Here is a 72,089-nt window from a genome sequence, read left to right as displayed (position 1 = left end):
CCAAATTCCAAAGGTCTCCACAATCTTCTTCCAACTTACTTTTTCAACCTTATTTCATATGATGATCTTTCACAAACTTATAGTCCTGTTAAATTTTACTATTTGCTATTGTCTATATTTTTCAGATTTTTAGGGAATTGGCACATCTTTTCCCATAAGTTTGATAATTTAGGTTATATTTTCTCCCTTAAAAATAGATTATGGTCTTTTATTAGTGCTTCATTATGGAGTGCACATTAATCTTGTAGTTATGTTTATATCTTCCACAGATTCCATGTGTTAGATTTTCATCTTTTTGTATAAAATTGGTATTATCAAATATATCAATTTGATTTTTGATAATTCTTTCCAATTATATTTATTAAAAGATTTCTCCTCTTCATAGTTGGGAAAACATATCTTTATTTTTTTCTAAATTTTTAAAAAGGCAAATTTAGACCATTTATATCTAGTTTTACAATCGTAAAGTTTGATTTTTTACCAATAATTTTATTGGAAGCCAATACTTTCTCATTCTTATTATATTATTAACTGATACAATAAAGTTTCATTTGATTCTAACATTTATGACTAACTTTAATAGTGATGATGATGATGATGATGATGATGATGATGAAAATTAAGAATTTTTGTGAGGGTGAATTTTACTTTCTTTCAGTTGGTGAGCTTTTCCCACCCCCTCTTCTGACAAACAGTAAGAAGACTAGCTATGTCCCTAGAATACCTCTAGCAGCTTTCTTTTTGTTACAGATTAAAGGCATATTTTACATTCATTTTATGTTTTGGGGTACATATTCTGTCAGCTCTTGTGGGTAATTTAAATATAATGTGGCTTTAGGTCATTCTTAATAATAATTTGACATTTACATATATTTACATCTATTCTTTTAATGTAATTGTATTTGTAAGTAATTATTTTTAAAGAAGTCACTACAATTGAAATAGAGGATCCACCTCTTTCCATAGTTTTCTTTTAATATTTAAACATTTTATTTTAAAAAGTACACATTAATGAAGAAATCTAACAAAATAGAATAGCCTAAATTAATAGAATAGCCTATGTAAGAAATGAATAGAATAGCTTATATAAGGAATTAATAGAAACGAATAACTAAAAACTAAGTTTAAAAGAAGTAGACTTCCCACTTTATCAGAGATTAGAACTTAATTTTATTAGTTTGCATTTTTTATTCTCTCCCCATCTTTCTTTGCTTTCTGTTTTTCTCTGACACAGCCTTCTGAAACATTTAATAATTTAGCCAATATAATATTCTGAAGGTTAATACATTGTTAGCAACTAGTTTATCTTGATTTAAAAAGTGCCATTGTTAAGTACTTATTTTTTCCTTTGGGGAGATTGACTATTGTGCTAATTCCCTAACGTGCTTTTATTGTCCCCTGGTAGATTTTAAGCTCCCTATAGCACTTTCCTCATAACAACTCTATGAAATAAATACGGATTATTATCCTTACCTTAAAGATGAGGAGACTGAGTCTTTGTGATATGATTTGATTTGTCCAAGGTCACAAGGCTGTCAAGTGTCAGAGCCTGAATCATAGATTATTATGAGAACCAGACAACTGGGCAGAGGGAGATATTGTTTTAGTCTGGTCCTGGCAAATAGTAAGGGCTTAATAAGTACTTGTGGATTGATTGATAGATGTAGAACTGTTAGAGAAACTAGAAGTCATCTAGTCTCCTCTCTTTAGAGATATGAGGATGAAGAAAGTGAGGTGTAAGAGAATTAGTTAAGTATTTGTCCAAGGACACATAGGTTGCAAGTAGCAGAGTTGGGATCTGTGTCTATGACTCCTAATTTAGTGCTCTTTTCACTATGGTGAAAAGATCTACCCTGCTTGGCATCTTCTTATCCCAGGGTCCCAGTGTTCTTTCTGTGGTGCCCAGTTGCCTCTTCAGATACAAGAAATTCATTGAAACAGTGATGCTAATGAAGGAAGCCTCATTTCCACTGGCACTCTCCACGGCAATGGCTGACTTGGGTTGGGGATTTTTAAGGCAGATATTGGACTCCCTACTTGTTCTCACATCTTTGTGTGTAAGGGTGTTTTGTTATAAGCCCCCTTCTCTGATGCCAGCTCCACTGTTCCGTCTAAATTTGTCAAATAGAGAAGGAATAAGTATCACGTGTTCGCGTTGACTAGGAAAAATGAATCATTAAGTAGAAAGTATAATATTTCATTTGCATTAAAACAGGTTTCCTTCAGTGACAAGTTTAGTGGGATCTGAGGCAATGTAAATGAGTGATGTCAAACTATAATAGAAATCGATGCCTACGAGAGGTATACTGACCTAGAAATCACAAATGAACGTTATCTGTGTTGTGCTGTATTTTTATTTCTTCTGTTAACCCTTTCCCAATTATATTTTAATCCATTTCAGCTGTACTGGGGAGTTTTTGTGGGCTGGAATGGGCCTCGAGTTTGATGCCTCTGATGTAGACTACTGTTTATGGTCTTAAATGCTTAGCCAAAGAAAAAAATTGTAGGAAGAATGATTTAAAGAAATAGGCCAGGGACCCAGATCCAAATCTGATAGATTTAAAGCAAATGTTTGGAAGAGCTTTTTCATGTAAATGGCTTCAAAATGAATTTAGGGAGGATGAGGGGGAATCCACTTAGCACATATATGTACCAGAATCTCTAAGTTAACACTGTTATCTCCTATTTCATATCTCCCAAAGAAGTATCCTGAAACTCCTGGCTCCAGACATTTTCACAAAGGGTGCTTTGTTTAGGTCAAATGATCACCCTTCCTACTGTAGCTTTATTACAGGTGTTAGGAAACCATTTTTATTCTACTTTCCTGTGAGTGGCTATTGAGAAAGTCCTGGAGCCATATCTAATTCCATTTTCTCTGCTGATGTTTTAATATGTGCTGACTTACATATCTAGGCCACCTGTCAAAAACATTGTGGGAAAGATTTCTAAAAGGAAGCTAAATTGCAAGTAATTGAAAAGCTAATTTAGATGGTGTTGTAGAACAGATAATGAAACATTCTTCAACTCAGCAGATAGGTAAGGGATTATTGGGACATAAAATAATATGAATATGCATCATTAGATTTGGTCACTATTTTGTGTAATTATGCTTATTTTGTTTTTCCCTCATTATAAGTGAAGATTTAATTTTTTAAAAAAACTTTATTTTTAACATTCATGTAAATATTTTTGAATTTAAATTCTTTCTCTCCATTCAGTGCCTTCCATACCCACTGAAAAGGCAAGCAACATGATGTCAATTATGTATATGAAGCCATGCAAAATATATTTCCATATTAGAATATTGTTAAAAAAAAAAACAAAAAAAAAAGCAAGAAAAAATAAAAGAAGTGAAAAAATATGTTTCAGCCTGTACTCAGAGCTCATCAGTTCTGTCTCTGGAGGTGGGAATAATTGTCATGGGTCTTTTGAAATTGTCTTGTATCATTTTATTGATCAGAGTAGTTAAGTCTTTCACAATTGGTCATTGTTACAATATTGCTGTTACTGTGTGCAATGTTCTAGTTTTGCTCACTTCACTTTGTATCAGTTCATATAGGTCTTCCCAATTTTTTCTGAAATAATCTGACTTGTCATTTTTTATAGCACAGTAGTATTTCATCACAATCATATACTATACTTTGTTCAGCCATTCTCCAATTGATGGACATTCCCTCACTTTCAAATTCTTGGCAACAACAAAAGAGCTGCTATAAATATTTTTATACAAATAGATCTATTTCCCTTAAAAAAAAACTCTTTGGGATACAGACTAAGTAATGCTATTTCTGGGTCAAGGGGTATGTATCATTTTATAGCCCTTTAGGCATAGTTCCAAATTACTCTCCAGAGTGATTGAGCCAGTTCACAACCCCACCAGTAGTGCATCAGTGTCCCTAATTTTCCACATCTCCTCCAGAATTTATCTAAAAGTTTTCCTTTTCTGTCATGTTAGTCAATCTGATAGGTGTGAGATGGTACCTCAGAGTTGTTTTAATTTGCATTTCTCTAATCAATAGTAATTTAGAGCATTTTTTCATGTGACTATTGATAGTTTTGATGTCTTCTTTGATCAATTGGGAATGGCTCTTAATTTAATAAATGGCTCAATTCCCTATATATTTAAGAAATGAGGCCTTTATAGCAAGAAACTTGCTATAAAATGTTTTCCCCTAGTTTCCTGCCTTCCTTTTAACTTTGGCTGAATTGGTTTTGTTTGTGCAAAACCTTTTTTATTTTATGTGATCAGAATTATCCTTTTTACTTCCCGTAATCCTTTCTATCTCTTGTTTGGTCATAAACTTTTGAAGGTTCAGTTTCAATGGATGGAAGGATGGGAGGAGAGATATTTCCAGAGATGATATAAAAACAAAAGACATCAATAAAACTTTTTCTTACAATAACAACAAACCAAATATCGTATCGGGCATTCTATTATGAAAAATTAAGGCTTTAACTAGGACTGTGAATCCAGTTCATTAAGTTAAAAAAAATTTTTTTTACTTGTCCAATGTCTCTCTTTTTTCATTATCAAGATAGAAATCATTAAAACACCCCCTAAAAAAATTCTGGTCCTGTGACATTGTCAGCATAGGAAGTTCTTATTGAGGAAATTCCCTCTATTCCTTACTCCATTTTGCCTCTCTTATCATGAACATCAACATCTTTAATAATAGTAATGATTTACATTTCTACAACGTTTTTAAGTCTTAAAAGACACTTTCCTCATGCCAATGTTGGACATAGATAGCACAAATATGATTATCCCCATTTTATAGATGAGGAAATTGAGACTTGGAGAAGCTGAGACTTGCCTATAGTCACATAGTTATCAGGGATAAATCTGGTATGGTAATTCTGTCACTTCTTTCTGAGTACCTAAAATGACTCTTTTTGGGGAATTTGCAGTGGAAAATATTTTCTAGACATTTGATATTTTATGTCAATTTATACACAGGAAAAAAAAGCATGTACTATCCTGTCCATTAAGCAACCTACCCCAACTTTTTTCTTTCATTTTGGTGTGGAAATACATGTTTGCTATTCAGAAGGCCAACACTTAACATTTTCTATTCATCACCTGCTTTCCAACTTGTAATCACAGACTTAGGTAGTAGGATCAGAAAAAATGGACCTTGGGGGAAACTTCAAACTCTCTCTCTCCTGCACTTATTTTATTTTATTATTTTTTTAAACCACAAAATGACAGTAGGGTAGTTCTTTCTGTCAGACTATAAATGCTTTTTCATTCAAATGCTTCCTATGTGGTGGTCCCTAGTCTCTTTGGCTGACATGACCTGCCTCTTGTTTGATATGCCCACTAGGTATGCAGAAAGTTGAGAGGAATTAACGCCAAGCTTAATGTAGCTTGGAAGGGAAGTCCTGGGCTTCTTAGACAGCATGGCCCATCTTCCCACTGTGTTAATTCCAAACGCCATAACAAAAGAAAGAGTCACAGTCTCTTCTCCTTTCTGAATTCTTATAGAAGGGTTTGTGGATAGTGGATTACTGTCTAAATCTCTTAGCTAATTAATGTGAAGCACAATCACCCTTATATAATAAGGTTTGACAATAAAAAGTAAAGCCAAAGCAAATGTCATAAGTGAGTTTCCCTCTCCCTCTCCTGTCCTCCCCCTCTCCTCCTCCCCCCACCCCATTAGAAATCTTTGACAAGGCCTGGGAAGGTTTGTTGTATTTGATGGTGCAGAGCCTGTTAACTTCTGCTTTGCGAGTTGCTATTTGTATTTTTCAAAACAAATTAATCTCACATCAAAATCTGATGGTGGTTTTATATATTCATCTGCTCCCCAGAGATCTGATGACTTAGCTTGAAGTGGAAAATAAAGACTGAACAGCTGGATGACATTCCTCAATGAGTTTTTAGGGGACTTCAGTGATTGGAAAAAATCTGATCTGATTAGTAAAGAGACAGGTAATGGCTAAGCTGAAAATGCAGATGAAAACCAAACCACTTGGTGGCACAGTGGGTAGAGTTCCAGACTTGGAGTCTGGAAAACCCAAGTTTAAATCTGGTCTCTAATACTTACTAGCTGGGTGACTCTGGGCAATTCAATTAATTTCTGTTTGTCTCAGTTTCCTCAAACTGTAAAATGGGGATGATAATAATAGCATCTATTTTGCAGTGTTGTGAGGATCAAATGAGATACTAACTAACATTTATATAGTGCTTCCTATGTGCCTAGGTACTTAATAAATGTTTATTTCCTTCCTATTTTTCTAGAAGACCTGGTTGGAGGTCCCATCTCGGACACATGCTATGATTCTTAGTTTCTCAGAGTTCTGGGCAGGTCTCTAAGACAAGCTGTACAGAGGTGCTAACCCACCTTGGTAGAAGGAGTTGCCTCACCTAGCAGTTCCAGTGACATTACAGGGCTAGTTCCTATTCTGTCTCCTCTTTTTTGTATATATTTTGTATTTTCTTATCTATGTGCATGCTATTTATAGTTTATTTTTTAAAAATCCAATTGTCTAAGTAGAATGAAGTCTATACTCAAAAAGCTTCTTTCAATAATGTGTCTTTTATACATATGTTAGATTCATTTAAGATTCGTAGAGAAACCTTGGTCAATACCCATATCAAGCAGATACAATACATAGACTATATGCCCACTAGAAATATTCTTCAGTATCATAGAAGGTTTCCTGTGCAAAGTCCAAGCAGAAGATGGATTCCCAAGAGAAGAATGAGTTACCCAGAAGCTCCCATTTTTAGATGACATCACAGGACATGATTGCCTTAATTTTCCTGATTCCTATAGGGACTTAGAAAAATTAAATTAATTTTTTAAATTAAAAAAATCCACCTTCTCCCCGTGCTCCCAATGAAAAGTGAAAAAAACACACCAAAATTCTTGGGACAAAAATGTAGTAAACAAAATAAATTCCTGCATTGGCCATGCCCCCAATATACGTCTCATTCTGTACTTTGGGTCCATTATCTCATTGTCAGGAGGTGGGTAAGATGTTTCAGTATGAGTCTTCTAGGATTGTGGTTGATTATTGCATTGATCAGCATTTTAAGTCTTTCAAAGTTCTTTATTTTTTGATTTTGCTATTATTTTGTATATTTTTCTCCTTTTTCTGCTTAATTCACTCTGCATCACTTCATACAAGCCTACTTAGGTTTTGTGGAAACCATCCATTATGGTTATTCCTTAATGAGGCATATGGGACTCCAAAGAGATTGGAAAAACAATTCACACAACAAAAAAGATGGATAAAAATTTCCCAATTTATGACATAATGTTAGATGAATAGATTATTCAATAAGCATATCAGTAGGTACAGGCATTGTGGGTGGTCCTAGAAATAAATAGAAGGGAAACAGGCTGGATTCAATTTGTAAAATTGTGCTTTTGGTGAGCCTAAGATATTTCCTAATATGAAAGCTTAATTTGTAAACACAGAATTTTCCCAGCGAAGCTACATACTGATGAATCATGGAATGCTATGCTCTGGGAATAATCAATATTAATTATGATTGAAGATGATCCAGAGGGTGATAGAGAGATTCATGGTAAGTATCAGTAGGTTGTAGCAAAACATAAATGACTACTTGTGAACTAGTAGTGATATAAAACATATTAATAATATGTAATATGGGCATAGGAAGTGGATTGGTCAGATAGTCATAAATGAGGGGTAATAAATGAACAAACTGAGTGTTGCACTGATCTCTGAGAAGTCTTGGGAGATGTTTTATGAAGATAATGAACAAGAATTGCATTAGATAAGATGTGGATAAGTTACCAACAGCAAGACTTGAGAAGAGAAAATACTGTTTTTTTTTTTGTTTTTTTTTTTTAGGGGAAGAAAGTCTGCAAGCTTGTTGGGCTTGTTTTTGGTTCTTGGGAAAATTCTAGAATGGATCAATAAAAAAGATATTGGTGAACCAGTATGGATTCATCAAGAAAAGGTCAGGTTAACCTCATTGCATTCCTTACCAAGCTAGTGGATGAGGAGAATGTCACGCACAGACCTTACCTAGATTTTAACAACACTTTTGATAAAGCATCTTCTAATACTCTTGAGAAGAAGATGCAGAGAAATAGATTGGATACAATACAATCGGATGGATTCAGAACGAGTTGGATAGCTATTTTGTATTTGTATAAATATATTTGTATTTACTCAAAGACTAATTGACCAATGTAAACATGGCAAATCTGCATTGGTATAACCCAGGTATCTGTATTTGGCTCTGTGCTGTTTAACATTTTTTATCAGTGACATATACACTTATAAAACTTGTAGCTGACCCAAAGTAGGGAGAGACTGTTAACATATTGGATAATATTAAAGTCAGGATCTGAAAGGGGTATATAGATTGTTCTTTTTTATGTAAATTTTGTGCAAACTTGACTTTACAGTAAAGAATTCTGAAAGAAATGCACATCCCCAAAAATACTTATGCTAACTTTACTGAAATAGTACTGTGCTGTTTCTCTGCTCCTGCCTTTTGGCTTTCCACTACATGGTTTCCCACCTACCTACCTTCCCTGCCCAAAAAATCCTAAAAAAACTCAAGTGAAAATGGAATAGATATGCTAGGAGATCACCAGTGGCACCTGATAGGGGCTTGGCTTGAAACCTCCAACACCAGAGAGAGAAGACCTTTGCCCCTCTCTTCCCGTCTGTCCCTCACATCCAGCCCCTCACCTGAATTTTAGGAGAAAGCAGGCATTAATGGCCGATGTCATAGTCCTCTTTGAGAATGAAGGGCAAACAACAGCAATAATCATTTGTTTTTAAAATTATTTTGATTGTTATATTTCAACATCATTAATTTCCTTTGTATTCTGAGAAGGGATCTATAGATTTTACCAGACTGCCAAAGGAGTCTATGATCCAAAAAAGGTTATGAAACCCTGCTATAAGATAAATACAAACTCCTCACCTTGGAATTAAAGTCTTTCACATTCTGTTTTCAACCTATCTTCCTAATATTATTTTACATAATTCCCATTAATATACTCTATGTCTGAGCTAAGTTTATCATGAACTTGACATACCATCTCTTGCCACTGTGTCTTTGCAAATGTCTGGGATGCACATCTTAGAATCCTTGATTTTCTTCACGATCTCACAGGTCATCTCTGTTAGGAAACCCTCCATATCTCCTCCCCCTCCTAACTGTTAATGCCTGCTTTCTCCTAAAATTGTTATGTATTTCATCTTGCTGTCTTCTTTCCAGCAGAACGGAAGAACTTTGAGCCATTTGGACTGTTTTTCATCTTGTTTCTGCAACTCCAGCAGCTAGCACAGTGCTTTGTAATTTGTTGGTACTTAATAAATGCAAGCATTGCATTGCAATGTAATGAGACACTAGGGATGGGTAGTCTAAGAGGTATATTGATACCTGCAAGATACTAAAAGAAAGGAAGGAAGATTGAATAGATCCTTTATGGAGGATATGTGGGAAAATATATAAGGATTCTATTGAATGAAAATGTTAAACCTTCATGGGTAGGTGGAGTTCTTGCAATAATGAATTCATAGATCTTTCACAATGTCAAAAATATAAAGACAAAAATGTAGAGGTTCATTTTTTGCCTCAAATACTCAGAAAATTGTCCAATTTGTTCATTTTTTCTTTGCTGTTAGAAATGTGACTTTACAGTGATCAAATCTAGTGTGATGATTGAAAAGAATGCTAGTTTAAAGTCAGAGAACTTAGATTCAAACACTTTTTCTATCACTTTACTAGCTTTCTGATTTAGGGCAAATTATTTAATCTCTCCAGGGCCTTCTCTTTATTGGCAAAATGTGAGAGTTGGATTAGGTAATCTCTAAGGATCTCTCCAGCTCTAAATGATCTGGACATCAGTTTTAAATACAGATTATTTCTTATCACCCTAGCTTCCAAATCTTTCCCAGAAAACTTACTTTAAGTTTAAAAAGTGAAATAGAGTTTAGCCAATTATATGATGGATTTGCCCAGTGTATAGACAGCTGATCTAGATTATTTTCAAAGAAAACTTTCCCCCCTAGTATCAGGTTTTTAAGGCCTGATTATTCTATATCTATCTCTATCTACAGATATTTATATATTTTATACAATAGAATATGTCTATTATAAATACATGCATACATATACATATATACATACTCCCATACAGATATATAAACACACATATATGTGTATATATGTATGTATGCATATATATGCATATATGCATATATATGTATGTATATAGTAGAACTTCAGTTTATGAATTTAATTCATTCCAAGATTCTGTTTATCATGTGATCTGTTTATATTGTAAAGTGAATTTTCCCATGGGAAGTAATGCAAGTCAGATGATCGATACCACATCACCAAAAATATTCATATAAAAATAACTATTTATAATTTTAAGTAAATTTTTTGTCCCTAATCTCCCTGAAACACAACAGCAATGATCAGTATGCAATACAAACCAAAAATTGCTGGGGTTGGAAGCTCAATTCCATGTGGACAGTCTCAGGCGGGTAAAGGTGGGAACTTCTAAATCTTAGAGTTCTCACGAGACCCCCCAGGAAACGACTGGGAATCGAGGTGAACCGAGCTATCTCATGTATTTCCGCCTCTTCCCGTGAGAAACGTGATGGGAGAGAGCTCTCCCTGCCCTCGAGATTGTCCCGGATCTGGGCACACCTAACAGCACGGTATTCAGATGCAAACTATACGCCTGGAGAGCTTAAGTAGGATCAGGAAAGCCTGAAAGCTCTCTTGGGCGGAGGGGCGCGGAGCGGACAGGACACAAGGCTCCGCTTTCCCTCTTTCTTCTCTCCCCTCCCCCTCTCTCCCCACTTACACTTCTACTTCCAATCTCTTATTGTAAGATCTTTGCCTCCTTGGGAGATTCTTCGCTCCCTCCTAAGGAAGAATTCCCCTGCACTTGTAACTAGACCCTGAAATAAAGCTCAACCCTTGTTCGACTCTGGAACGTCCTTTCTCTCATACGAGCATCCGGTTTGGCCAACCGAAGACCTCCGATAGAGGTAAGGGAAGACTCGGGTAGCCCACAGGCCTCTAGGTCTGGCAAAAAATAAAATAAATTAACCTGCACTTTATCTTTGAGAAGATTCATGGCTGGCATAAGGGAGACAAGAGGGAGGAAGAGGAGGAAGGGTTATTGCTTGGAATTTCAACGTCAGGAGTGTTTTCTCTTATGCTACTTTCACTAAAGTAAGAATAACACACTAGTGCCTTCACTTATTTTTCGTTTTTCAGAATCACTTTCATGTTTTGACCCACTGATTTTTTTTTTCTTTACTTTTGCCTCTGACTAGGAATCTATGTAATGACACTTGTTTTTGATGTTTTTTCAGAATGTCATGGAAATGTGACATTACATTATTGTTAAAAATATTCATGGCTCTCATTGCTACAGCCTTATTTGGGTGATGTTTTTCAACAAAATTTTGATGTTCTTACTGATAATTTTTGTTCATTCTGCAAGACAAATTTTGCAAAAAAAATTTTCCTCATTCAGTGAATCATACATAAACTGAGTTACTCATAAACTGAGGTTCTACCATATGCACATATATATATGTATATGTATATACACATATAGGCATATACATATATACACACATATATACATATATATGTATATATCAGATTGGTGGCACAATGGATAGAATACCAGGTCTGGAGTCAGGAAGACCTGATTCCAAATCTGGCCTCAGAAACTTATGAGCTGTGTAACCTGGGGCAAGTCACTTAATTCTGTTTGCCTCAGTTTCCTCATCTGTAAAATGAGCTAGAGGAGGAAATGGCAAACTACTCCAGAATCTTTATCAAGAAAACCCCACATGGCATCATAGAGAGTCAGACATGGCTAAAATGACTAAATAACAACATTCTATTTCTAGGTATATCTATTATATATATGTGCACACACATTCATATTATATATATTATATACATGTACACATATGTGTGTATATACATGTGTGTTTGTATTTCTCCAGATTATGTGTGACTCTTTAAGAACTTCAGGTAACTCTCTTTAAGAACTCAGTTCTGCCTTCTGGCTTAAGAATCCTCACCCTCTGAAATCACTTCTCAGGGCTGGAGGCAGAATACTTATCTTTGACAACTATAAATCCCAAAATGTTAGTTAATCCTGAATTAGTTAATTCTGAAACTCCTACAAATTCAAAGTCATTTGAGAGGAACAGCTAGTAGCTGAGGGGAATGTAAAAGGCTTCATATAGAAGGAAGTGATTGAGCTGCATCCTGAAGGAGGAGAGAATTCTATGAAGTGGAAGTGAATAGGAAGTGGCAGGGATGCGAGATGGAGTACCCTGTGTGAAAAAGAGAGAGAAGGTCAGGGTTAAGGACTGCAGGGTTCTGGAGGAGGAGGGATGTACAACAAAGGTGGAAAAGTAGGTTGGGTCCAGGTTGTGAAGGGTTTTAAAAGTTAAACAGAGAAATTTATACTAGATCTAACAATTATTACTGTTAACATACACATATTGGGACTGCCGCTCAATTTTTTTTAACTGATAAGGTGTGAGATAAGTCTTTCATAGCTGGTAGATTATCTTTACAATTTGCTGTTACTGTGTACACCTGGTTCTGCTAAACATTTTGCGAATGTGATCTCATTTGCAAAGTGTTCAGCACAGTTCCTGACACCTAGTAAGTGTTAAATAAATGCTTATTTCCTTTCTTGCCCTCAACCTCTGTGGGAAGATAATTCCAATTGTTTCATTTTTGTTGTCTTTGAGTCTCTTTGGTCATGTCTGGCTCTTTGTGACCCTGTTTGGGATTTTCTTGCCAGAGATGCTGGAGTGGTTTGCCATTTCCTTCTTCACTCATTTATAAGTCAGGAAACTGAGGCAAACAGGGTTAATTGACTTGCCCAGGGTCATACAGCTAGTAAGTATCTGAGGCTGGATTTGAATTCAGGAAGATGAGTCTTCTTGATTCTCAGGTCAATACTCTCTCTACTGTGTCACCTGTTTCACACACTGAGAGTCGGAAGGAAACTTAAAGTTCATCTAATCAAAATCCCTCATTTGTAGTGAGCATTTGACTTTATAGTGAAACCACACTCCTATCTGTGTTTGATGTGGGGACAACATTTGCCTTGTGCACCCATCCAATGCATTCTCTAGCACTGGGCCAAGCAGGAATTGTAAATCCAATGAAGTAAATATTGGGATATCAAAATGACCAGCAGGAGGAAAGCAAGCAACATTCTCCTCCCCCTTTCCAGCCTCCCATACACAAATGGGTACCATCTCCCCCCTGGGTCAAATGCCAAGGAGGAAGGAAATACAGCCTTGAAAAATTCACACAGGATGTGGAAAGGATTTTTCAGCCTCAAAGTTTTTTGGCCAACTAAACCCATGGTTCTATGATCTGGACGTTAACTTTAAACACAGATTTTTTCTTACCAGACTAACTTCCAGAGAACTTGTTACATGGCAGGTGCTTAGGAGATGCTTGTTGATTTGGCTTGTTCTGTGCTATTACCCTTGAATGTGTTAGTCCTTCATTGCTGAAGAAGACCACGCCATTAGAGAAATAATGACATGACTTGCACTTCACTTTGTTTTGAGTGAGTGAGGGCTGTGCAGGTCACCAGCCTCACTTCTCCTCCAGAGCCATCTGAATCCAGTGACTAGATATTCATCAAGATGACCCAGGATGAGGTAATTGGGATGAAGTGACTTGTCCAAGGTCACACAGCTAGTGAGTGTCAACTGTCTGAGGCGAGATTTGAACTCAGGTCCTCCTGACTCCTGCACTGGGGCCCTATCCACTGCACTACCTAGCTGCTCCCTTAATGATGAGATGAAATATGAACATAAGCCCTCTGGCTCTGAACTGTGTTCCTTCCATTGCATCTTATCCCTTTACATGGTTCATCTGATTTCCTACAAAACAGTAAATGCTAGATGAATGAACTAGTCCAACTTTTTCAGTTCAAAATTCTTAAAAAATGACAAAACTATAGTTTTTAAATGAATAAACCTCATTTTGTTGTTGTTCAGTTACTTTTCAGTCATGACTGACTCTTTGTGACCCCATTTCAGGGTTTCTTGGCAAAGATATTGGAGTGGTTTGTCATTTCCTTCTCCAGCTCATTTTATAAGTGAGGAAACTGAGGCAAATAGGGGTAAGTGACTTGTCTAGGCTCACATAGCTAGTAAGGTCTGAGGCCAGATTTGAACTCAGGAAGATGAGTCTTCTTGATTCTAGGCCCAGAGCTGCCCTAAATATCATCTGGGGATTAACAAACTTGAAAGAAGATAGTCTTTATAGCCCATGCCTCCTGTGTGGTTTCTTACTTGTTTAGAAATAATCACATGTAAGGTATTAACTGCAGCACCAGGTAATGAGGATGGGGAAGGATTTAGTAGGGCGAACCCAGGGAGTGCTGACCACTTGAAACTGACCATTCCATTTACAATACTGCCTTTATTACCCTCTCATTGTTTTTCAACTCTTACCTTGGATACTCGTGTTTCTCCATCACTGAACTACAGTGATAATTAAAAACTTTAATTTTCTGGGAGATGAGGGGAAGAGAATAAATGAGTTTATAACTTTTGCAGTGACTAGTTACTTGCAGCAGTGTTTAACAATATTTAACACGTGGCTCTCTGAAAAAAAAGACTAGATATAATTTTAAGTTTGATGTGCATTATTAAATCCTTTTCTTAAGTCCAAACAATCAGCAAAACAATAAATAAAACCTTGTTTTGTAGCATTTGTTGATTTCCAACGTATAAATGATCACACTGAAAATTTAACAATTGGCTTTCCTGGACTGCTTCAAGCTGGCTCCAGCATGCCCTTTAGTTATTTGTCATTTTAATTCTTTAGAGGTATTAGTATTCTTTTTTAGCTGTAAGATCATGGACTGGGCCTAACTGAGGCTAATCCTGTAGCAGTTTAGACCTGAAAATGGAATAAAATAAGATACTTGGTGACACATTTGGGACAGCTAGGTGGCACAGTGGATAGAGTGCCATGCCTAGAGTCAAGAGGAGCTGAGTTCAAATCCAGTCTCAAACACCACCCTGGGCAAGTCAGTTAACCCTATTGACCTCAATTTCCTCATTTGTAAATTGAGTTGGAGAAGGAAAATAGTAAACCAATACAGTATCTTTGCCAAGAAAACCCCAAATTGGGTCAGGAAGAGTCAGACATGATTGAAAGATCATGATACAACAATAAATCCATCTAACCTTTCACAAAAGGAAGTTTATTTAGCCATAGCAGGGCAAGGTCATTCAGAGAAGGGTAGGGATATTTATCCAAGATAAAGCGCCACTCGTAGCTTTCCTTTGTTGGTGCTGCTGACCTGGGGTCACAAACCTGAGGGAGGCGCTCCAGCCCCTTGTGTCCTTGCTATTTTGTACCCAGGTGACCAGGAAGCTTATCTCAGTGGCCTGAGATCATTAATTCTTGAGCACAGGTTCAATGATTTTTATGGAAAAACAACTGAAATTTGCATTGGAGTTGGAAGTTATTGCAGCCGCCACATCAGTACTAGCGGAATATTAGCTTTAAAGAGAGGGACTTTTGCAGTGGCAAGCAAACACAAAGAGATTTCCGATATGTGGTCCAACCTGACATTCTAGTGCCAGCTTGTTACTCATGTGTAGTATTTGCCCACAATCTACATAGTGATGATGGAGCAACTGTAGCTAGTATTTATATGGTGCCTTAAAGTTTTCAAGTTACTTTACAAATATAGTAACTCCTTTCATCCTTATAGCAACCCTAGGAGGTATTATTTCCATTTTACAGATGAGGGAGCTGAGGCACAGAGGGATTAAGTGACTTTCCTAGGGTCACACAGCTAGTAAACCTCTGAGGTCATATTTGAACTCAGATCTTCTTGACTCTAGTCCCAGAACTTTGCTACTGTGCCTCTAGCTGCCCCCTCTGACTTAATAAACTGTGTGTCTAGATCTTTGATGGTCTGGGTGACATATTTTTAATTAATTAAATTTTTTTTGCTTTCAGTTTGGTTAAATAAACTTATGTTTTATACTACAGTTGATCTTGGCGAGTTGGTTTTAAAAGTGGCAAGCTGGGTTCCATTAACATGGTTGCCAATCAGAGCATTTGAAGAATCTTACTATCAAGTTATTCAGTTTTAAATGACCTTTACCATAAACTAGACAGGGGTTGGGGAACCTGTGGCCCACTAGGTCCTCAAGTATGGCCCTTTGACAGAATCCCATTTGTTCCATGAAGTTTAGATTCCGTCAAAGGACCGCACTTGAGGACTTAGCGTGTCACTTGTGGCCTCAGGGTCATTGGTTCCCCACCCTTGCTAGGAGGTTGGGCAGTGCAGTGGATAGAGCTCTGGACTTGGAGTCAGGAAGGCTTGAATTGGAATTGTGCCTTCTTGGACAACTTAGCCTTTCTGAGTTGGCTTCCTTTTTTTGTATGTGAAATGAGGGGGATCTTTCCCTCCCATACTCCTCTTCACTTCATATTGTCACAGAAAGCCCAGGATATGAACCCAAGAAGTGACCTGTGGACATGCAGCATGGCAATTGTTGCATGTGCAGGAACTACAGCCACAGAAGACCCAGAAAAGAAAGCTCTTGTCACTACAGACTTTGCCTCCTTTAAACAGTTCAACATCAGCAACCCATATCATTTTATCAGTGGAAATGACAATATAGAAGAAGCATTAACATCTGTTTTGCTGCTGTGCTCTAAGAATCACAGGATCTTTCCACTCAACTTTCAACTGAAACCTTCCATATGTTCTTTCTCCCTCATTGGAATGTGACTTCTTGGAAGAAGGGATTGATGTATTTTAAAAAATGATATCCTCAGTGCTAAACACAGTGCTTTGCACACAGTAAGTGCTTAATAAATGCTTTCTTCATTCATTTTTTCACTTATTTATATCTTGTATTTAGGTATTGTGCTGGTAAGTGTTTAATAACCATCTCTCCAGAAAAAAAAATGTGTAAGACACTTTTAAGTCAGATATGTAGTATTAACATTTTTTTTCATTTTCTTAAGTCCAGACAATCAGCAAAATAATAAATTGGTCCTGATTTGTAGTGTTTTCCCATTTGGGAGGTATAAATGCAAATTCTGAAAATCTGACAATTGACTTTCATAAGCCAATTCCAGCATATTTCTGAAAGGCCATCATATGTGTTTTTAAAACAAGGTCCCCCAAAACCCAAGTACCTTTCTTTTTACTACGAGGGGAAACTTGCGAAGGGAAAAGGATCTCATATCAGCCTTTATAATTCAGTCTCTTATGAGGATTTCCTTGTAGAAAGCTGTGAATTTGCCTCATTTTTAAGGGTAGAAAAACCAGAGAGCAGTTACCTGGATGAAGCTTAACACTTCTAAAGCCCACTTGGTTAAATGGTGGTTAAAGCCTTCAAGACTTGCACAAAGTGCTAACCAATCTCTCCTCCCATTATGAAATATATACCTGACACCTTTGATGGATGATCTGTATGAGTATTGTGTGTGATGGGGCTGCTGCTGATTAAATCACAGGTTTCCCCTAACAGATTTATTAGTTCTGCGGAGCAGTTCCTTGACATGACAGCCGTACAATGGGGCCTCATGAACTTTCCTGTTCTCATGCCAGAAAACTTATCATTTAACTCTTTAGCACCTCTCCCTCAACCACTAATGCAACCGAAAAAGAAAGAGAAGAGTGTTTTGAAAGAAATTCTAAGATCTGTCAGCTAAAAGCTTTTTATGATATGCATTCCTGTCTTTTCTCCCTGGCAGCTCAGCCTGTCATGTTTAGTGCAAAGGCACCACGGGAGATGGTGAAGGAGCTCCCTATACAACACATGAGTGCTCTGAAGTAAGGAAAAATTTGAAATTTCTTGCGTACTTCTACAAAAAAAGATGTGAATGTATTTGTTATGGTGGGCAAAATGGCACAAGAACGTTGATAGGCAGATAGGTTTGATGCCTCCTTTTGTGGCTAGATAAAACGGCCCCAGGTGTGATTAGAGAGAACAAAGCATCATGGGGGTAGGGGAAAAAACACTGAACTGGGAGTTAGGAGATCAGGGTTTGAGTCCTACCCCTGCTAATAACTTGCTGTATGTGACCATGAGCATGTCACTTCTCCGTCTCATGATTGCTTTGAATTTTTTTATAGATAGCACTTGAGAGCACTCTCTCAATTCACATATGTGTCCCCCAGACAAGGCTATCCCAAGTGTAAGGTATTTTGTGGATCCACATCAATTTAAAATCACAGCTCAGGAGACCTTGACAATATATTTACCTTTACTGGTGTAACATGGGACACAAGCCTATGCATTTGAATAAGATCCTCTTTATTGGTAGAGAGAATGATTACTCACTCAATCTTCTGGGCCATGTGAGGGATGGAGCTGGTCAGAGCTTGGGAGAGGAGAGCACTTCTTTTGGCTTCCAGATTTGAGAGAGGACACTCACATTTCAGGAAGATGTGCCTGAAGGACGAGAAGATCTTTAGGACCCAAGCCTATGTGTAGAGGAACTTGAGCTCTGAGTATGTCCTTGTTTCCAGCTGGCAATACTAGAGATGTGGGGGAATTTTCCATTGGATAAGACTGGGGACTTTCTCACTCAGTTGAGCCATCTTACTCCTAGTGGAAGAGTTTAATTCACTCTGTTGATTATCTATTATATTATTGTTTGTATAACTTCTCTGATTGCTATTTGCTATCTGCTTAGATCTTATTTAGGCTTATCCAGTATTCTATATGTGTGATGGTCTTTGGGTAACTGTCATTTGGTTGGGAGTTAAGCCTTAGGATATAGCTTGTAGCACTCTCCCCCGACAGATTGTAACTAAGCAACTTGAACCGAAAAAATGATTTTCCTTAGACTAACAATATTTAGGGAGTTGTATAGGTTTAGGTTTAGTTTGGATCCTGTGACTGAGGAGAACAGAGTTCACCAACCTCCTTGTCTCAATCTCTTGCTCCTTTCCTGGCAAGAATCAATTTCCTTTGGAGAGGGATGGGTGAAATTATAGTTATTTATCTATTCACTACTTCCTAATTCAGTCCCATTTAGACAAACTCATGTGAACATGCCCCTAACCCCATGGGCAGCACACATACCTTGTACTAGTCAGCAGGAAGTTTCAGTTAGTTAAAAAAAAAGTTAACTTTAAATAAATATTTAGTGAGGTAAGAAAAGTTTAAAATAAACATCTCTTCTATAAATCTGGTGAATGTGTTCAGTTGTTTCAGTTATGTCTGACTTTTCATGCTCCATTTTGGGATTTTCTTAGCAAAGATACTGAAGTACTTTGCCATTTTCTTATTCGGCTCATTTCACAGATGAGGAAACTGAGGTAAAAGGGTTAAGTGACTTGCTCAGGGTCACATGCCTAGTAAGAGTTTGAGGCTGGATTTAAATTCGTGTCTTCTTGATTCAGACCCACTCTATCCACTGTGCCACCTAGCTGCTCCAATAGAGTGTAAAGAACAATGGATTTGAGCCAGAACACCTGAGTTCTAATTTTGGCTCTGCTACTTACTAGTGGTGTGAACCTAGTTAGTTAGCTAGCTAACTAGCTAGTAGTAGTAGTAGTAGTAGTAGTAGTAGTAGTAGTAGTAGTAGTAGTAACCGGCGCTTATACAGTGCTTTAAGGAGTGCAGAATACCTTACATATATTATTTCAGCTCTCTGGACTTCATTTGTAAAATCAGGACATTGGACTCAATGCTTTTGAAGTTCTGTTAGAACTCTTGAACCTATGATTCTCTCACAAAGGAAGCATTAATTCCATAGACCTTTGAGGATATGATAACTTAGTGATATGTGGAGACTTCATTTGTAATTCCTATTCATTTTAATTCCCAAATACCCTTTTGAAAATGTGCCTTTAGTATCTATGACAGCAGTGGCTGCCCAATATTGAAAGCCCTATTCAGTACTCTTTGTGCACAGATACTCTGGCAGGAAACTGGTATTAGTGTGGATGATGGTTGGTGATTAGTCTTATATAGTGCTTGCTTTCTTAAGAGGATTATGGTTTCCACTTTCTACTATTTTTTTTAAAAGAAGGGAATTTTTCTGTCACGCTCAAATTCCTTGAACTGAGATTTATCAACAGGTTTCTGTGATAGCAAAGTACTTTTCATCAGAGAGAAAGTTGGTTTGACAGACAAACATAGTGTGTAATTAAAAGATTAACAACATTTCCCCTGAAATTGATTTAGGAGGAGACAACTTTTGTGCTAACTTGTTTATGATTAGATTATTTGTCATAATTTCTGAAGAACCAAAAATCAGTCCATGACGGATTTTGTCAGTCTTAGTATTTAAACTCATGGGCCATTTATTCCACAGGGCCAATGGCACATACCTGAACATTTTCCAGCATGTCAAATACAAGTCCTTTCCATCTAATGAGTAAATGCAACTGCCTCCCTGCACTTCACCCTACACTTGTTTTTCTTTTTTTTTTTTTAAGGTGAAAACCTATATTTTAATTTTAAAAGGTATTTTATAAGCAGGAAAAACCTTAAGAAGTAGGCAAAGAAGGCAAGGCTATATATTTACAATGGTCTGAAGGACTTTTGGAAGGTCCTCTTGTCCCGGGATATCTCTGGATATCTATGGAGAACTATGCCACAGTGGAAATAGGATGGAAATCATGAAGCATGAAAAGGGGGGAAAGGACACCCAAAGGGGAAATGGGGGTACTAGAAGACTCATTTTCCTTCTTTCACAATTTTGTCAAGAACTAGCTTCACCTATAAATTTTATCATATATAGCCTTTAATGAACTTGGAGCATGTGGGGCTTCTTTATTCCAACTTTCAGTTTCATTGGTAAGTTGGGTCCCCCTAAGGACAGCTAGCTACATCTTTCCCTGAGAGTTCTAGGCATATGACTGAGGATGTAGGCCACCATGTAGTGAGAATGAGGGATGATAAGGTAACTATTGTCTCAGTATCTGCAAAATATTAAATGACCTAGAGGAAGGCATGAAACATATTGGGTGGATCCTCTATAGTACATTTTTGGGAGGGGTCTACACCTGTGGTTTCCTCAATGTTGGCAATTCCTATGCCTTCCCACTGGTCTTCAACAGTTTTGAGTGTTGCTTGGAGGCACTGAAAAGTTCATAGCCCATGCAATCCATATTTTTCAGAGGTGGACCTTGAATACAACTCTTTCCTAACTCTGTCCATGCCATGGATATCTATAGCTCATCTATCCATGCCATGCTGCCTCTCAGAGGGCATTTGTGGAAAGGCAAAGACAAGAATGGCTCAGGATCCAAAAGTGTGGTTAAGTGGTAATGTGCCCTGGTGCCCTGGTAGATGATTCTGCATGTCCTGTTCATTCACAGACATACTGAAGTACAGAAGGACCATTTTTGCAAGATGTAAACAGTTTCATGCATCATCTTTTTTCTATTCTACTATATTATGTTAATGCTTATTTTATTTTTTAAGTTCAGAATAAAATAAAATTTTTTTAAAAATGAAAACATAATAAGCATAGTCTTCATCCGATTGTTCTGGCTTGACCCATTATTTAATAAGGGATTCAGTTCCAGAGAAGTTTCATTTTTTTAACAGACTTGTTAAATCGGGCTACATGGAAAGATTGTCTTTTAGTGTATAAGTTGGGCTCTGAGTGTCGTCTGGTCAATTTGGGGCTTTGTGTGAATTTTTTTAGGCCATTTATTCAACAGGATCCTAGTGGCAAGAGCTAAAGTGGATTCCCAAAGTGGCTGTCTCTCCCAGAGAGATGGTAGCTGCTTACTTGCTGGGGATCACGGTGAATGGGAATTCCAAGCTCTCTTTCATGTTCATAAACTTTTCATTCGCCTGAGAACTTTGTACCTCTTTTGTTTGGACTTCACACACATAAGGCTTTTGCCAGAAGGAGCTACACCCCAGGCCACCCTTTCTAGTACATAGTGCTATTTCTCTTCTCATTCTGAAAAGGCCAGGAGGAGGAATTGACTTGTTTTTTGCTCCTTAATGTCACACCCCGACCCTTTGCCTGCAGTCATTACTCCGAACCTCTTCTCCTCAGTCCATCTCTCTATGTTACCCTGCCCAGAGCTTCATCAATGAACATCCTCCATAGTATCCTTCGTTGCTGAAGAAGACCATGCCATCAGAAAAATGATGACATGATTTGTACTTGACTTTGTTTTGAGTGAGAGAGGGCTGTGCAAGGTCACCAGCCTCACTTCTCCTCCAGAGCCATCTGAATTCAGTGACCTGAAATTCCTCAGGATGACTGGAGATGACACAGGATGCACTGGGATTCTATTTTCTTGCTCAAGGTGTTCAGTGTCTAGATCAAATTCTTCCTCTTCCCCCCATCCCTGTTTTTGTACTTGGAGACTTCAATATAAATGGTGAACGCCCTAGCCTGACAGTTCATCAATTTCCTCAGCTCCCATGACCTACATGTCTCAATTCTTCAAATCCATTCTTTGTCTTCTAATAATCAAATTTCTGATTTCAATACTCTGTGGAAACTTCTCTTTACAGCAATCTTTTAACAGCTAACTCTAATGGCCTCTCAGTCCAAATCATTCTTCATATCCTTGCAACTTGTGATGCCATCGACCTCATTCTCTTTTATACTCTCTTTGTCTCAGTGGGACCTTTAGTCCTCCCATTCTTCTCTGTTCTACCAATTTATTACCCTTGCTCTCATCCCTCTTTTCTTCATGGTCTTGACCCTATAGTTGACCAGTTTCAATTGTACAGCTAGGTCCCAACTAGTGTAAAAAATAAATCCCATCACAAATATTCAAATCTGTACTATTTGAAATTATAATTATGTAAAATATGGTAATTAGTTCTAGCTCAATGGAAATATTCAGTGTAAATTTGAATAACATGACCCTTTGAAGGGATTCATTATTTGCCCTAATTAAGACTTAGCTATAGACTTTCTCTCTCCCAGAATTCTGTGTCTTTTGTCCTGATGTTTTTTATGCACTGCCAATCTTCGACTCGGAGTTACTCCAACTATCTGTCTTCTCTGCTCTTACTTGTGTATGCTGCTGAATGAAGTTACAGGAAATGATGCATTTGTGCTGCCTGGCTTCACTACAAATTGATGTTTATCTAATCTCACCTGGGCTCTCATTTCTGCAAAGCTGCTTAGCTTGATATTGACTAACACACTCCCTGCAGCAGCTGTTTCAGTTTTCCCTCTTTACTCAAGCTGCCTATGCCTGCCCTACCGGCTGATGGACTCACAGTCTATTTTACTGAGAAAATTAAGGTCATCTGTCCCGAGTTCCTCCAACTTTCCCACTCCATACTTCAAAATCCTGCATCTTCACGTGTTCTCTCCTGCTTTATTTTCCGGACTTGTGCCCATGGAATCCAATCATTTACTTCCCTCTTCAGTCTCTACTTTCCTACTGACTCCTTTCCTGTGGTCAGGTGACCTCTTTCCCTAAAAGACCTTCCCTTACCCTGCCATTCCTCCAAGTTATCTTCTTATATTTCTATTTTTGTTTACTGCCAAACTCCTATAAGGATTCGTCTACTTTTGATCAGATTTCAGATCCCAATATGCTAATGAAACTTCTCTTTTCAATGGTCTCTTAACAGCTAATTCTGATGGTTTTCTCTCAGTCCAAATCATTTTTTACCTCCCTTGCAACTTGCGATGCTATGAACCACCTCTCTCTCTCTGTTCTCTCTCTCCTCTCTCTCTCTTTCACTCCTCTCTCTTTCTCTCTCTCTCTCCTCTCTCTTTCTCTCCTCTCTGTCCTCACTTTCTCTCCTCTCTCTTTTTCTCTCTCTCTCCTCTCTTCTCCTCTCCTCTCTCTTTCTCTCTCTCTCTCTTTCTCTCTTTCCTTTCCTCCCTCCCCAACCCCAACTTCCAAAAATTGTTTTGTTGTTATTCAGTCATTTTAGTCATGTCTGACTCTTCATAACCCCATTTGTGGTTTTCTAGGCAATGATAATGGAGTGGTTTGCCATTTCCTCCTCTAGTTCATTTTACATATGAGGAAACTGAGGCCAACAGGGTTAAGTGACTTGCCCAGGGTCACATAGCTATTAAGTGTCTGAGGCAGGACGTGAATTCATAAAGATGAATCTTCGTGAATTCAGGCCAGACACTCTCTCCACTTCGTCATCTAGCTGCCACTGTTCCAGAAACAGCGCTCTTTTCTTATCATGTCCCACATATCTGAGTAATTCTTTCAGTCTTATTTACTGGATCATCATTGACTTTTAACTTTAAGGACAGGTATTCCTCAGGGATAAGTCTTGGGAATCTCTTACCTTCTCACTTTATATCTGACCTTATTGGCTCCCATGGGTTAAGTTATCAACATTATGCAAATGGATTCAAATCTAGTCCCACTTTCACCCCTGAACTTTGGTTCCATGTCACCAATGACTATTGCACATCTACAACTGGATGTCACATTGATAATTCATACTCCATCTATCCAAAATAGAACTCATTATCTTCCCTAAATTTACTCCTCCTCCAAATTTCCATATTCTGTTTAGGATACCACTGTTCTTCTTTTAACCTAGACTTAAAATATCAGTCATCCATGACTTTCTTTTTTTCGTGCTGGATATTTAGTTATTTGTAAGATACCTCATATGCATTCCCTTCTCTCCATTCACAAAACCATCATCCTATTTCAGGTCCTAGTTACCTTTAGTTCATTTCAATAACCTACTGCTTCACTGACCTTCCTGCTTCCACTTTCTCCATTATTAATCCACCATCTACACAATTGGTGAAATAATATGCCTAAGGCATTTCTTTGCTTAAAAACTTTCAGAGCCTTTAGGATAAAATATTAACTCTTAAACCTGCTGCTCACAGTCTAACACCAATTACCTTTTCGGTTTTATTTTACTGTCCTCTGCTTCATGAATTCTATGTTACATTTTATAATAAGAACATTCATATATCGCTTTGAGATTTGCAAAGCACTTTTAAAACATCATCTCACTTGATCCTCCCAATAGCTCTGGGAGGTAGGTGGTATCACTATCCTCATTTTACAGATAAGCGCACTGAGGTACACAAAAGTTGAGTGATTTGCCCAGTATCACATAGCTATTAAGTATCAAAGGCTGAATTTGAACTCAGGTCTTTTGGTCTCCAGTAAAAAAAGACAAAAGCCATCACTAGACCATACAATGAAAATTACAGTGATATAAAAACTGAATAATATAGCACAAAAGGTGGTTGGCTTCTTCTCACTGGAGTCCTGGAAGCAAAGTCTCGATGACTATTTTTGGGGTATACTATACAAGAGATTCTTCTTAATATGTGGATTGGACTGGATGATCCATTCCAACTCTGAGATTTAATCAATCTATGATCCTGATTCAGATGTCAGCTTTGTAAAGTCTTTTTTGATGGTCCCAGTTGTCAGTGCCTTCTTCCTCAATATGATACCTTGTATTCACTTATTTATGTATATATGTTGTATCCTCTCAGTAGAATACAGGCTTGTAGAGGTCAGGAAAGATCTCACTTTTGTCTATGTATCCCCAGCATCTAGCAATGTGTCCTACTTTCAAGAGAAGCTTAATAAATGTTTATTGAATTGAAATGAACAAAATATCGTGTTTGTGTCAAAATGAAAATTAAATCAGTTCACCACCATAAGATGTCTAGGATCTATGTTTGTTTTATCCAGTGACCACTCACAGAATGTGAAAAAAATTTGGAATGTAGCTACAAAAAAGAAAGTAAAAGAAAAGAAGTCAGAATCACCAACCTTTTGGTCCCACTTATCAGAAGGAGCAGACAACTTGGGAAGGACCTTTACTTAAAAAGGTCAAGGCCTCCCCCTGCTTCTGGGGCCATCACCAGTCATCTATATCTTGCCACTGGATTCCAATGACTCTGGAGGAGAGAGTGAGGCTGATGGCCTTGCACAGTCCTGCCTCACTTAAATTCAATTCACTTACAAGTCAAGACATCACCCTCATGATGTCATTGGTCCTTTGGAGAAAAAGGAGGAACATTATCAGAGGGAAACTTTTCCTACCAAAGAAATTTCAATTGAGGTTTTAAATGATATTCCCTTGGTGCCAAATCTGGTATTAAAATGCCCTGGAGATAACAGAATCACAAGAACTTAGAGCTCTGAGTGACTTTAGAGATCTTTAATCCAGTCCCTTCATATTACATAACAGGAAATTGATGGCCAAAAGACTGAAGTGACTTGACATGATGGTATGATGGAAAGCCTATTGCATTAGGAGCATAGCCTGAGGAAACTAAAGGATCATCTATCAATTATTGACCTAGTTTAGAGCCAGAGGTTGGAGCAAGCTGGCATTAGAGTAATATCACCTGAGCTAGAATTGCCTGGAGTGGGGGTGGAAAGAAGCCTCAGCTTTTACCTTGGCCCAGGACTCTGCCTTCACTAACCCCCTCCTCCAGTATCTTGTAGCTAGGGGAGGGCTGTGAGAGCTTCTGGAGGGTCTGGAGGATTTTAGACTTCCTATCATACCATTGGTGTTCTAGAACCAGCTGTATGTAAGGTGGATTTTAATGTAAGGTGGATTTTAGCGTGTGTAAAGTGGATTTTTGTTATTATTTCTTAGAGTTCAGTTTCCCAGAATACATAGCTGTAACAATCTCCTATTCCCAGGTATTAGGCATGAGTTCTCAGGATTATGGTTCAAAGCATCTCTACCATGCTTATTTGGCATTCTATAATGATAAATAACACAAACATTTGTGCTTAAATTATAAACATCCACTGCAACTGTGCAGTGACATACAGGGATGAAGTGATGTAAACTTGTGAGGCTATTGCTGGCTATATGCCTTCTTTGTCTGTTGCCCTATAAAGCAGGTGGGTCAGTGAGTAAGGGACCCTTAGGGTTGAATGCACAAGCTGGGATGCTGTATGTGCCTTGATCTGCCCTCATCAAGGCTTGGGGGAATCTATGTTTGTCTCAACTGGCACTAATTGAAGCTTGAGGGGATTTAGGGAAAGCATAGGTTGTACCTGTCTGGATTGATCTCATTGAGAAGTAGAAGTAGTGGCTCCCCCTCCCCCCCCATTCTCCCCAGCCCCTTGGAGAAGAGTGATTAGGGAATGTTGTAGGAGTTGTGTTCCTATTATCAGCACCCTTGTGAGAATCCTAGATTAGAATACAGTAAGATTATTAATCCCTTTGAAGCTGCCTTCCTGTCTGACCAGATCAAGAGTGAACCTATGCTAGTATCTCTCCTGAGTGTTTATCTGTCTTACCAGCTGACAATAGTTCCTGCACTGCAAGCCAAGAACAGATTGGCTGTAGATTCATGCTTTCAACATGGAGGCTGGACAAAGAAACTATACCATGTTTAAGAGAATGGGAGAAAAGAAGTTATAGAACCTAAGACCTTTCAATTACCCTTTGCCACATGCAGTCCCAAATTATGAACCCACTTTCCCTTGGACTTTGTATGTACTTGTAAGAGAATGTGCCACAGATTTTTTTGGGGGGCTATTTTTCTTTCAGTACAAAACCTCTTTCTAAAAGCTACTTAAGACTGGATGACTAAAATGATTCTCAACTGGTGATCTTGTAGGGAAGGGAAAGGAGAAGGTACCTTCTACATGTCAGGCCCTGTACTAAGCACTATACACATGTTATTTCATGTGATCCTTACAACAACCCTGGGGGGTAATTGCAATGATTATCTCTGTTTACAGTTAAGAAAGTTGAGACCAACCGAGGGTAAGCGACCTACCCAGGGTCACATAGCTTGTAAAGTGTCTGAGGTCAAATTTGAACTCACTCTGTCTCCACCTCTCTATCTACTGCTCCACCTAGCTGTGAGGAAGCACACTACTACAGGCTTGAGCTACTGGCAATAATCACTCTCAACTCCTCATGGGTACCTCTGAAGGGGGAAAGAAATGTAGCCTTGTTCCAACGCCCGAGATGAAACTGTGATAGTGAGAATTGTGATAAAGATCTTCAGAGATTATATAGGTATATAGATACCCCAAATTCATTTTCTGATCTTTTGGGGTAAGAAATAAAGATACAGAAAATCCATGGGCTGAGAGTGAACAGATGCTTTTTCACCTTTGGTGGGCTTTGGTTGGATTTCTTTTCTTCAATAGTTTTTGGTTGACTCTTCAAAAGAAATGTAACCTTAGAAGGTGGAGAAGGAGCAAGGACTTCTGCCCACAGGCTAGTAACTGAGCTGGAGGATTTTAACCCTGTGTGCGCTTTTGGTGTAGCCACTAGCTGCTGAGCTCTTCTTAGGTGGTTAGATTTACATTGCAATTACCTCAGGAACCCTGAAAGACTCTCTTCTAAAGGTTAGAGCTCCATTCACCAGGCTTTTCTTATGAATTGACTTGGGGAGAAGAGTAATTATTTCCAAGGTGAAAAACCACCATTGGATACAAAACTTTGTCTCTGTATTATAGCTGGCTTCTCCAGCCAGAAGGAAGCCTTTGGATTAGGAGGGTCAGTGTCTCCACACAAGATCCAGAGGATGTGAGGGAGGAATCTCCCAAAAAAAGACTGAAAGGGATTTAAGCTAAACTAAAGCTCACTTTTTGGAAAGACAAGATGAGTTGTGAACTTTTCTTGGTTTATCTAAAATTATGGGCTAATACTTTGAATACTCTGGGAATATAGGTCCATTCTTGTGTGTTGTCAGCAATCTTTTCTCCAACTGCACACAGGGTTCTGTTGGCTACCACTAGGAAAGCTTGGGCAAGAGATGGATTATAGTAACCATTATGTGGAAGGTCAAAGCAGTCTGGATTTTAGGGAGGGAGAGTAGGCTTTTCTTGCAAAAGGAACCAGAGACTGGGCTCTTGAGACACAAACTAAAGAACTCATCCATAAAGATATCTGATTTCTAAGTATCTGAGTCCCAGGATCTGCTTGTCACACTTGGAAATCTGATGAGGTCTTTGTGCCAAATATCATTGCAATTCAGCCAGTTGTACTGTTATTTTTTGGATTAAAGCTTGTTCCCTCCACAGAGAGAAATGGAGGCAGAAAGTTAGAGTTTCAATTCCACCCTCTAAACATGACCTTCACCTTGTCCTCTAGGCCTGTCACTGGGCCTTAAGGCCTCTTCTTTTCAGGTCTTTAAGCATCATGAGGATATCATCTAAATGGTCAGAAAAGGTGTTTTAAGCTCTTAAGTTGGTACAGACACAATCCCTTTTTTTCTTCCACTTTGTGAAGTGCCAAACTGAGAGAAAGACAGAGAGAGAGAGACAGAGAGACAGAGAGAGAGACAGAGAGACAGAGAGAGACACAGAGAGAGAGAGAGAGACAGAGAGAGAGAAAGAGGGAGAGAGACAGGCATAGGGATAGTGACAGAGATAGACAAAAAACACTAGAGAGGAAGAAGGGGAGAAAAGTGCAAAGAGAGAAGCATTTGTGTTTGTGGGATTAAAAAATTAAATATAAAGGAAAGTTTCTTTGATCATTTACAAAGCACACATGAGATGCAACTACCTTTGAAGAATTAAAAGTGAGTTTGACACAGAGGGTATGTGGTGGATATAAGCAGGCTGCTGCATTTAACCACTGAGGGACACCGAAGATCAGGAATAAAAGATGATGTCAAGAATTGTAAGACCGGGAGAGAAGATGGACTGGCAAGGATAAGGGATGATATATATGATTATACCAGAGCACTCCACTCGTATTCTCAGGATGTTATGAGAGAGGAAGGTTTCCAGTGTGTTATGGGTGGATTTCCTGATGTGAACTTCTAGGAGGATCTGGACAATAGTCCTATGGAATGGGCAGTAATAGATGGGATGGGATGTTCATCATTAGGGAAAAACCCCAGAACTGATGAGATCACACATCAATTAGAGTACTTGCATATTATCCTGTCTCTAGGAAGGAATTATTTCTCAGTAATTTCAACCATTTGGGGAATTAAGAGAGGTTTCACAAAACGGATGTTTTTAAAAATTTTTTGATGCATTTAAACTCCCCTAAAGGAAAGTTTAAGTAGACATTTAAGAAAGGAACTGGAGATAAGGCATGCCAATTCTTCCAAATCAAGGCATCAGCTAACAACACCTCATCAGCACCATGCATAGGCTTGTCCGATTGGCTTTGTATCACTGATGTCACAGGCAGGGAGATGCTGAAGATTGACTGTAAAGACAATTTCCAGAAAAAGGGGGTGGGGATGGGGAAAGATGGTAAAGGGGTACCAGACAGGAGAAAATCTCTGTCTACATCAGAGATTGCTAATAAAAGCTTGCCAGACCCAAAATTGGAGAGGTCTTTTTTTTTTTTATCAGATTGTATAATCAATTTATGACTTGTAGTATTCTGCCAAATTACTCTTCAGAAAGTCTGCAGCAACCAATAACAGTGTGCCTCTTTCTCTATATCCTTGCCAAAATGAATTCTATAATTTTCTTTTTCTTATTTTTGCCACCCTAGTTTTGTTTTTAAAAAGTTTTATTGCTATGTTTTGTTTTTGCATTACAAACATTTGTACATTGTTCTCACTCTCTAAGAGGTCTGTTGTAACAAAATAAAACCCTTAAGGAAAACATTAAAAAGATGCAGTAACTTCATGTGTGTAACAACATTCCACATCTGTAGTACTTCCTCCCTCTCTATTTAAAAATTTTTTTTTTATGAACAGAAATTGATTTTTCTTTTCCTCCCCCTCCCACCTCACTAAAAAAAGAGAAAACAAATTCCTTATAACAAATACACATAGTCAAGCAAAACAAATTTCCTCATTGTCTATATGCAAAAATATGTATCTTTTTCAGCAACCTAAATCTATTGAATCTCTTTCAGAAGGGTGAGAGTATGTTTGAGCATTAGCCTTATAGAATAATGAATATTCATTGTGTTGATCAGTTTCTACAACTTTCAAAGTCTTTTGTCTTCATAGTATTATTTTTTATAAATTTTCTTCTTGGTTCTGCTTACTTCATTCTTTATCAGTTTATAAAAGTCTTCAAAATCATTCAGTTGGAAAAATATTGATATCATGGTAAAAATTAATCTTCTGCATCTGCTTCACTGTGTGTCAGTTCATCTAATCTTTCCATGTCTCTTTGAAATTATCTACTTCCTTGTTTCTTATAGCACAATAATACAATAATTACACCCATATTCCTTAACTTAATTAGCTGCTCGTCAATTGATGGGCCTCTCTGTAGTTTCCAGTTCTTTGCTGCTTCAAGAAAAGCTACTATAAATATTTTTGTGCATATGAGACCTTCTCCTCTTTCTTTGATCATTTTTAGATATAGAACTAGTATAGCTGGGTCAAAGGACATGCAGTGTTTAGTAAATCTTGGTATATAATTCCAAGCTGCTTTAAAGAATAATTGTACCAGTACACAGGTCCACCAACAGTTCTTGTTTTACCATACTCCTGCAACATTTATCATTTTCCTTTTTTGTCATCTTTGCCTCTGATGGATGTGAGGCTGGATCTCAGAATCACTTCAATTTGTATCTATCTAACTAGAAGTAATTTGGGACGATTTTCCAAAGGCTATCGATAGCTTATGTTTCTTGTCTTGAGAACTGTTTGTTTATATCCTTTGACCATTTATCAGTTGGGGAATGGTTATTCCTCTTGTATGTTTGAGTCAGTTCTTTACATATCTTGGAAATGTGATGTTTATCAGAGAAACTTAATAGCAATGATTTTTCCCAGTTGTTTTCTTTTAAATCTTGGCTTTAGTATTTGTGCAAAGCATTAAAAGTTTTATATAATAGAAATGATACATTTTAGTACTAGAAATGCTGGGTATAGCAATAAAAGAAGAAAAAGAGAGAGAGAACAAGCATAGGTTAGAAGAAACAAATTGAAGGAGGTGTATTTAAAGACTCTTACAGTCAACTAAAAATTAATTAAAAGAATTTATAACTTGAGAAAACTTGTAAGACATAAACTAAATCCATACAAATCATCAATATTTCTATATAATACCAATAAAAGTCATTAGGAAGTGATGGAAAGATAAATTCCATTTAAAAGTACCATAGAATGTATAAAATATTTGGAAGTTTACCTATCAATGTAAGCAGTTAGGTGGCGCAGTGGATAAAGCACCATTCCTGCAGTCAGGAAGATCTGAGTTCAAATGCAGCCTCAGGTATTTCCTAGCTGTTTGACCCTGGGCAAATCACTCCACCCTGTTTGCCTCAATTCCTCATCAGTAAAATGAGCTGGAGAAGGAAATTGTAAACCACTCTAGTATCTTTGCCAAGAAAACTACAAATATGATCACAAAGGGTTGGATATGAGCTCAAAACACTGAACATAATATATCAGTATAACACTCAAGAATCATATAAATACAACTGCAACCTACTGTTTGCAGAGACAAAGTTAGAACTACATAATTGGAAAAAATATTGACTATTCATGAATAGGATGAGTCAGTGTAATAAAAATGCCAGTACTGACTGAATTAACTAGCTTATTTAACACCATCCCAAATTACCCAAGTATTACTTAATAGAACTAGAAAATAGAATAACAAATTCATATGGAGGTAAAAAAACCTTGGAATTTCAAAGGAAAATAATGAAAAGAAGAAATGAAGGGGGTAAGCATGGCTATACCTGAAATTCTGCTATAAAGCAGGAATTCTGAAATAACAAAACAAGTTAAAAAATAGAGACATTGGTCAGGTTAGCTACACAAAATACAGAAGAAAATAGATCTAGTACCCTAGTATTTGATGAACACAAAGACCTTAGCTACTGGGATAAGGACTTATTATTTGATGAAAACTGCTGGGAAAACTGGATTATAGTGTGGAAGAAATTAGATCTAGAACAAAACTTTCTACTAAGAAAAAGTTCAAATGAATACATGACCACTACGTAAAAATGTCACATCATAAACAAATGAGAGAAACATGGAAAAAAAAATTACCTATCAGATAAAACATTATGCTCAAACAGGGATAAAAAGCATTGCAGAATACAGAATGATTTATTTTGGTTATATAGTCTTAAAAAGTTTTTGCACAAACAAATCCAATAAAATCAAGATAAAAAAGAAACAAATAAAAAAATCATTTCATTAGATATAAAGTAGAATCATAACATTATCTCAATTTGTATTTCTAAGGATCATAGGGTCCTTCCTAAATTTAGTATTAGAAGGCACCTTAGAAGTCTAGAACAATCTCCTAATTTTATAGATGAGGAAACTGAGGCCCAGAAGGTTTATATAATTATATATGATTATATATATAATTATATAAGTTTTATATAATTTTTATAAAGTTACACAGTTGTATCAAAGAAAAACAATTCTAAAACTGTACATTGTAGGTCCAAGCCTGCCAGAAATAATTTTTTAAATTAATTTATTATCCCTAGAAAGATAGACCAAAAATTAATTGGAAACTAAATAATCTAATCCTAAAGAATGAGTGAGTTAAACAACAAATCATAGAAACAATCAACAACTTTATTCAAGAGAATGACAGTAATGAGACAAACTACCAAAACTTATGGGATGCTGCAAAAGCAGTTCTTAGGGGAAGATTTATATCATTGAATGCCTACATGAATAAAATAGAGAAAGACGAGATCAATGAATTGGGCATGTAGCTGAAAAAGCTAGAAAAAGAACAAATCAAAAATCCTCAAGAAAATGCCAAATCAGAAATATTGAAAACCAAAGGAGAGATTAATAAAATGGAAATTAAGAAAACTATTGAACTAATAAATAAAACTGAGTTGATTTTATGAAAAAAACAAAAAAAAATTGATAAACCTTTAGTCAATTTGATAAAAAAAAGAAAACCAAATTACCAATATCAAAAATGAAAAGGGTGAACTCACCTCCAATGAGACGGAAATTAAAACAAAAATTAGAAATTACTTTGCCCAACTATATAACCGTAAGTTTGACAATCTAAGTGAGATGGATGAATATTTTAAAAATATAAATTACCCAGATTAACAGAAGAGGAAGTTGAATACTTAAATAACCCCATCTCAGAAAAAGAAGTTGAACAAGCCATCAATGAACTTTCTAGGAAAAAATCTCCAGGGCCAGATGGATTTACAATTGAATTCTATCAAATATTTAAAGAACAGTTAACTCCAATACTATATAGACTATTTGAAAAAATTGGTGGAGTCCACCCAAATTCTTTTTATGATACAAATATGGTTCTGATACTTAAACCAGGAAGAGCCAAAACAGAGAAAGAAAATTATAGATGAATTTTCCTAATGGATATACATGCAAAAAATTTAAATAAGATATTGCCAAAAAGAATGCAGCAACTTATCATGAGAATAATACATTATGATCAGTAAGGATTTATACCAGGAATGCAGGGCTGGTTCAATATTAGAAAACTATCAGAATTATTGATCATATCAACAAGAAAATTAACAGAAACCATATGATTATCTCAATAGATGCAGAAAAAGCTTTTGACAAAGTACAACACCCGTTCTGACTGAAAACTCATAGGAACGAATGGAGTCTTCCATAAAATAACAAGCAATATCCACCTAAAACCATCAGCAAGCATTATATGTAAGGGGGATAAGCTAGATGCATTTCCAATAAGATCAGGGGTGAAACACAGATGTCCATTCTCATCACTGTTACTCAATATGGTACTAGAAATGTTAGCTTTAGCAATAAGAGAAGAAAAAGAAATTGAAGGAATTAGAATAGGCAAAGAAGAAAGTTATCACTCTTTGCAGATGATACGATGATCTACTTAGAGAATCCCAGAGAATCAAGTAAAAAACTACTTGAAATAATAAACAACTTTGGCAAAATCACAGGTTACAAAATAAACCCCCATAAATCATCTACATTTCTATAAGTTACTAACAAAGCCCGAGAGCAAGAGATAGAAAGAGAAATCCCATTTAAAGTTAGGGTAGACACCATAAAATATCTGGGAGTCTACCTGCCAAAACAACCCAGGGACTATATGAACACAACTACAAAACACTTTTCGCACAAATAAAGACAGATCTAAGTAATTGGAAAAACATAAGTTGCTTGTGGGTAAGCCAAGTTAATAGAATAAAAATGACAATTCTACCTAAATTAATTTACTTATTTAGTGCCATACTAATCAAACTACCAGATAATTATTTTCTAGAGCTAGAAAACATAATACCAAATTCATCTGCAAGTACAAAAGGTCCAAAATATCAAGGAAACTAATGAAAAGAAATGCTAGGGAAGGGGGTCTAGCCCTACCAGATCTCAAATTGTATTATAAAGCAGGAATCATCAAAACCACTTGGTACTGGCTAAGAAATAGAGGGGCAGACCAATGGAATAGGTTAGGTACTTAGGACACAGTAGTTAATGAATATAGCAATATACTGTTTGATAAACCCAAGGACCCCAGCTTCTGGGATAAGAACTCACTGTTTGAAAAAAATTGGATGATATTACAGTGGAAACTGGGCATTGACCAATGCCTGACACCATACACGAGAATGAAGTCCAAATGGACTCATGATCTAGGTATAAAGATTGATACTATGAACAAATTAGGGGAGCAAGGAATAGTATATTTGTCAGATTTATGGAAAATGGAGAAATTTATGACCTAACAAAAGATAGAGAACATCATGAAGTACAAAATAGATAATTTTGATTACATTAAATTGAAAAGGTTTTGCACAAACAAAGTCAATGCAACTAAGATTAGGAGGGAATCAGAAAACTGGGAAAGAACTTTTACAACTAGTATCTGTGATAAAGGCCTCATTTCTAAAATATATAGAGAACTGAGTCAAATGTACAAGAATGTAAGTCATATCCCAACTGATAAATGGTCAATTTGTGGTCAAGGTAGTTTTCAGAGAAAGGAATTAAAGCTATCCATAGTCATATGAAAAAATGTTTTAAATCACTATTGCTTAGAGAGATGCAAATCAAAACAACTCTGAGATACCACAACACACCTATCAGATTGGTTCACATGACAAAATAGGAAAATGATAAATGTTGGAGAAGATGTGGGAGAGTTGGAACCCTAATTCAGTGTTGGTGGAACTGTGAACTGATCCACCCATTCTGGAGAGCAATTTGGAACTATGCCTAAAGGGCTACAAAAATGTGCACACCCTTTGACCCAGCAATATCACTTCTAGGACTGTATCCCCAAGAGATCATAAAAATGGGAAAGGGTCCCACATGTACAAAAATATTTATAGCAGCTCTCTTTGTGATGGGCAAGAACTGGAAATTGAGGAGATGCCCATCAATTGGGGAATGGTTGAATAAATTATAGTATATGACTGTAATGGAATACTATTGTGCTATAAGAAATGATGAACAAGAAGACTTCAGAGAGGCCTGGAAGGACTTATATGAACTGATGCTGAGTGAAAGGAGCAGAACCAGGAGAACACTGTACACAGTAGCAACCGCAGTGTGTGAGGAATTTTTCTGGTACACTTAGCCCTTCACAGCAATACAAGGACCTAAAGTGTTTGTAATGGACTCTCAAGGCAAAATGCCTTCCACACCCAGAGAAAGAACTATGGAGTTGGAATGTAGAATGAAGCAGAATATTTTCTCTTGTGTTATGTTCTGTTTTGGTTTTTTTCATGGTTTCTCCCATTCATTTTAACTCTTCTATGCAACATGACCAATGTGAAAATGTGTTTAATAAGAATGTATGTGTAGAATCTATATAAGATTGCACACCATCTCCAGGAGGGAGGATGGAGGGTGGGGGAGAAAATCTAAGACTTATAGAAGTGACTGTAGAAAACTGAAAACAAATAAATTAATTATAAATAAACAAATAAAAATTTGTTATCCTAATACCCATATTATTCTACTTGGAGAAAGAAATACCCAAACCGACAGAGTCCCCTTATGCTCTTGAGACATGTCTCTCTAACACAAGACATTTTTGAAGTAACTTTTATAAGAATTTTGAATGGGGAAAATTTCACATGATCAAACATAGTTATAAAGCTCAGAGTAAGGTAAAAAGCTAACATTTTGCAGCAAACAACACAATAATCCCTTAATCTTTTTGGGCACACACTTAGACAATCATTTCCCTAAAACCCCACAGTCTATGACTACTCCCCTTAAAGGTTCTTCCTTTCAGCTGATCACTGGTAATCTGAGAGAACTCTTCCTTCTATTGGCCCTTTAGAGTAGTGCCTTCAGGGCACTGGGAAAGAGGCTGCTGTTTTTAGGTGGGTCAATCAAGAGCCCCAAGCCCTAGTGCTGGAAGGAATACCTCCCCAATTATTTCAAAGGAAGAGTCTTTGGGCTAATGAGAGAGAGAGGAGCAGGACATTATTTCAGAACTGACAGTCAGAGAAAGATTGTTGAAGCTGACTTTTAGCTTAGTCCACAGCTTTAACTGGTTCAGTGGCTAGCATTGGACTGGGAATGAGAAATACCTGAGTTTGAATCAAGCCTCAGACACTTCTTAGCTCTGTGACCCTGAGCTTAGTCACTTATGCCCTGGCCACTTAGCAGTCACTTAATCTCAATTTCTCATTTGTAAAATGGAGAGGATAATAGTGTCTATCTCATGGGGTTGCTGGGAGGAGCAAATGAGACAACAAATGTAAAGTACTTGCAAACCTTAATGTGTGATATAAGTACTAGTTATTCAGATGAGGGCAAAAATTGTAAATGTTTTCTTAATATTTCTGAAAGGAGAAGTGGGGATGAGTGAGGTTTTAGTCTGCTTTGAGCTCAGGCCCTCAAACTCAGGATTCCAAATTCATTACTCTTCCCACTCTTCCATTAGGTCCTCCTCATTAATGGTGAATTTGAGCATTATTTCATGTGGTTATTAAAAGTTCATATTTTATCTTTTGAAAACTGTTCATGTCCTTTGAACATTGTTTGACTGGAAGGTATGTATTACTCTTAAGGATTTTAATCAACTCCCTATGGATCCTGGATTCAGACATTATTGGATCTATTTACTTTTCTGTTTTCTTTCTTTCAGTGTTAGAAGCATTGTTTTTTATTGTGCAAAAACTCTTTCATCTTTGAAAATCAAGCCTGTCAACTTTATCTCTAGTAATTTCTCCCCAAATGGATGAAGCTATTTCTCCTCTCTATGGGTTGTTTTATTTCCTTTTCTTTCAGTTTTTAAGTGCTTTTAAACATACCTAGATCATTGATCCATTTGGTTTATTTGGTATGTGGTATGAGGTAATAGTAATAATAATAACTGACATTTTATAGCACTTTAATATTGTCAGAATGTAACCCAGGTTTAACCTACCTTTTAAAGTTATTGTCACAGAAACTTGGTGGGGTGTGGGATACAGTGACCCTGACTCAAATTAAACTCAGAGACTTCTCAAACTAGAAACCAAAAAGGAATTTATTACAATCTTAAGAGAAGGGGCACTTCCCTCGAGACTATGGGTGGTGTCAGCAAGGGAGTGCACTTGAGCAGAGTGGATGGAGTACAGCATTACATAGTCCCTAACGTGGAAGCCCACTAGCCTCTCTTCCCATTGGCTGGGAATCCAGGTGTACAGTCTAAGTGGTCCAGAGACCAAGGGAAGACTGCTGATGTGGCTGGCACAAGGGGTGGTGAAGGGGAAGGGTACGCCAGGTCACATGACCAGAACCTTGGTGGTTCTCCTCCATCCTGAAGCATTTTATTTGCCTAAGGGGGATAGCTATTTTAGCTTTGGCAGGAAGGGTGGGGGTTTTGGGGAATTCATGCTTGATTTCACTGATTTCACTCCGTGAGCTAAGAGTTTCTCTGCTTGATAGACACAAGCCAACTTCCCCCAAGTCCCTTACTTTCTTCTTGGAAGTTTACTTAAAGCCATGAATAAAACCAAAGGATAGATGGGGTTGGATGCATAGATGATGTACTGGAAGACATGTTAACTCACCAGTTTTACATGGTAATGACTCTGGGCAGTTGGGCAAGACTGGATTACACATAAAATCATTTCCTAGATGGTGCAGTGGATAGAGCACTAGACTTGAAGTCAGGAAGACTCATCTCCCTGAGTTCAAATTTGGACTCAGACATTTACTAACTGTATGACCCTGGGCAGGTCACTTAACTCTGCTTCAGTTTCCTCATCTGTGAAATGATCTGGAGAAGAAAATAGCAAATAACTGCAGTATCTTTGCCAAGAAAACCCTAAATGGGACCATGAAGAGTCAGACATGATTAAAAAATGACTAATTAACAACAAAACTATTTTATTTGATCCTCATAAAAATTTTGTGAGATTGGTAACACAGGGATTATTTTTTCCTTTGTAGAAATGAAGAATGGGAAAGTTAGAGAGGTCAAGTGTTAGCCAATGGTCATAAAAAGCTGAAGGTTTCAGAGGCACTATCTGGATCAAGGTCTTCCTGAAGTCAGGTCCAATATTGTATTTACTATGGCATGATGCCTCTCACTTTTGGGTCACATAGTTGTCCAGTTTTAACAAAAGTGTTTTTTAAAAATTGAATATGTATTCCATTCCCCAGTGTGTTTAAAGTATGTTCTAATAAAAACCAAATGCTTAAATGCATTGAGTTCTATTTCTCTCCTTTTTAAATTCTATTTCTATTCATATATTCTATTTTATTATTATTACATATTATTATATATTTTCTCTATATAATATATTATATATTGTTATACATTCTATTTTATTCTATTTCATTGATCTCTGTCTCTGTGTCTGCAAGCCACAGTATACAATTGGTTCAAAGCATTTAATGGAAAGGCATAGCAAGGACAATAGAAACAAAACTTTCCCCCTATAAACCTGAAGTCACTCTCCACTGTCAGTGGGAAGAGTAGGTATATGTACAGGAAACGGGTATTTAGGGGCAAAAACTAGGGCATTCAAATGCAGTCTCAGAAACTTACTACTAGCTATGTGAACCTGTGCAAATCGGTTACCCTCGGTTTGCCTCAGTTTCTTCATCTGTAAAATGGGGATAATAATAGTACCTACCTCCCAAGGTTGTGAGGATTAGATGTGATGTTAATTGTAAGGTTCTTAGCACAATGGCTGGCATATAGTAGAAACTATATAAATGTTAGTTATTATTTTATGTGTCCAGGGCATAAGCTGATGTGGGGGTGAGGGGGAGGTGGACTTACTTCTCTGATACTGAAGGGTTGCTTGTATGTGTGCTGATGAGCTCACTGTACTCCTCCTGCTGGGTCTGCTCCCTACTGGTCTCCACTGGTTATGTTACTCAAGCATCCTTGACTAAATTGGGTATGTCTCTCCCGGACGCTTTTCCTCTGAACTTTGCTCTTTTGGACAGTCTTTGATGCTTCACTGGGTGCTGTTCTGCTTATTACTCTTCCACTGAATACATAATTTCTGCCAGATGCTACTCTGCTGGCCATCTGGTCCCTGCAGCATCCTATATAGAATGGTCCTGCCTCAACCTCTAAGAAATGGTCCCCTCAAGGTACTGGTGGGGCTACAGAGTTCTTTGTTTCCAGTTTTTCCCTTCGGCCGTATGTACTTGACTATAGCACTATTTCAACCTCAAGAGAAGAGTGGTTTCCGTGATACTCTTTTGTATCAAAAGCCAGATAATTTTAAAAGCTTTTGGAGAAAAACAGTTGTAGCAGCCATAGACTAGCCAGTATCCTATGCAAAAAACCTCAGCTTCTTCCTATCATGGCTTGGAAAAATAAGAGGCCTCTGATCTATAGATTCTTTAGAATAAAAAACAGAGGTATTTCTAGCTAAGTTGTGAATGTGTTCAGGTTCAAGTCTGTTTCTTTTTTTTTTTTCTCTCATTTTTTTCAAGTCTGTTTCTTCTTTGGTCTAAACTTCCTGATCATTGGGCTTGAGGTGTCAGTGAGCAGTCTCACCCTAGCTCAAGGTGAGCATTTCATATATGTCCTAATTTTAGTCTCTGAAGTCTAGACTCTACCTGATAATTATCCTTGTAAAGACTATTCTAAAAATTACCAAACAGCTGTGGGGTTTGGGATGCCACAGGCTTTTTTCCCCCCTACTCTAAATCTTTTGTGTTCTCTCTTATGGATGAATGTGGGGAGGTGGGAATGGGAGGGAGGCACAAAAACAAAAATAGACCCAGGGGGCAAGGTAATTGTCTCCCCTACCTGCCTAGCCACATTCCTGTCTTTTCATATGTAGATATGGCCAGCAAAGCACCAAAAGGTTTTGAGCTCAACCTAGCAATCCTTTAGGCAATGAAGTTCTATTGAATACTATGGGACAGGAGCATGACATTGTCAGACCTGTCCTTTAGAAAGAGCATTTAACAGCTATTTGAAGGTTAGATTGGGCAAGAAAGAGGCTAGAAGCAGGGAGATCTGATTTGTCACCTGGACTAAATCTCGGCTTCAGAATTGGCTTTCTTAATTATTTCGGCATCTTGGATTTAGTTACTAGAACTAGTCATGTTTATTCCTTGGACCCTTCTGGCTGATCATACAATGGTCACGTGACTCACTAGGCCTCAGTTTCGGGAAGATACCTGGGAGCAGGCTTTGTAGCCTAAATGGTCTTAAGGCCTTCTTAACCTCTAGGTCTAGGAAATTGTCCTTGATAACACACAGATCCCTGAAGCTCCCTAGGCCTCTGTTTCTCCTATTGTCACAGTAGGGGGTCTGGCTCAAAAGCTCTTGAAATCCTTGACATTTTTAATCTTTGGATCTTATTAGTGATCTTACACTGAGCTATCCAGCCTTTCTAGGACTCAGTTTCCTTTAAAAGCATATAAAGAGTGTGGACTCTAAGGCCTCTGAAGGACTTGTCACTTTTTGTCCTTGGACATGTGTGGGTGCACATACAATGTTCATTAGACACTCTAGGCCTCAGGTTCAGGCAGAAAATGGAGGGGCCTCTACTGAAAATGCTTTTCATTTTCAATGCCCAAGTTCCACTTAATGACTGACTTAGAGTGAGTATCAATAGTAACCATTTTTCTTTCCCTCCCAGATTGATTTAGTTATTTTTTTTCTTTCGCTCATTAAAAGGGCCATTCCATGACTGCTTCTTAAAGAGGCCTATTCACTCAATGGGGGTTACCTCCCTCAAAATGAATACCTGAAAAGGCCAAGGTCCCCCACTGCATCCTGGGCCATCTCCAGTCATCCTGACGAATATCTGGCCACTGGACCCAGATGGCTCAGGAGGAGAAAGTGAGGCTGGTGACCTGCACAGCCCTCCCTCACTCAAAACAAAGTCAAGTGCAAGTCATGTCATCACTTCTCTGATGTCATGGTCTTCTTTGAAAATGAAAGATGAACACAACAACCAACTAGGAAGGCAATAAGCATTTATATAGTGTCTACTCTGGGCTTTTATAACCATTATCTCATTTGGTTCTCACAACAATCCTGGGAGGTAAGTGCTAATTTGATCCCTGTTGTACCATTGAGGAAATAGGCAGACAGAGATCTAGAGATTTGCCCAACGTCCTACATCTAGTAAATATCTGAGGTGGGATTTGAATTCCAGTATTTCTGATTCCAAGCCTTGGGAAGGGAGGGAAGAGAAGAGGAGAATGGGAGGATTTATTGTGGCAAAAGATCTGGTCTTAACTTAACTTGCCTTTTGGCTTAACTTTTCTTTTTGTTTCCTGCTCAGAACCTCTCCTGGACCTGGAGTTTGCCTAATTACGGGCATGTAGCAGAACATCCTTAGACTGAATATACTGTCTCCCCATACATCTGAAATTCAAATCAGTCTAAGTATCACAGTAGTATTATGGCTGATAGCTACCATTACATTTTACCCTCTGCCTTCCGGGTACTATATTTCACATGAAAGTAACATTTATACATTTATAATGTTTGCACACCATTTACATATGCTACCTTATTTGATCCTTACAACAACTTTGTGAGGTAAGTGTGATTATTATCCTTATTTTATGGATGAAACTTAGACTGAGAAGGGTCAAAGTGACGTACATAGTATCACACTGTGTTAAATGTCTGAAGAGGTATTCAAAATCAGGACTTTTAGACTTCAAGTCTAATTTTATTCATCATATCAAGAGGCCTCTCAAATTTTTTTTTTTATTATTTTGTTTTCAGTGTTCTACAAACATTTCTATATATCTTAGATTTTTCCCCTACCTTCCCCCTTCTCCCCTACTTTCCCACTTCCTCCCTGAGATGGCATACAGTTTTATATAGGTTCTACACATACATTCTTATTAAATAAATTTTCACCTTAGTCATGGTGCATAGAAAAATTAAAATGAATGGGAGAAATCATAAAACAAACCAAAACATAACACAAAAGAAAATGATCTGCTTCATTCTGTGATCAAATTCCATAATTCTTTCCCTGGATGTGGAAGGCATTTTGCCTTAAAAAATCATTGGGAATTATTTAAGTTCTTGCATTGCAATGAAGTACTAAGTCTACCAGAAAAATTCCCCACATACTGTGGTTGTTACTGTGTATGAAGTTCTCCTGGTTCTGCTCCTTTCACTCAGCATCAGTTCATATAAGTCTTTTGAGGCATCTCTGAAGTCTTCCTGTTCATCATTTCTTATAGCACAATAGTATTCCACTACATTCATATACCACAATTTATTCATCCATTCCCCAATTGATGGGCATCCCCTTGATTTCCAGTTTTTGACCACCACAAAGAGAGCTGCTATAAATATTTTTGTACATGTGGGACCCTTTTGTTGGGGGTGTAAGCTCAGTTCCATGTGGACAGTCTTGGGCGGGTAAAGGCAAGGACTTCTAAACCTTAGAGTTCTCATGAAGCCCCCCAGGAAACAGCAGGGAATTGAGGTGTGAGACCGAGCTATCTCGTGCATTTCTGCCTCTTCCCGTGGGAAACGTGCTGGGAGAGAGCATCCCCGCCCTCGAGATTGGCCCCGAGTCTGAGCACACCTATTGTTGTCTAACAGGCACGGTATTCAGGTGCAAACTATGCGGCAGGAGAGCTTAAGTAGGGTCAGGAAAGCCTGAAGGCGCTCTTAGCGCTGAGGGGCCCTTAGAGGACAGAAGGCCCCTCTTCCCTCTCCCCTCTCTCCCCACTTCCACTTCCATTTCCAATCTCTTACTGTAAGATCTTTGCCTCCTTGGGAGATTTCTCTCTCCTCAGGAAGAGTTCCCCCTACACATGTAACCAAGACCCTGAATAAAGCCTAACCCTTGTTTGACTCTGGAAAGTCTCTTCTCTCATACGTTTATCTGGTTTGGCCAGCTGAAGACCTGCGACAGGTAAGGTAAGACTCGGGTAGCCCTTAGGCCTCTAGGCCTGGCACCCTTTCCCATTTTTATGATCTCTTGGAGATACAGTCCCAGAAGTGATGTTGCTGGGTCAAAGGGTATGCACATTTTTGTAGCCCTTTGGGCATAGTTTCAAATTGTTCTCCAGAATGGTTGGATCATCTTCATAGCTCCACCAACAATGAATTAGTGTTCCAACTCTGTCACATCTTCTCCAACATTTATCATTTTCCTGTTTTGTCATATTAGCCAACCTGATAGGTGTGATGTGGTATCTGAGAATTGTTTTGATTTGCATCGCTCTAATCAATAGTGATTTAGAGCATTTTTTCATATGACTATAGATAGCTTTAATTTCTTCCTCTGAAAACTGCTTGTTCATATGCTTTGACCATTTATCAATTAGGGAATGACTTGTATTCTTGTACATTTGACTCAGTTCTCTATGTATTTGAGAAATGAGGAAAAGGCTTCTCAAGTAAACAAACTGATGAATTTCTGGAATTTTTAATGGGAGTAATCTCTAATAATGTTTTTTTTTTCCTCTAGGAAAGAATATTTTTAATTAAAAGCACATATATGTAACAATTTTTACCCCCTCCCCCCCCAGAGTAATCTGGTATCTTTATAGGAGGCTCGGAGGGGTTCAGGCTCCGCCACTAGCTCAAACCCTGACCAATTTTGTTCTTTTAATTTTAGGGGGTCTCCATAATCCATATTCCATGCAACCATTTAACAGGCAGATTGGCTTTTACAAAGGAGTATTTACTGTTTGCCTTCATTTTTGAAGAGGTCCAGTGACATTATTAGGTGATTTCTTGACTTACACGTGAATTGGATTTGGGTATGGCAGAGTTGCACATAGTTGTCAGCCTTATTCTCTTTTCCAGAGTCATCAAAATCCAGTGGCAAGACAAAATTCAAGATGACTGGCAATGGTTTGGGATGTCTGACCAAGCTCTAAGAGCTCCAGAGTGTCTGCTTCAGCTGCCTTTGTGGCTGTTGGAATAAATTGTTTTCATTCACCTGTTCTGATGGGGGATATCTTACCAGGTGTGGGATTGATAGCCTCCTAATTTACTGAAGGGTTTGAGGCCTGTTGATTACCCTCAACAACATAGAAATGTCCTCTACTGCCCCAGTGGGGGTCAGAATTCTGCCATAAACCACTTCAGTCCCTGTGGAGAGGAAGGGGATTAAGTTCACAACATAGTTCAGTTCTTATATATCGTAGTCCCATCAAGTTCCAAGTCCAAAGGCCCCTTGAACTTACAATTCAGAGATCTGAATTCTCAAGACTTCCTTGCTTGGGATAATAGTAATATCTAGCCTTAGAGTCCTGACTCCAAGGCTACTGTGGCTTGAGCTCTTGGGCTCATGCATTCCCCTGTTTGCAACTAGAATTGAAAAGTACAAATGAATGAGACCGAAAACCCAAGCTCCTTTCTAAAGGCCACAGGGCCTAAAGGGGAAGAAGGCAACTGAACCTTGCCCTTACTCCTTATTCAGTTCCTGGTGCCTATGCTTGTGGTAAACAGGACCTTTACACTTTGGATGCTGATGGGGAGAGGGCAAGTTTGTCCCAGTCTAGTAGTTTTAAAGATGCAACCAGTTCAACTTTGAAGTCACTGGAAAGAGACCAACCTTACCTGTTTGGTAGGGAAACATAGAATGTCTTCTCCTGGAAGAAGATTTTTACCATCCTCCAATCTTATGTGATCTGGGCATGTACAAAGCCCCATTATTTGTAGATTGATATTAAAATATTGTAATTATTTTCTTTTCCATCAATTAAAAGATAATTAATTTTTCTTTCTAAAATAAGGTTTTGACTAGTAATTTTTTTTATGTCACCATAATTTCTCTCAGTATACCTTATCTTTCCTTTCCAGAGAGCCATCCCATATAACACATATAACAAATATCCTTTAAGGGCAAAGAGAAAGAAAAAGAATAGAAAAACACCCCAGCATATCTAATCAATACATCAAAAAAAATCTGAAAATGTGTACATTATTTGACTAACTTGGACCTTCCATCTCCACAAAGGATTGCCTTTTTTAAAATCTCTTTTTGGGAGCCATGCTTATTTTTTTAATTTTGGAACACTCACAGTCTTGATATTTTTGTGGTTGTTCTTTCCTTTTACACTGTTGTAGTAACTGAGTATATTATTTTCTTAGCTTTGTTCACTTTGCATCAATTCATATAGTTCTTTCCATACTTTTCTGCATTCATTGTGTTCATCATTTCTTGTAACACAGTAATAATCCCTTATTGATGTACCACAATTTATCCATTTCCCAATTAATGTACATTTATATTGTATATGTATATGTAGAAGGGCACATGTGGCCTCAAGGCTGCAGGTTCCCCACCCACGGACTAGACATTTTCTTTGATTCCTACACCCTCTCAAACATCCCCAAAACAGAAATTATGTGCAGTATACCACAAAGCCTGAGGGAAAAAGTGCAACATCCAGCTGGGGCCAGGTCTGACCACTCAAAAGTCAATTTAGACAAAGACCTAGATTGGTGAACCATTAAGTGCCTGATTTGGGAGGAGACTGAAACACTTTGAGATCCAACTCCTAAGAAAGATGAGAGGAGGGGGAGGGGTAGAAATGAAAGTACTAAACATTTCAGGAAGAAGAATACTCGAATACCTGGAACATAAAGAGATAAATCAACTGGAAAAACAGTAACAATGAAAGAAAACATGGTCCCCAGGTCTAGTAAATGGGTTTAAGTATCTATGAATAAATACTGAAAAATAAAAAAAAATAAATTTGAGGAGAACATGGAATTACAACACACTGTTCCTAAGTGATCTAAAAGAGAAATGAGGATTATGAGGGCAAAATTTTTGTCCTACACATCAAAAATAATGGGCAGGATAGAAAAACTGACATTTGCAATGGCAAGATTTACCAAAGAACAAAATAAAGATTGGGAATGCAAATTCAAAGACATGATGGACAGTCTAGAAGAAGAGAAATAAAAAACAATAACAGCAAAAGAAAATATGGTTACGCTGTAAGCAAAACATACTGAACTCAAAGACATGGTGTGGAGAGACAACCCAAAGATCACAAGACTCTGAGAAGAACATGACAAGATAAAAAAAACTGTAGCATCATAATGAAAGAAGTAATAGAAGAGAACTGTCTTAGAACTTCTAAACATGGGACATGAAATTCCAATAGGAACAATTCACAGATCACCTCCAGAAAAACAAAATAAAACAAACCAAAAAAATAGCTAAAAGCTCCAAGACCCAGAGTGGTTAAATTTAACAATCAATTTCAGAAACATTGAATTATGCAAGCCATCAGGAGAAAGACCTTCAAATACAAGGGAAAGGACATTCAAATAATGCAGAACTATTCCATACCTCCTGTAGGGGTGGGGAACCTGCAGCCTCAAAGTCTCATGTGGCCCTCTAGGTCCTCAGGTGTGGCTTTTTGACTGAGTCCAAATTTTACAGAACAAATGCTTTTACTGAGGGAATTTGTTTTGTAATTTGGATTCAGTCAAAGGGATGCCCATAAGAATCTCAAGGGCCCCATGGGGGCCTCAAGGAGGGAAAAAAGGAAATGGAATAATGTGTTCTGAAGAGCCACAGAACTCAGGATGCAGTCCAGGGTGACCTATTCTACAAATCTGGAGGACAAAAGATAAACATTCAGCAATAAAAAAAAGAGAGATTGAAATGTTTTTAGAAAGAAATCCAGAATTTATGAGACTGTTTGCCTCTCCAACACCCCAAACACCAGAAATGCAAGAGGAGTGAATAAATGTGGCAAACAAAGAACAGTAGAAAGAGAAAGACAACAGAGAGACCAATAAGACTGCTTTCAAAATATACACAAGGAGACAGGGGCAAATGTAGAAATCTGATAGAAGCAACAGTGAAAAGGTGGACATGGGGCATTATGGACAGAACCTGGTGGCATTCTGCCTGCAAATGAATGCTTCTTTTCTGGGACTACATTAAAACATGGGAGGATATATAAATGAAATCGGCAACAAAGTAGATGCCCATCAATTGACAAAGGGTGGAACAAATTGTGGTACATGAATGTAATGGAATATTGTGGCCTCAAAAATTGTGTGTGTGATGAATACATAGAAGTATGAGAAAACCTATGTGAACTGATGCAGAGTGAAGTAAGCAAAGCTAAGAAAACGATAATACACAATAGGTACAACAATGTAACTGGAAAGAACAAGACACTAAAAATCAAAAGTAAATATAACAAAATTATAAAGATCAAGTAGGACTCGTATGAAGACATAGGAGAAGACATCCCCAATCTACCCCTTTGTGGGAATGGGAGGTTCACAGGTGTTACACATTCACTTATTTTTAGACATTTTCAATGTATCAATCAGTTGCACTGACTTTTTTCCCCTCTCTCCAAAACATATTATTTGTCCTATGGAATGGTTCTCTGAGGAGGAGACCCATGGGATACCATGATGTAATGGGATACTATGGTGATATAAGAAACAGAAAATATCAAAACATTTTTCAAAACTTTAAAAAAATGAGCTTGTTAATTGATTGAAATACTCATATGGAACTATGATCTCCTGGATGAGGATGTTCCCTTCAGTGATGCAGATTGCAGTCCCTCCAAGCCTGCCCATACTTAATGACTTTTATCCAAGTGCTCACATAGATTCACTACAGTTGAGACATTCAACAGTCAGGTGGCTATCTTCACTTTGAAGACAAATTAGGGTATGAGTGGAATGCTCACACATTCCAATGGTTGCCTCTCACTCTCACCACATAACTAGCCCATTTTCATCTACTCTGGTTCATTTTCTGAGCTGTTTGTTATTTATTACATTGTGCTCACACTCAGTGTAGGAGAAATTTGAGGGGATAGGGTTCATTCCAGCATCCCCTAAAATGAAGCCTCTTGGGTGCTCCCCTACTCTGTCAGTTTATAAACCTGAGCCTATAGACGCAGGTTAAAATTCATTTTACCCACCAAAAAAGAAGCAGATATGACATCCTCCATGTATAAAAAACAAGAATAAAATAAGTACTGTTAGACTTCACCCAAAACATCTCAAGGTTCACATCAATTCAGAAATTTCTTTTCATCGAAAATTTCTGTCTCTGAAAGCATCAGTAACAGTCTCATTTCAACAGCCAAATATCTGGTGCCTATATTGTTCATGTATTTTTGCATAATGGGAAGATTTTTTTTCTGTCCATTAATAGGCCCATGTGACCTGCTTGAGTCACATGGAAGCCTGAGTCATATGAGTCTGTGGAGGAGGGACTTGCCGAATAGGTAGAGCAGGAAGGGTGGAGCAGAGCTGAGTGAAAGTTGGACACAGCAGTTAGAGCTGAGGGAGAGAGAGAAAGCAGGCAGAGAGTTGTGAGTGTTTGTTTGTGGGAAGGCTCTAGCAAGGGGAAGGCTTGGGAGTGGTGATGCCTCCTGCATTGTTATTGTGTATAGATTTCTTTGTTGTTTAGCTTTCTGGTGTTGAGATTTGGCCTTCTGGTGCTTAAATAAATGTTTGAGTTCTGTCTTCCATGGGAGAGCCTGTTGTATTTTGCAATTCAAAATTATGCTGGCATATTTATAGCCTCCATAGGTGCTGTGAATATCACATTGGAGCTACAGTGCCTACTTGAAAGACTGGTTACTTCAACAATAAATGTACTGGTACATGAAAAGAACACTAAAAAGAAACTGAGATGTGATTACCTGCAACCTCCATTGCTTATCTCAGAAAATAACGTATGCCTCCTTTTGGCAGAGAGAGGCAGACTATAGGGCTAACCTGTTGCCTATATTTTCAGAGAGGGTCATTGGATCACTAGCTTTTATCTTAACTCTTTTTCTGTGTCACAAAGAAGGGTCTTATTCCAGGGAGTGCTGAATGATATATCTAGAAATAATTGATATAAAACAAAAGGTATGAAAAAACTTATTTTTAAATGAATGTGCTGCCAACCTAGTACCAATACTTCTGAGCTGCCAAAGGTTTTCTCTTAGAGTTGTCAAATGTCAAAAAATAATTATCACTTTGGCAATGTGTTAATGACACAGCTAGGGGGCATAAACAAAAGTAATCCTTCCTGTCTTCATCTGTCTGGACACAGTCAAAAAAGGCTGCTGGCTAAGCCATAAGCCTCCAGGCCAGCTGGATTTGAAGAAGGATGGCAATCAGCCTAATACAGAGATATTCTCCTTACTTCAATCAATCAGTCAATGAATTAAATAAACATTTATTCAGCATCTCCTATGTTCTAGGCACAGGGCTAGATGCTAGAGATACAAAGAATTTAAGTATATCACTGATGTCAAGAAATCTACATTCTATCAGGGCAAACATGTATACATGTAGGAGTAGGGACAGGGACTTGACTTGTAATTTTATTGGTATAAGGAACTCCCTGTTGAGACACCAGTGAAGGCCAGTGCAGGCCAAAACTTTTCCTGCAAATTACAGTCTTAAAGAGCTGCCTGGAGCACTGCATATTAAGTGACTAATGCAGCGTCACACAGCCATCACATGCCAGAAGTGACACTCGAACCTAGCTCTTCCTAGGTCTGAGGCTGGCCCTCTAGTCACTCACTGCCCCACTGACTACAAAGGACAGAATGTCCCAGAAGTCACTTAGTGCAATTCACTGCACTAAGACTTTAGGGACACCTTGAATATACAAAACAAATATGAAATAATTTCAAGGTACAGGATACTATCAGCTAGGGGAAATCAGGAAAGCCTTCCTAGGAGGTGGTATTTGAACTGAACTTTGGAGGAAGCTTAGAGATTCTAAGAAATGAAGGTGGAAATGGAAGGTGGAAATGGCATAACCTTTGCAAATTCATGGAGATAGAAAATTTAATGTAATGTGAGAGAAACAGGAGGCCATTTGGACTGAAATGTTGAATGTACAAAGGGTAGTAATGTTTGATGTCTGCAAGGTGGGTGGAAGACAGATTGTGAGGCCAAACAGAGGGATTTATGTTTTATTCTAGAGGCAGTAGGCAATCCCCAAAGTTTTTTGAATGGGGGGATGATATAGTTACGGCAGCTGTGGGGAGGATGAATTTGAAAGGGGAAAGACTAGAGCCAGGAAGCCCAATTTGGAGGTTGTTACAATAGATAAGAGGTGTTAAAGAGAAGGGGCCAGATATGAAAGATGTCTTGGAAAGAGAATTGACAAGACTTGAGAAGTGATAGGATAATGGGGGGAGGGTGAAGGAGAGCAAAGAATCTAGGGTGACTGCAAGATTGCAAATTTTGAACTTTAGTACACTTGCCAGAAATAGGAAAGTTAAGAAAAAGGATAGATGAGGGGAAAGAGGATGAGTTCTGTTCAAGCCCATATTGCTTTGAGATGCCTACAGGACATCCAGTTGGCAAAGTCCGATAAGTAGTTGGTAATGGGGAACTAGAGCTTAAGAAATAGGTATGAACCAGACTGTGTATATGTGTGTGTGCGTGCGTGTGTGTGTGTGTGAAAGAGTGTAGGTAGCACCCCCTTTGAGACACTCCCCCAACTCTCATCGATAGATTCCATCCCTCAAAGGATGGTTAACTCTTTTATGTGTTTGCCACTCCAGAACTCCAATTAGTTTTTCAAAAGTGTATTAATCAGTGCTCTCTCTCTCTCTCTCTTTCTTTCTCCCTCCCTCCCTCTCCCTTTCTCCCTCACCTCCGCAGTTTTCCCCAAAGTATCTCTTGAAGTGTGTTTCCGAATGACTAAAAAGTCAATTCTTTTTCCCACTCATGGAACTGTGGCTTGACATTCTCTCAGATAAATAGGAGTTACATCTCCTGAACACAGCACAGAAACTTTGAGGCAAAACTGCCCACTTTGTATTGTGTCTCTCTCATAGAAAAACCAATAGGTTTTTCACATTTAAATAGTTCCCTTGGGGTGTGCGTGCGTGCATGCGTGCATGTGTGCGCGCGCGCGCCTGTGTGTGTGTGTGTGTGTGTGTGTGTGTGTGTGTGTGTGTGTAAGGGAGAGAGACAAAGAGACTGAGACAGAAGAAAGAAGAGAGAATGAAGAAAAGAGACTCCAATCCAAAGCCTTGGGGCAAACTTCTAGTTGGATACAGAATATGGATGATGATTCGGCAAAGGATACTGTTGCATCAGACAAACATTACAAAAGTTTCCCAGAAATCCAGAGAGGAGAAAAAGATGTTTAACCTTGTCAAATGCCTCAGAGAGTTCAAGAGGGATTAAGACTAAGAAAAGATCCATTGGTTTGGGGGAACAGAAGTTTCAGTTTTTCCATTCAGGCTTTTCAGTTGAGTCCTAATGGAAAGAGGTTGAGAAGTGAGTGGGAGGAGAGAAAATAAAGTAAGATTTATGTAGGAATTTGGCTATAAAAGGGAAAAAAATATATAAAATGATAGCTTGAGGGAATTACTGGAGTTTTTTAGTTCATGGGGGCAGGAGGGAGAGAGATAAGGATAAAAGATACCTGAGTACATTTGCAACCAGCATTGAAAGAGTTAGTAGTTAGTGAGAGATGGAAGACTAGTCAGAAACAGGGGATAATTGGGTAGATGTTCTGTCAGAGGAGACAAGAGGAAATAGGGTCAAGTGTAGAAGTAGAAGGTCTTAGTGAGTTGGAAGGCTACCCTTTCATCAGAAATTGAAGTAAAAATGAAATGATGTGGATAATTTCAAGGAGTGTTATGACAAAATAGGTGAGATGAGGTTGTTCAATGGAATGGTCTCTATTTTGTCAGTAAAATGAGAAGTAAGGTCCTCTGCTAAGAGGAAGGCAGTGATGGGAAAGACATGAGGAGAGAAGGAAAGCAGAGGATAACTACTATGAAGAATACATAATCAGTAGTTGTTGAGTCATTTCAGTTATGTCTGACTCTTTGTGAGTCCATTTGGGGTTTTCTTGGGATAGATGTTGGAGTGCTTTGCTACTTCCTTCTCCAGTTCATTTGACAAATGAAAGACTGAGAGAGAGTTAAGTGGCTTGCCCAGGGTCATACAGCTAGTAAGTGTCTGGGGCTGGATTTGGACTCAGGTTCTCCTGATTCCACAGCTGGTGCTCTATCCATTGTGCCACCTAACTGCCCAAAGATAATTAACTAGGGAAGAGGAAAAGGATTACCTTTTGACAATGAAGGCAGTGATGTTTGATAATATGAGATGCAGTGAATTGAGTTCATATGGTCATATGGTTTTCTCCAGCCAATGAAGCAGCATGTGAGTACTTGTGGAGGGAGTAGATGATTCAATTCATCAAAGGTTGGGGATGAGCAAAAAATGAGCAGCAATGAGGTCAAGGGACTCTAAAATAGAGGACAAAATGATGTGGTTAACTATAGAGTCAAGATTGAGAAGGGAAGAAAGGAAAACCAGAGAAAGAATGATGACTTAGGACAGCAGTCAATCAATAAACATTTATTAACAACCTATGTACCAGGCACTAGGCTAAGCTCTGGAGTTACAAAGAAAGACAAAAGACAAATTCCTGCTCAATTAGCTCAGTCTAATTAGAGAGATGAGAGGCAAACTGGGTACAAAGAAGCTATATACAGGATTAAAGAATCAACAGAATTTAGAGATATTGGGAAAGACTTCCTCCAGAAGGTAAGATTTCAACTGGGTCCTGAAGGAAGCCAGGGAAGCAAGAAGGTGGAGATGAGGAAGGAGAACATTCCAGGCATGGAAAATGCCCCTGAGTCAGGAGATGGAGTGTCCTGTGGCAAGAATACCAATGAGGCCAGTATCACTGGATCATAGAGAAGAGTAGAGGGAGGAGGAGTTGTATAATACTGAAAAGGAGGGAAGGGCAGTTTAAGAGGGGATTTCAATGCCAAACAATAATTTAATATTTGATCTTAGAAGTGATAGAGAGCCACTGAGGGATGAAGGAATTGGAAACCATGAAGATAAACAACAGGTTCATGGATGAATCATAAATAGGTTTAGGTGGAGTGATGTAGCTGAATCTGTTTCTCAGATTCTTTGCACGTTGTAAATTTTCTTATAATAAATAACTGGCAGAATGATTTCTTAGAGTGGTTAGTCATTTAGGAAAATACAAAAACCAACATGAGTCAGTTATTTCAAAAAATTGGAGGGAGGTTTCTTCTTGATACTTTGTGATATAGGTGGAGCTTGCTCACATGAAGATATTTGGGCACCCAAATTAATCTTAGGTAAGAGTTAAATTAATTACAGAAAAATAATTCTTTTCCTTTCCTTCCCTGATACCTCAATTCTGTTCCAAGGTAGATGAAAAAACAAGATTTTTCCTTCATAGATATTCATTTTGGTAGGCAGTATGAACAAGTAGTTGCCAGATTTTATTTTTGGAAATATCAATACATTAACAAACATTTATCATGTGCTTATATGTGAGAGATTATACTAGGTACGGAGGGATGCATAGAGAAATTTAAAGCAAAGGCCCTGATATGAAGGAACTTACATTCTAATAATAGTTAGCATTTATATAGCTTCTTAAGGTTTGTAAAAGACTTTATATTATATCATTTATTCCTCAAAACAACGCTGGATGGTAGGTGTTATATGTAATCCCCATTTTACAGATGAGGAAAGTGAGGAAGACAGAGGTTAAGTGACTTACCCAGGGTCACACAGCAAATGCCTGAAGCCAGATTTGAACTCAGGCTTTCCTGATTCCAGGTTCAGCACTCTATCCTATCCTGCATATTTACCTGACTCAACATCATTGGGGAAGAAAAGACATACATACCTAAAAAGTTAATATAACAACATAAGAGACAAAAACTACTGGTTAAGATGGCCATGTGAACAGACAAAGGTCATAAGAAGCCCTCATCTTACAAATATACTCCATAAAATATCTAAAAAGGCATCAGAAAAATCAGTGATTAAGAAAACCAAAGAGAAAACACTAGAAGGCTTCTCTGTCCACAAGATGATGGTCAGAAGCCTTCAGAGTACTGACAGGAGATCCAGAAGCCAGAATGAATGGGTTAGAATCTATAAGCCATTTGAATAAGTAGTAGTGACATGACCCTGATCTCACAGGGTTTGAAGCCAGCAGGCACTGTGAACAGAGAGGTGTTGAACCCAGCCTGTTCTCACAGGGTCACCTAAAAAAAAAAACAAAAGGAAATTCAGAAGGAGACAAAGACAAGTAGAGTTGGGTTGGTATTACAGTGTTCAATTGAATGCATACTTAAAAAAACATTCTATACCTACAGATGCTTATGCTTTCATACAGAATCTTCTCTTCCTATACATTGTATGTATGTAGAAATATTCATGTTCATAATAAAAAAAGGAAAAAATAAGAATAAGGGCAAATGGACAAACCAAATGGTACCCCAGTATCTATCTACAAGATATTAAAAGACTCAAAACTCCTTTATTGTATTAGATGGGTCCTTAGGGAAGAACTTCTGGAGTCATATGAATGAGAATCACCCAGGATGAGAAGATCTAGGTGAAGAAAGCACTCACATTGATAAGATCACGAATCTATTATGTTTGAAATAACACAAGGATTTATTTGTGTATGCTGACAACCAAGTTGCTTAAATATTTTTGTGATTCTTTTGAAAATTCAAGGTATAATCTTGCAAAATTAGTGAATGAAGATTTCCCATTTTCATGGTAATTATGTTCATCTTACATTTAAAATGAAAACTCATTATTATATGTTCCTCCATTTATAAGAATTAAATATTTGATTAAATATTAACCTTTTTGAAAACATGATATTTATTCAAAAAATTTATTGATATATAAGGAAATATGTGGGATATCTTACTATTGTAAGATGATCATTTTTTCATGTAGTTTACCATAAAATATTCAATATATTAACAACAGTGTAAAATGTAGACTAAGACCTTTTTCCTGTGCAGACAGTCAGTAATCTAAAATTTATTTTTCCTAGTCTAGCATTTGAAGCACTGCTGTTGGCCCAAAGGAGCTGTGTCAGTTAATGCCTCTCTGTCCCGTATCCAGATTTTGGACTGAGCTCAGACCTGAGGATCCTGACTCTGAAGAGAGGAATTCCCTTTTCTAACACACATTGGTTCATTAAGTTTACCTCCCCAAGAGCCCAGAGAAAAATAAAGAAAAGCTTGTATAATGCAAGCTCTGGGTTTACTCTTGCAAACCACACTCAGAAGAACAGGTTGGGTCTTCAGAATTGTAATATAAGGGGAATTTGTTATTTTTTATTTCCTTTTCTTATTCCTCTCACAACTTCTAATTAACTGAAAGTCTGTCTTCTGTTAATATTAACCTCACCTGGCCAAAACCTGTCCCATGAGATGTGAAAATTTACTTAAATCCTTAAACATTCCTTAAATAAGAAACCAGAAAAAGAATCTCAACTGTCCATGACTCCTTGACAACAGGTAAATCTTCCTCTTCTGTTAGCCTATTTGTGACCCCTCTAAATATCATTTAATCTATAATGTGACTAGAGTTTGTTTGACAAGGTTTATTTCCTTAAGAGATGTATGAGATTATGTTTCTACTTAATTGAGTTTATTCAATTTTTTTTTATATTGAAGGGAGTATGAGATTATGAATCTATTTTCTTTCTAACTTTTATGGCCTAAGAGAAATGTACAGTATTGCAATGTGTACAAGAATTATTTCTCTGTCACTGACATAATTTTGCCTATAAGAAGACTTGTTAGAAACCTAATGATTTAAAAGGAAAAAAAGAACCTGGTGATTAGTCTGCTTCCTTCCCCCTCTCCTCCTCCCAGACCTTAAACTATGTTTGAACATAATAATAAAACCTAACCTTTTACTTCTATAATTTCTTCATTGTGGCATATTTTGGTAGCAGTTATCTATCACATGAACTCAGAGAGGAGATATTTCTCACTATACTACCTCTCCCCTCTGAATTCTAAGGTCAATTTCTGAGAGTTATGTAGTTCCTGAGGGACTCAGCATGTGTTGAGGTGGGGAGTGGAAAGAGGGAGAAAGTGATAAAACTATTGCTGATAACCCTTCATCTATCATGTGCCACCAACATCATTTAGCCAGTTTATATCTCCTCAATATCACAAAGGAATAATTACTGAGAAGACATAGCAAAGACTAAAGTACAACACCCCGTCCTCCACATAAGGGGTAGCTGTACTCTCCCCTCTACACACCCACTCTGTCCCTGGGAATACTTGATTCTACTGGGAGTACTTTTTTCTCTTTACAGAATCCCTACCAAGTTCACTTCTGAGTACAATATAGCTGATGGTCAAGTCTTTCCCTTACTCAAAGGACAGGGTGTCTTGGCTATCAGATCCATCAGCTACTAGGCTGAATTAAGTAGATCACTCCTTAGGACTTGCTCCTTATCAAACTCAGCTACTACCTAGTGGTGTTGCTGAGGAGAATTTTGATGGCTCATCTGACTTTTTAAAATACATGAGATCGGGGCAGAGCCAAGATGGCGGAGTAGAAAGATGCACGTACACATAGCTCTGAACCCACAACCCATAGAGCAACTACAAAGAAGTAACTCATGGCAAATTCTGCACCCAGAGGCCACAGAACATTGGAGTGAGGAGATTTCTGTTCCGGAGAGACTTGCAAACCTCTCGCAAAAGGTCCTTCGCGCTGCGGACTGGGTGCTGGGACTGGGAGCTGAGTACAGCTCTGCCGCGGCCGTGGCACCGAGAGGAACAGATCCGAGCAGGCTTCAGGGATGGGATCTCCAGCGGCCGCACAAGTCCCTCCACCCACAGGTGACAGGGGTCGGTGAGAGAGTCTCTTTGGCGGGTCGAGGGGGGAGTGGGGTGCCCCCATGGCTTGGGCCCCCTCGGGAGACAGAAGCTGAGGGGCGGTGGCAGACCGGGGCTCCCCAAGCAGGCAGGAGCCTGGATCCATTGTTGAAGGTCTGTGCATAAACTCCCTGAGGGAACTGAGCCTGAGAGGCTGCCCTGCCCCGACCTGACCATCTGAACTTAATCTCACACTGAATAGCAGCCCTGCCCCCGCCCAAAGCCCTGAGGCTGGAAGCAGCATTTGAATCTCAGACCCCAAATGCTGGCTGGGAGGATCAGGAGGTGAGGTGGGTGTGAGGAAAATATTCAGAGGTCAAGTCACTGGCTGGGAAAATGCCCAGAAAAGGGAAAAGAAATAAGACTATAGAAGGTTACTTTCTTGGTGAACAGGCATTTCCTCCCTTCCTTTCTGATGAGGAAGAACAATGCTTACCATCAGGCAAAGACACAGAAATCAAGGCTTCTGTGTCCCAGCCCATCCAATGGGCTCAGGCCATGGAAGAGCTCAAAAAGGATTTTGAAAATCAAGTTAGAGAGGTGGAGGAAAAGCTGGGAAGAGAAATGAGAGACATGAAGTCAAAGCATGAACAGCAAATCAGCACCCTGCTAAAGGAGACCCAAAAAAATGTTGAAGAAAATAACACCTTGAAAACTAGCCTAACTCAATTGGCAAAATAGGTTCAAAAAGCCAATGAGGAGAAGAATGCTTTCAAAAGCAGAATTAGCCAAATGGAAAAGGAGATTCAAAAGCTCACTGAAGAAAATAGTTCTTTCAAAATTAGAATGGCACAGATGGAGGCTAAGGACTTTATGAGAAAGCAAGAAATAACAGAACAAAGCCAGAAAAATGGAAAAATGGAAGATAATGTGAAATATCTCACTGGAAAAACAACTGACCTGGAAAATAGATCCAGGAGAGACAATTTAAAAATTATGGGACTACCTGAAAGCCATGATCAAAAGAAGAGCCTAGACATCATCTTTCATGAAATTATCAAGGAAAACTGCCCTGAGATTCTAGAACCAGAGGGCAAAATAAATATTCAAGGAATCCACAGAACACCGCATGAAAGAGATCCAAAAAGAGAAACTCCTAGGAACATTGTGGCCAAATTCCAGAGTTCCCAGGTGAAAGAGAAAATATTGCAAGCAGCTAGAAAGAAACAATTCAAGTATTGTGGAAATACAATCAGGATAACACAAGATCTAGCAGCCTCTACATTAAGGAATCGAAGGGCATGGAATAGGATATTCCAGAAGTCAAAGGAACTAGGACTAAAACCAAGAATCACCTACCCAGCAAAACTGAGTATAATACTTCAGGGGAAAAATTGGTCTTTCAATGAAATAGAGGATTTTCAAGCATTCTTGATGAAAAGACCAGAGCTGAAAAGAAAATTTGACTTCCAAACACAAGAATGAAGAGAACCATGAAAAGGTGAACAGCAAAGAGAAGTCATAAGGGACTTACTAAAGTTGAACTGTTTATATTCCTACATGGAAAGACAATATTTGTAACTCTTGAAACATTTCAGTATCTGGGTACTGGGTGGGAGTACACACACACACATGCACACACGCACACATACATAGAGACAGAGTGCACAGAGTGAATTGAAGAGGATGGGATCATATCTTAAAAAAAAAATGAAATCAAGCAGTGAGAGAGAAAGATATTGGGAGGAGAAAGGGAGAAATTGAATGGGGCAAATTATCTCTCATAAAAGAGGCAAGCAAAAGACTCATTAGTGGAGGGATAAAGAGGGGAGGTGAGAGAAAAACATGAAGTCTACTCTCATCACATTCCACTAAAGGAAAGAATAAAATGCACACTCATTTTGGTAGGAAAACCTATCTTACAATACAGGAAAGTGGGGGATAAGGGGATAAGCAGGGTGGGGGGGATGATAGAAGGGAGGGCATGGGGAGGAGAGTGCAATTTGAGGTCGACACTCATGGGGAGGGATAGGATCAAAAGAGAATAGAAGTAATGGGGGACAGGATAGGATGGAGGGAAATATAGTTAGTCCTATACAACACAACTATTATGGAAGTCATTTGCAAAACTCCACAGATTTGGCCTATATTGAATTGCTTGCCTTCCAAAGGGAAGGGGTGGAGAGGGAGGGAGGTAAAGAAGTTGGAACTCAAAGTGTTAGGATCAACTCTCGAGTAATGTTCTTGCCACTAGGAAATAAGAAATACAGGTAAAGGGGTATAGAAAGCTATCTGGCCCTACAGGACAAAAGAGAAGACGGAGACAAGGGCAGAGAGGGATGATAGAAGAGAGAGCAGATTGGTTATAGGGGCAATTAGAATGCTTGGTGTTTGGGGGGGGAGGGGATAAAAGGGGAGAAAATTTGTAACCCAAAATTTTGTGAAAATGAATGTTAAAAGTTAAATAAAAAAATAAATAAATAAAATACATGAGATCATAACTTGCTCCATTCTGTCTCTGATCCTAATTCGCTTGCAATCAAGAAAGGCTAAAATAGAGACAAACCAAACAGAAGCATCATGCGTTTGTGGCCACATGGTGAACAAGTGGGAAAGGCTTTGCTGCCACACCCCCTCTTCCAGTCTGGAGGCCCATAGCAATTGAAGAACCTCTCTCACCACCAGGGAAGACACAAGGAATTTATCTGTTCTGGTCTTTTACATGTATACTCAGTTCTGGCTTAGCAGTCAATGAAAAAGACTTTCAGTATCATTCATTAAGCCAATAGGTACCTTTATTCCTTATAATAACAAGATTAAAAAAAAGCCAGAATATGGACAGAATGTGAGAAGTCTCCAGGTATGGGCTTTGCATTAGTGGTATAAAGTTTGAAGCTTTATCTAAAGCAAAACAGATTTATTGGCACTCAGACCTGCAAGAAATTAGATATTTATGCTATGGTTATGAAATATGTGGCACAATGAAAATCTGGGAAAATTTCAATAAAAAAACAACAGAGATTCATAGTTAAATCACATCCAGATGGTAATGACTGATCCTATGGGGGAAAAATGCCAACAGGAACAGTATTTGCCTGACCTCCTTATCAGGAGTCAATCAACAAGCATTTACTAGGCATTTAGCGTTTGCCATTTCGTGTTTTATATCCCTAGCATGCTAAATGGTAGGGATATAAAGAAAGGCAAAAAGATAATCCTTGCTCTCAAAGAACTCACATTCCAGTAAAGGAAACAAACACAATTATGTACATATAAAATATAGACAGGAAGATATGTAGGAAGATAAGGCAGCTAGTCAGCACAGGGGATACAGGTCTTGGCCTGGAGTCAGGAAAACTTGTCCCCTAAGTTCAAATCTGGCCTCAGATACTTACTGAATGTATGACCCTGGGCAAGTCACTTAACTCTGTTTGCCTCAGTTTCCTCATCTGTAAAATGAACTGGAGAAGGAAATGGCAAGAAAACACCAAAAGGGGTCATAAAGAGTCAGACAGGACTGAAACAACTGAAAAAACAAGAGTCTGAAGATAATATCAGAGGAACGGCACTGGAGTGAGGGTGGGGAATCAAGTACAGCCTCTTGCCATACTTGGGATTTGAGATAATTCTTAAAGGAAACCAGGAAAGCTGGAAGACAGAGATGAGGAGACAGAGAATTTCAGGTACAGGAAACCATCAGTAAAAAGTCATGAAATCAGAAGATGGGAGAGATAGAGAATTTCAGGTACAGGAAACCATCAGTGAAAAGTCATGAAATCAGAAGATGGGAGTATTTACCTTGAGGAGTAGCAAGAAATCTGGTATTATTGGATCATAGAATAGGGTAGGACATGAAAGTGTGAAAAGTGTTAAGAAGACTGAAAAGGAAGGAAGGAGTGGAGTTGTGAAGACTTTTACATCGCTAGCAGAGGATTTTGTATTTAATTCCTGTAGCCTCCCTGGTGGCAAGTTAGGTGTCACAGTGGATCGACAAGCATTGGTCCTAGAATCAGGAACACCCGAGTTCAAATCTTGCTTCAGACAATTACTAGTTCTGTGACTCTGGACCCTAGGTCAGTTAATTTATGTTAGCCTTAGGTTCCTCAACTATAAAATGGGGATAATAATAGCACTCATCTCACAGGGTGGTTGTGAGGATGAAATGAGATAATATTTGTAATATTTCTTAGCATAGTGCCTGGAATATAGAAAAAATTTAATAAATGTTTCCTTCCTTCCTTCCTTTGTTCCTTCCTTCTTTCCTTCTTTATTTCCTTCTTTTTTCTTATCTATGCAACTGCCAAAGGTCAGAAGTTGAATTAGTCTACAGCAGGGATAGACATCAGATTGTATAGAGAACTTCCCTCAGGGAGATATCCTCAGGGTAAACTCTTAGGGTAAACCATTAACTAATAGCAGTGGTCTCTTAAAAAGTATGAAAAAGTCATCTTACGTAGCTTCTCAGATAAGAGAACTGGGTGATCCAAGTTAGACAGTTTGGGTAACCCCTTCTACTCAGGAATGGGAAGAAGCTCACCCAATTAACAATAACCAAACTTCAGTGGCTCCCAAATACTAAGTAGGTCACCAAACTAATTGGTAAGGTAGAGAGGTCACTAACCTAGATGTTGAAGGCAATGCAATATGCCACCAAGGAATTAGGTCAGTTACAGACCAAATATTGATATCAGTCAAGGAGAGGTTTCTTTGACTGAAATGCCAATGTAAGTCAGGTTAACCTGAAAAAGAACAAGGTTAAGTGCCTGGGAGTAGCAGCCTTGCTGCAGTTATAGGGGATCCCCATCAGGACTAACCAATCATGTTCTAATGAGTAGAAGGTTGAGTGTAGTTGCTAATCTGTGGGTACTCTGTAAAGCATTATGTTTTTAGTACTTTACAACATGTCCTCAGATTGGCACAAAAATATCTTCAAATAAAATCGACCCCATTTCTTAAGGAAAGACAAAATTTGACTTTGGAAACTTCCATGTACAAATGAAAACAATGAAGCTGGTTTGAAATTGAGGAACTTTGCAAAGAAATACTCAGACACACTAGAATGTTGTGAAAATGAGATTGAAAAAAATAGTGAAAAAATATGTTGCAAAACAATTTAATAGAGGTTAAAAAAAGATAAAAACTTGTTGGAAATTAGACTGCACATTTCTGACCTCTCTTTTCTAGACAGATTCCCCCCCCCCCCATAAACAATGGTCACATGACATCAGGACCATTGCCCATGATGATTATCATCTCGTTTCAAAAGTTCCCTAATGAGGGTCTCAATTTTGAGGAGACTAGAAGGGAGATTCAATGTTATATCACTCAACCCAACCCTTTCTCCATACCTAGATCAGCTCTCATTAGTCCTCTTTAGAAGTATCATCAATGTCTTGCTAAACCTATGTGTCAGTTTTCTTTCCTGATAATTTGAAGAGATTGTGTTGTTCCATGTTTACCTTGCAAGGCAGTGGTGACAAAAGGGGAATAAAGATATGTATTTCATTGGGGAAGTGGCGATGTCATCACATAACCAAGGTAGAAGGTGAATTCATATAGGAACTTGAGGTGAGGATAGTTTGATTACTTACAAGCCTTTAGGGTGCAAGTGATGGTAAGAGGGATCCCCATGGAAAATATACAAGAAGACTTTGGGAACACTGAGTCTGGGTGAGGGACCATCTGGAAGGATGGCAGGAAACAAGTATTTATTGAGTGCCTACTATGTGCTAGGCAATATGAGAAACGGACATTTTCAGATTTGGAGGCTTCCTTGTGAGTTTGAATTCCTAGACTTCGATGCTGGCTGTCCATGGGAGGCACCCCTTGCGACTTACCATTTCTTAGAGGAGTAAATGACAATCAAACAGCATCGTCCTGAATCTGAAAGGACTGGAGAGCCATGCCTAGCTGATCAGGAGATCAGGATCAGTAAATTGCTTGTACTATCCAGATCTAAAGGGAGTGTGAAATATTGGTTCAGTGGCTCCACAAACTGTCTTTAAATCCTAAAAGAGTATAATACATTTTTTTTTAATATTTTGAGAATTTGTTAATGTGACTTTATATGTCTAGTATTCTGAGTATTTCTGTTTTTCCCTTTTTAGTAATGACTTAATTTATTTTTAGTTTTCAACATTCAGTTCCACAAGATTTTGAGTTCCAAATTTTCTTCCCATCTCTCCCCTCTGCCCACCCCAAGACAGCATGCATTCTGATTACCCTTTCCTCCAATCTGCCTTCCTTTCTATCACATACCTGTCTTCTCTCATCCCCTTCCCCTCTGTTTTCTTGTGGAGCAAGATAGATGTCTATACTCCATTGCCTGTATGTCATTTCCTAGTTGCATGTAAAAACAATTTTTAACATTTGTTTTTAAAACTTTGAGTTCCAGCTTCTCTCCCTTCCTCCCTCCCCATCCATTCCCATTGAGAAGGCAAGCAATTTGATATAGGTTATACATGTGTAGTCATGCAAAACATTTCTATAACAGTTATGTTGTGAAAGACTAACTATATTTCCTTCTATCCTATTCTGCCCCCCCCCCCATTTATTCTATGGTGTCTTTTGACCCTGTCCCTCCCCAAAAGTGTTTACTTCTAATTACCCCCTCCTCCCATTTGCCCTACCTTCTCTCATCCCCTCACCTCCACTTACCCCTTCCCCCCTACTTTTCTGTAGTGTAAGATAGATTTTCATACCAAATTGAGTGTGCATGTTATTCTTTCCTTAAGCCAAATCCAATGAGAGTAAGGTTCATTCTTTCCCTCTCACCTCCCCTACTTTCCTTCCATTGAAAAAGCTTTTACTTTCCCCTTTTATGTGAGATACTTTATCCCATTCTATTTCTTTCTTTCTCCTTCTCTTAATATATTCCTCTCTCATCCCTTAATTTTATTTTTTAGATATCATCCCTTTACATTCAACTCATTCTGTGTCCTCTGTGTATATATGTATGTATATATAAAATCCCTCCAACTACCCTAATACTGAGCAAAGTCTCAAGAATTACAAATGTTATCTTTCCATGTAAGAATGTAAACAATTCAGCTTTAGTAAGTCTCATGAGTTCCCTTCCTTGTTTACCTTTTCATACTTCTCTTGATTTTTGTGTTTGAAAGGCAAATTTTCTATTCAGCTCTGGTCTTTTCTTCAAGAATGCTTGACATCGTGTGTTTCATTAAATTGCCATTCCTCCCCACCCCCCCCAAGGTACTATACTTAGTTTTGCTGGGTAGGTGATTCTTGGTTTTAATCCTAGCTCCTTTGATCTTTGCAACATTGTATTCCAAGCCTTGATCCCTTAACGCAGAAGCTGCTAGATCTTGCATTGTCCTGATTGTGTTTCCACAATACTCAAATTGTTTCTTTCTGGCTGCTTGCAATATTTTCTCCTTGACCTGGGAGCCCAGGAATTTGGCTACAATATTCCTAGGAGTTGTCTTCTTTTTGGGATTGTTTTCAGGAGGCAATAGGTGGATTCTTTCAACATCTATTTCACCCTCTGGTTATAGAATATCAGGGAAGTTTTCCTTGATAATTTCTTTTTTTGATCATGGTTTTCAGGTAATCCAATAATTTTAAAATTATCTGTCCTGGATCTATTTTCCAGATCAATTGTTTTTTTCCCAATGAGACATTTCACATTATCTGCTCTTTTTTCATTCTTTTGGTTTTGTTTTATAACTTCTTGATTTTTCATAAAGTCTTTAGCTCCCATCTGATCCATTCTGATCTTTAAAGAATTATTTTCTTCAGTGGACTTTTGGATTTCTTTTTCCATCTGGCCAATTCTGCTTTTTAGGGCATTCTTCTCCTCATTGGTTTTTTGGATCTCTTGCCATTTGGATTAGTCTATTTTTTAAGATGTTATTTTCTTCATCATTTTTAGGGTCCCCTTCAGCAATCAGTTAACTCATTTTTCATGATTTTCTTGCATTGTTATTTCTCTTCCCAATTTATGCTCTACTTTTCTTACTTGATTTTCAAAATCCTTTTTGAGCTCTTCCATGGCCTGAGACCAATTCATATTTTTCTTGGAGGCTTTGGATGTAGGAGCTTTGAGTTTGTTGTCTTCTGTTTGTATATTTTGATCTTCTTTGTCACCAAAGTAAGATTCAATAGCCCGATTTTTTTTTCTGATTTTTGCTTATATCCCCAACCATTTAAGTTACTTTCAAGCTTGTTGTCAAGGTAGTTCTGCTTCCAGTGGGGGTGAGGGAGTGTACTGTCAGCTGCTGGATCCCCATACAATCTGTGGGCCTAGAGCTCCAGAAACAATTGCTGACACTGCCCTTGCTGCTGCCGCCACTGCAGGCTCCTTCACCCCCTCTCCGCTCCTGGGGCTAGATCACTCTCCTCTCTCACACAGGTCAGACAGGTTTTTTAACACTGACCTTCCAATTTCTCCTCAGTGTTGTGGGGTTGTGAAGTCTGGAAATTGCCAAAGGTGTCAGTGATTCATTTCCCCTCTGTCCCTAGGCCTGCTCAGGTCTTGTCTGTCCTGGGGCGGCCTACACTGGACTGCACTCTGCTCCCAGCCTGGTGAGATACATGCTTCCTGTTGATCTTCCAGTCTGCCTTGGGCTGGAGATTTCCTTCAGTCTGTCATTCTGTGGGTTCTGCAGCTCCAGAATTTGTTTAGAATCGTTTTTTACAGGTACTTGGCTGGGTTTAGGGGGAGAACTGTAGCAAGTCCCTGATTGTATTCTGCCATCTTGGCTCCATTCCCCATTCTGAGCGTGTCTAACATGGAGGGAGAAAATAAATAGCTATCCTATATGTGATATCTACTTTGTGCATTATATTTAATTTGTATTTATATATAAGGGTATTCTCTTTCAAGCAGGTACCCTGTCAATTTATGTTACGGAGCTTGTAGATATGAAGTATACCTAAGCTTTGCTTTGGAGATTTTCCACTGGATTTCTGCCTTGGTGTGGGAATATAATAAACCATTGACTGTAAGACAAACCTAAATTTCCTTTTTGGGAACAAACTGCTCTGCAAATGAATCTGGGCATTGTGAGAACCTGAAACAAGAATCCCTTTCCTGGGAGGATACTCCATTGGCCACGGGTCATAATTACAAAAGGATGCTGTTGAAAATTCTTTCAATAACATTGGCATTTCACCCTCAGAAAAAAATTCATTGCATTTGGGATATTTGCATAATATTTCATCCCATCCTTTCCAAGCCTGACCAAAAGCAAAAAAAAAAATCTTTTATGCTCTAGAAAATGTAATCACAAGTTTTCTCTGTACAAAATATGGAACAGAATGTGAGGGATCTACAGGTGCATGTACATTATTGTCTTATAAGCTTTGGAGCCTTATCTAAAACAAAACAGATTTGCTGGCACATAAACCTTTTCAAGAAACCAGATATTTAATCTATAGTTATGAAATATGTGACACAATGGAAACATGTGGGAAAATTTTAGTGGAAAAAAATAGAAACAACAGAAATCTATCATTAAATCAGATCCAGATGGGATTGAGTGGTCCTATAGGAAAGAATGGGCAACAAGAGCAAGCTCTCCCAGGTTTCCTGAAAGATGCTGCATGCACAACTACAGTACTGAATTGGGAAGGATTGTTACCATGCTTCCTCTGATTTCTCAAGTAGATATTATCTTTTTGGAATTAGGGAATTTGTTTCTCTTTCAAAAAATATTCAGTGTCAGTGAATAAAATAGATACTACAAACAAGATTCTAGTTTCACATGTTATTAGCAAAATACTAAGGGGCTGTGCTTTTCCCCAGTGTCTGAAGTTGTTTTCTAACATGATATCTGCACAGTGTATTGTGAATGGTGAATCTGTCATTTTGGGGTTCAGGGTGCCAGAATTCTGTTTCTATATCTCTATCTCTGTTAGTGTCTGTCTCTCATCCTACTCACCAAATTAGTAACTTCCCTTATTTTTCGATGAATAGATGTTTTATTTATCACTTTTAAATCATTATAATTTCCCAATCCACAAAAGTAACAAAGTATATTTAAACAAAAGAAACATTAACAGTTTCTAACAACACATTTCATTCCACACCTATTGTCCACCACATATCTGTTGAAAAAATAGAGCTCTGTTCAACTTCATTCCTAGGGAGTCCAGAAGGGTCATTAGACTGGTAAGAACTCTGAAGGATTTGCTTGCTGTTTTCTTTTACATTGTTCTGGTCCTTTTACTTTCTTCCTAAGTCTCTCTGAATTTTTTTTAATTCATCTGATTTCTCTCTGAATTTTTAATTTCTTAAAGCACAATGTTGTCTTATTACATTCATATACCATAATTTGTTCAGTTATTCCTTCCCCCAAATATCTTCTATTGAAGCATAATTCAGCTACACAAAGACAACTAAAATGGTTTGATCATCCTTGCCATCTTCCCTCTGCCCTGTGCTACCACAGTTGCTAATTCATCTGTAGTGGCTGTTCTTGCTGACAGCTGTGGTAAACTGGATGGGTTACATCTTCCAAAGGGAGCTGATGATTTTATAAATACAATACTTGTATTTGGAAACTAAGTACTTAAGTGTAAGCACCCTCCAATTGTTTCCACACAGCTGGAATCACTGAATCAAATGGTTGTAATTCCCAAACCCATTTTTTTTTCTTTATAACGTATTTTGAATGCTCCCATGAGGAGCAGTGTTTGATATAGATATGGTTACCTAAACAAAGTCAAAACCATTCATTGTTAGTCATGTGGACCCAGGGAAATGTCATTACTCTTTTAGTTATCTCTTTACTAAGCACCAGAGAGTGAGCCAGATGCCAAGGGAATCTCTCCCAGATTTTAAAAATTTTAATATCACATTCATTTTCCTTTAATATTGACTATGCATCTGATGGATAGGTGGTATTGGGAATACCTTTTAAAATGAATTATTTTTTCTAAACAAGACACTTAAATAAACGCTATGTTAAACTCCCACACAAGTTACCTACTCTTCTGGAATTTTTGAGCATGTGTGCATGTGCATGCACATGTATTCACAAACATGTTAGTCAAACTTTTGGTCAAGGAAAATCTATCATATTTTGAAACATCCCCCAATGTCTATGAGATCACTAGAAGAAATAGACTTTATTCATTATTCACATATGTGCTGTTGATTTTTTTGTCTAGAAGAATTATATGTGTGTGTATGTGTATTTGGGTGTGCATGTGTTCTTAGATAAAAGAACAGGATGGAACTTGGAACCAGCAAATACTAGTGTGAAGGAATTTAATTCTGACTGTAACTAGAACTTAAAATGCAGAATGAAATATTTTGATGGACTAAGCATATTTATTTTGGGTTGTTTTTATTGAATGCTGGAAGGAAAAAGAGAGATAATAAAACATGCAGAAATAAATAAAATGCTTTCCCCTTCTCCCTCCAAAGGAAAGTAACTGGTAAGTTACAAGAGGATTGTTTGAAGCTATGAAATCTGACTAATAACTAGAATCTGGCTGAAGGGTGGGCTATGTCATGGAGGTGGGGGAGTGGGTGATCAGATTAGTTCAGATTAGTTAAATTTAATCCCAAAACAAGATAATGAAATTAACTTGGGAAGCCCAGTCTCATGATGTTTAATGAGCAAGAGATTATGCATCTCTTGGAAAAAAATAGGAATGAGAGACAGTATGGTGCATGTTGGAGTTTGACCAAGGAGTTGACCTTGGAGTTGAGAAGACTTGGGTTCAAGACCTGTCTCTGACAGACTAGCTGTGTGACCATGACCAATCAATCAGTAAGCATTTATTAAGTGAATATGCCAGGCACTGTGTTGGGAACTAGAGATACAGAGACAAAGGTGACATGATTTCTGACTTCAAAGGGAGACAACATATACATAAAATTATATATAAAATAAATACAAAGTAATTTTTAGGGGGAGGTCCTGATAGTTAGGGGGATCGGTAAACTGAGCTGAACTTTGAAGGAAACTAGGGATTTTAAGTTATAGGGGAGCAGACAGTACAACCCAGCTTGGGTTGGAAGACAGCTTGCACAAGAGTCCCTGAAGGAAGGTGGAATGTTGTAGGTGAACAAAAAGCAATGTTTGGCTCAGTCATAAAGTCATAAGGAAGGGGAGGAATGTATAATAAACTTGGAAATGACAAGTCATTTAATCTCTGAATACTCTCAGTGCTTCTTAAACCATGGGTTGTGATCCCATACATGGTCACAAAAAATGGGCCATAGTAAAAATTTTCTGAACATACAACAACCAAAAATTAATTAAAAATCAAGTGCATAATGAATTGGAGAGGTTTCTGGCAGCACTTGCCATGGCAGCTTCACTGCAGCCTTGATTCTGAACACAAAGCATGCACACTTTGCACTGTGTATGACCTGAGGTCATGCAATACCAACAATGCTGCTGAAACAAGGAAAAAGAAGTCTTGAGTGGAAAATGTTTAAGAAGTCCTGCTCTAGGCAACTCTATAAGGCTATGAGTTCCTCTGGTTGGGTTTTTCTCCAACTTCAATCCATTATCCACACAACTGACAAAGTGACTTTTCTTTGTTTAAATTTTACTTCAGAAGATAGTGGAGTAGAAAGACGGACCTGTAGAAGCTCCCCCACCTAGCCCATAAAATACCTGTAAAAAATGACTCTAAACAAATTCTAGAGCAGCAGAAGCCACAAAATGACAGAGTTAAAGAGATTTCCAGCCCAAGACAGCCTGGAAGGCTGACAGCAAAGGTCTATCACACCGGGTGCGGAGCGGAACACAGCTCAGCATGAGCTGTGTGGCACTGCACAGACAGGACCAGGAACAGGCTCCAGGGAGCCACCAGCAGCAGCTCAATTCAAAATCTCAACCAGATTGCTCAACTCACAAATGCCAAAGACAACTTCAAAGGTCAGTGAGAAAGCTCCTTCACCCAGGAGAAGGGAACGCAGTCTGGATCCAACAGCAACCACTGCAGTGGCAGCATCCATTTTTGGAGCCCTCTGCCTGAAGTCCCTGGGGGAATTGAGCCACTGATCTGAATCTCAGCCCTGAGCATGGCCTTGGGGTGAGGAGGAGCCCTGGTGTACTGGAGCTGGAAGTGGTTGTGGAGAGGAAATTCTACTTGCAGCTTCTGGGCAGAAGTTTTAGGTTGCTCCCAGATCAGTGCGCAGGCTAGGAGAGAGGTAAACTCCTCTTCCTTGATTGTGCCACCTTGGAGGAACTGAGAACTTACAGGTCCCCAGAGTATACCCTCCTCTTGACAAAGGACTCAAAAGCCAAGTAACTGTCTGAGAAAATGCCCAAAAAAGGGAAAAAAAAATAAGACTACTTTCTGGGTGAACAGGTATTTTCTTCGATCCTTTCAGATGAGGAAGAACAATGCATACTATCAGAGGAAGTCAAGGCTTCTACATCCAAAACCTCCAAAATAAATATGCAATGGTCTCAGGTGATGGAAGAGCTCAAAAAGGATTTTGAAAATCAAATAAGAGAGGTGGAGGAAAATTGGGAAGAGAAATGAGAGAGATGCAAGAAAATCATGAAAAGCGAATCAACAGTTTGCTAAAGGAGACCCAAAAAAATGCTGAAGAAGATACCACCTTTAAAAATAGGCTAACTCAATTGACAAAAGAGGTTCAAAAAGCCAATGAGGAGAACAATGCTTTAAAAAGGAGTTGGAGGGATATATATAAATATCGACAGAGAGCACAGGGTGAGTTGAATAGAAAGGGATGATATCTAAAAAAATAAAATTAAGGGGTGAAAGAGGAATATATTGGGAGGAGAAAGGGAGAAATGGAATGGGGCAAATTATCTCTCATAAAAGGGATAAGAAAAAGCTTTTCCAATGGAGGAGAAAAGGGAGGAGGTGAGAGGGGAAAAGTGAAGTTTACTCTCATCACATTCGGCTTAAGGAGGGAATAACATGCTCACTCAATTTAGTATGAAAATCTATGTTACACTACAGGAAAGTAGGGGAGAAGGGGATAAGTGGGGTGGGGGATAATAGAAGGGAGGGCAAATGGGAGAAGGGATTAATCAGAAGTAAACACTTTTGGGGAGGGACAAGGTCAAATAAGAGAATAGAATAAATGGGGGGCAGGATAGGATGGAGGGAAATACAGTTAGGCTTACACAACATGACTATTATGGAAGTCTTTCACAAAACTGCACATATATAGCCTATACTTGCCTTCTCAGTGGGAATGGGTGAGGAGGGGTGAAGGGAAAGAAGTTGGAACTCAAAATTTTAGGAATGAATGTTGAGAATTGTTTTTGCAAAA

The sequence above is a fragment of the Notamacropus eugenii genome, chromosome 3 (assembly GCF_028372415.1).
Source record: "Notamacropus eugenii isolate mMacEug1 chromosome 3, mMacEug1.pri_v2, whole genome shotgun sequence".
Lineage (NCBI taxonomy): Eukaryota > Metazoa > Chordata > Mammalia > Diprotodontia > Macropodidae > Notamacropus > Notamacropus eugenii.
The sequence above is the reverse complement of the archived record's forward strand: the minus strand, read 5'-3'. Positions refer to the sequence as shown.